This window comes from Taudactylus pleione, unplaced genomic scaffold (assembly GCF_031769625.1).
Source record: "Taudactylus pleione unplaced genomic scaffold, aTauple2 ptg000634l, whole genome shotgun sequence".
In the NCBI taxonomy this organism is placed as follows: domain Eukaryota; kingdom Metazoa; phylum Chordata; class Amphibia; order Anura; family Myobatrachidae; genus Taudactylus; species Taudactylus pleione.
In genome coordinates this window covers 1865881-1937969 of record NW_028285036.1, presented here as the reverse complement: position 1 = coordinate 1937969, position 72089 = coordinate 1865881, and the positions used below count along the sequence as shown (strand labels likewise).

The window sequence follows — 72089 nt, the reverse complement described above, 5'->3', positions numbered from 1 at the left end:
GCAGTGACATGATGTGAGGAGGGGAATGGAGGCAGCAGGAAGTCACAGACTGAGAGTTATATAGTGGGAGGAGCAGGTTCCCACAGCAGCACAGAGTATATCAGGAGATGAGTGATGTGTTAGTGAGGACAGGGCTGCATGTGACAGGGGCAGTGACATGATGTGATGAGGGGAATGGAGGCAGCAGGAAGTCACAGGCTAATCTAATGGAAGGAGCAGGATCCCCAAATGCACACAATAGTGATGTGATGCTCCTGTCAAACTGACATTGGAAAATAAATATAAATCTGTTTTTTACGTTTTGCACTGTGCCCCCTTAATAGTTTAGGTATAATTCTACGCCTGCGTTGGATATATACAATACGTAGTTTGTGTTTATTCTGGGTTCACTTGAATCACAATGAAAATACCTTTTATCTATAAATGATTTTTGTTATTTCCTACCCAGCATCATAACTTTGAAATTCAGTTATTTGGACGGCAGCAGTGAGACGTGGTGACAGAGAGATCCTGGAATCCTGTTATCGCTTCCACCCACTTACTAGCGTCATCCCCCCTGTGAGACGTACAGAACACTTCACTCCGAAGGGATTTAACATGCAGTCATTTTCTGTCATCTGTGATCATTTTATCCCGGTAATCACAGGCCTGATCACAGTCACACCACCGGGACTGTCTCGTTCTGCGCCCACAGCCTGCCCAAATTCTTCCAAGCTCAGAGAGGGCTTTTACATTACACCCTACATGGATTGTGTACAATCAGAGGGTTAGATTTATCAACACTGACACATTTCGAGAAAGAGAAATATATTTATTTTGCAAGTTGTGTGTGTGTGGGGGTGGGGGTGGGGTGTTTGTGGGGGTGGGGGGTGTTTGTGAGGGTGTTTGAAGGGGTGGGGGGGTGGTAATAAGCCAAACATGAGGGTAAAAAAATTAAAAGCAGAATTCTTCTTCCCTTCGATTTGCTAAAGTGAAGCGCTCTGCACCATTAGGTCTAATCTGAACTCCCCCCCCCCCCATGTCATCAGTCTAATGCTTTCCACTCACAAATCAAAACTCCCCTAGACCTGCAGTTCTCCTAAATCTAATTACTGTGTTCTGTCTATTTCTCCGCGAGACCATCTTAGTTAAAAAGCTCAAAACCTATTTAAAGAAATCTTCAGTCTCTAGCGGCAGCTGGAGCCGACATCCTGGGGGTTAATTGCTAGCCAGGGGAGGCAGTCTTCCCTGTCTAGCGGCTCCTCCCCTCAGCTCAGCGCGCCTTTCCACTCGGGTCTGGCGACGCTGAGCTGCTTTCTTATTCGGCCACTCCTCCTCCGCAGATCTCTCAGGCAGCGTGCGGACCGGTCCCCCTGTGTACCTCTCTCCTGCTAGGACAGCATACACAGGGCTTGATTCAGACCCGCTCGCAAGCAATATGCGCTCGCGAGCGGGTCGATGTTTGGCCACTGCGCATGCGCACGCCGGAGCCGGCTCCAACGTGCGCTTGCGCGAGACCTGGCTAGCGACGGGCCTCGCACCAAAAGGGGGCGGCTGTCGATTTTGATCGACAACTCGCACCGTTTTGGAGGCGGGCAGGGGTGGTGGCTGTCCAAACGGAGGCGTTCCCGACGGAACGCCTGCCGTTTGGGGGCGGCCCCACTGACATCACGAGTGATGTCAGTGGTGAGCTTCCGGCTCTATTAAGAGCCAGAAGCTTACTGGGGCTTGCGGGAACGAGACCCTACCGCAAGGGTCTCGTCGCAAGCCCTGATGGTCGAGACCATCGCGACCATCACCTGGCCACTCGCAATAGCTGTGGGTGGTCACCTAAAAAAAAAAAAAAAAAAACGCCCTGATTCAGAGCGAGCGCTCTTTCAGAGCATCCGGCTCTGAATCAGGCCCACAGCACTATAGCCCTCCCAGACACTGAATCTTGGCAGGTTGATTGTAGTGACAAGGTGCAGTGATTATTAACTTTCTGCATTGTATGTGACTTTTGCTAGCGCTTACTGTCTGTGCTATATTTCTAGATTCTGTCAGTCTATACCTATCCCTTTCCTTCTCCTACGGCCCTGGCAGGTGTGTGGGGGAAGGGCTTTTCTCGGACCTCACTTATATAAATTCATGTTTTTGTGAGGTTGGTCACATACAGTTGTGTGCTACATGGTGCCATATCTGTGGGCTTGTGTGCTGCATGCTTGTGGGTGCGCCAGGAGTAAATCACTGAACTTCCCTATTGTGTTGATATATATATATTTTGTCATGTCTGACGAGGAAGTTGAGCGCTCCGCGGCTCCTACCCTGTTCTCCTGCAGACGCTGCGTTGCAGGTGTTAATCAGGAGGATTTGTCACAGGATGGGCTGTGTGTGCGGTGCCAGCAGTTACCCGGTCCCTCTAACCCCCCAATTTCAGGACAGGACCCTCCTTGGGCGGTGTTTTCTCAGGTGCTGGCTTCCATCGCGGATCGTCTGGCGGTCCCGACTGCCTTCCCCCCTAGGGGATTACCCCGACCAGCCATCCCCCCTTCTCAGGGTATCATTCTGGCTATGGAACCTGGGGATTACATGGTCTCCCTGGACATCCAGGACGCCTACCTTCATGTACCTATAGCGCCTTCACACCAACGGTATCTGAGGTTTGCTATACGACAACACCACTACCAGTTTCAGGCTCTGCCCTTTGTCCTCTCCACAAATACACAGAAAGTACCAAGTGCCAAGGAGGAGTGTGAATCAGTAATTATGATATTTGAAATCAAATGTGCAAGAAGCTGCCCTCCACCCGGGACTATGCCACCACTCCCAATTGGCACAGAGAAAATGCCAGAAAACTGCAATGGATATAGGTGGAATGGCGCTAAGTACACATTATAACATGAGAAGTATGTAAATATAAACCTTTTAATATGATGCAAACATCGATAAACAGTGCTAATCAGCAGGATGCAATGTAGCAATGAAAAACATGTACAGATATAACAGTATCTCTGCAACAATAAATATAACAAAAGAAGATATGGGCCCTCATTCAGAGCCGCTCGTTAGCGGCAGTACGCTCGTTCCGAGCGATGTTTGCACATCTGCGCATGCGTACGGTTTTTAGTACGCATGCGCGAACCAGTCAGTGCGGCCAAAAAACGTTTGTACGCTATATAGCGAGTGCCTGCTATTTTGAGTGACAGAATGAGGCGTATGTGGGTGGTAACAGGGGAAGGTGCTTGAAAATGGGGAGTGGAGATCCGAACGCAGGCGTGCTTAAAGGTCAAAACGGGCGTATTATGGGTGTGCATAATTAATTCAGCAGCGTCATTGACCACGTCACTGGGTTATTTTATAGCCAGAACTGCTCGCAAATTTGTGGTAGCAAACACCAACCACAAGAATAGCGAGCAGTTCATACGCTGGTCGATGTACTCGATTAATCTAATAAATAGCGGACATGACGTAGGATGCGAGCGGCCAGGGGGCGTTTTTAACAAATAAACGAGCGTATGTTTGGCTCGCTCGTTCAGACTTAGAGGCGTGAACAGACTACAATTTGCGAATGGATCATTTGAATAGCCACCCCTTGTTTTTGAACGAACGACCGCAAATAGCGAACGGCTCTGAATCAGGCCCATTGTCCTGTAACAACTGCAACAATTGTAGCAAAAGGATGAATGTAACTGAACAAATGAGTGTCCGTTCCAAGGAGAATGTAAAGCTCCAAAAAATAGTATAATGTCAGTGCTGGTTAACAGCCATGGATTAGACGAAAATTAATGGAAGTACCCTGGAAGTCAAACTGTCATATAGTCTGGGTGGCATGTGTACCACTCCTGAAAATTAATTGCTCATAATAGATACGCTCACCTTGCGGCCGTGATATAGGAACTCTCCAGAGAAGGATGCGGTGCCAGCCTGAGGGTGGAGAAGGCTGGTTCGCGGCTGGAGGTGCCGAGGGGTGAGTGGAAGTGCTGATGCACGTATGGGAGCAATGGAGCTGTGGGCTCTGAAGGTCCAAGGGTGCGGCAGTGTGTAACAGCCGGCGGTGGGAAGTAGGACTACCAGCAGTGAGGTAACTCTCTCCAGAGAGATGTTAGCGGCGTGTAAGAAGCTCGCAATTCTGAGCCGCAGCTGGTGGTCGAATCCTGTGCTGGCTCAGACAGGACTCAGAGTTAGAGGAAATCCGGGTGATGTATCAGTCCACTGGCTGGATGGATCATGCAATAATGCAATAATGGAGCAGTTGAATAAAAAAGAAGTGGTCTCTGTATTCCTTAACGCGTTTCACTGCATAAAGCAGCTTCTTCAAAATGGCCTCTCCACGGCTCCAAGGGTATTCACCAAAATTATGGTGGTCATGGCCGCCCTTCTTCGGAGCCAGGTTATACTGCTTCTGCCATATCTGGACAACCTCCTATTGCTGGCAAGCTCCCCGGCTTGGAAAAAGTCCTCCCTGATTCCTTCACAAAGGATGGTTCATTTGGGAGCCCTACTGGATTCTCATCAGCAAAGGATCTTTCTGACTCAGGAAAAGATTTCCTCCTTACAACTGTGGGTGCGCAGTTGCCTGAAGAGTTGCCGAGTGTCTGTTCACTCGGCAACGAGGGTTCTGGGGTCCACGGTGTCGGCATTTGACATGGTGGAGTATGCCCAGTTTCATTCCAGGCCCCTGCAGGGGCTGATTCTATCCAAATGAAACGGGTTACCACACCGGATCAGGATTCAGATGCTGGTGTTGTCTCCGGAGGTGCGCCTGTCACTTGCTTGGTGGCTTCAGACGTCACATCTCACCAAGGGTGGCCCCTTTTGGATCCCGGACTGGGTTCTGCTCACGATAAATGTCAGTCTCCTGGGTTGGGGTGCAATGACGTGTCCACTTTCACTTCAGGGCCATTGGATGGTGGAATGGACAGCGGAGGAAACGGTTCTTCCCATCAACATTCTGGAACTTCGGGCTGTGTACATGGCCTTCCAGTTGTCTAGTCACGCTCTTCACGGAAGGGCCATGCAAGTTCAGTCCGACAACGCCACCACGGGGGCGTACATCAACCATCAAGGGGGGATTCGCAGTCGAGCAGCGATGTCAGAGGTGTCACGCATCCTATCTTGGGCGGAGTGCCACCTTACAGTCGTCTCGGCAGTCTTCATTCCAGAAGTCCTCAATTGGGAGGCGGACTTCCTCCGCCATTACGACGTGCACCAGAGGTATTTCAACTACTCGTGGACAGTTGGGGACTGCCCAGAGGTGGACCTCATGGCCTCCCATCACAATCACAAGCTGGTCGGGACCTGTTGTCTCAGGGGCCCTGCCTTTACCCAGATCTGGGTCGTCTGTCTTTGACGGCGTGGCTCTTGAGAAATCCGTCTTAAGGTCCCGGGGTTTTTCCAGGTCAGTCGTCAGCACGATGCTACAGGCACCCAAGCCTGCTTCCGCCAGGATTTACCACAGAGTGTGGCGTACTTATTTTCTGTGGTGTGAGGCCTGAAACTACGAACCTCAGGCGTTTCGTGTTTCTAGGGTCCTAATACTGGCCCCCTTGTAGTTCAGGTGAAGTCCAGTAAGTGTCAAGTAACCCGCAGTTAAGCCAATGTGACACCCCAACTCTTCGGGTATATGGTGTGGTATCACCTAATCGTAACAGATTTGAATGAGTTATTTGGTTCTTTTTCTGGCTGCAGAGAGGTAAGGAGGGATTACAGGCACAGATTGTCACCAGTTTGGTCTCAAGCAAGAGTTACAATGTATTAAGCAGATAACATCACACAATGAGTAACAATCAGCATACGACAAATTACAATATAATTTCTTTACATCTACTAGAAAATCACACTAAATTGAAAATGGAGTTTTTATTACACTGGAAATTGGTGGGAGACTTTTTGTTTATCCCATCCACTTCCAACACCTGTGAAAAGATGAATATTCCCTACAATTCTTCTTATAACTCTCTTTACGGAACAAATTATATCACTATTTCTGAATAACTAACTGGTCCCAGTGAACTAGTTACAGTGTCATGTATTACACACTAAACTGGCACTACCCAGTGGTCTCTTTATATGGGACACAGGCTATTCTCTGCTTGAAGTTTATATTGAGGTACTGTAGGCCTGCCTCCGACCCGGCCTCTGATGACGATGGGACCACCTTCAGCTTTTCACCCCTTTGCTGCAGGCTGTCACAGGTGCTGGGTGGAGGTGTCTGGTGCCAGCAGCCGACCGCTGCTTTGTCCACAAATTGCCGCTGTCCCTCAGGAGAGTCCTCGCGTGCCGGTCCTCTCCTCAGCGCATCATCCTCAGGGCTCCCTGTAACTGCCGGAACTGTTCCCCGCAGTCACCTGCAGCAGCTTCTGCATCCTGTGACCTCCTGCTGACTCATCACATATTACCTGCGCCAGTACTTGTATTTTGTTTTTATAGGGATTTTAAATACATTCGTAAATACCCACCATAGGCTTAAGACAGTGTTTTGGTGGGGTATCACACCAGTGCCAAGAGGCAAGAGGATCCGGAGCGTGGCAAGCTTAGGAACCGGAGCTGACCCCTTTAGGAAAGGGCTGGCATAGAGGGTACCCCTCTGTAACTGCCAAGGTTGGAAGAGGGGGTAAGGTGCCAGTGGGACACCCTTTTCTCATTACCACCCTAGACCACCAGGGTGTCGGGTGTTAGGCCCAGGGGCATGGTGGGGGTGCACCAGCTAAAATCTTGCCTAGGGCACCAAATTAGTTAGGGTTGGTCCTGTACTCCAGGCTCAAATGTGTGGCAGGCTGGTTCCTATAGTCCGATGTCAGCTGATCGTAGCTTGTCCAGTTTCCTCAGGCCAAATACATGCTAACACTATGCTTTGTGTTTAAGCTGATCACTGGTCAGCGCTACATAATTGTGGTGGGGTTTATCAATTGCGATTGCTAACTATCAATAATCGATGTCCATCCCTACCATATCCCGGGTCCCGCTCTGGTGTCAGGGCCCTTAGTAGTCACATTACGCATCCATTTTATGAAACCGTACAGCAGCCTATTCAGATCTGCTTATACATCATTCTGTAGAATTTCCGTTACATTTGAGCAAACATTAAAAACTCATCTCAATGTTCTGCCATTTGAATGTCTCCTCGGTGGCTCGGTGGCTGTCCCCTGTCTCGGAGGTTGCTAGGCTCTGATCAGCGCCACATCCGTTTTGTATAGATACTGTACATAGATCAAGAATTCATCCCTGTATGTTCTATGGGCATCTCCTCAATCTCGTTATAATATTCATTCCCAGAAAAAGTTAATCTCATGGTCAGGAACTAGAAATGACCAGAGTAACGCAGCTACACTAGCTGAACGGATGCTGACGTTTGACAGATATGTTGTGTAGGGAACGATACTCTCTGCCAGAAGTCACTGCACACTATACAGCGTGTTACCATGCTTATAGGTGCTGCTTACCAAGGTCAGTTATTCACAATCTATCAAATGGCAGCAACAATGTGTTTCTGAGTTTTCCGACTGGCGGAAATCCAGTTACTCTACAAGTTGTATAATCCAATGATTTTACAGGGTCAAAGCCATTGGGTCAAGTTACCATTTAAAGCAATAGTCTTTAAAAAAAAAAAAAATGGAGGCCACTTACTCATCATGCCATTAACATGGCTGATTATAAATTTGCGCAATAGTTGTATGCATGCGCACAGTAGGCACCGTGATATATGAAGTGGTAGGCGCAGTGAAAACTCCATTACACGGTTCAGCTTACTAGGGCGCTAGGCCCCTCCCCTTCAGGCCTTGCATTACACTTTTTGGTTGGTGGATTTTCCAGGCTCGTTTGCGGACCTATCATCATCACCTTTACCGCCTTATTTCTATAACACAAATGTATTTTGTTACAGGTATCCTGTATATTAAGACTTTAGGTTCTAATCACGGTAGTGTGTAAATCCGTTATGGTCATCAACAAGTGATCATATATATATATATTTATAAAACAAAATATATCCCTTTTCAAAGCAGAGCTACAGAGCATCCGGAAAGTATTCACAACGCTTAATTTTTTCCACATTTTATTATGTTAAAGCCTTATTCCAAAATGGAATAAATTAATTTTTTCTAAGATTTTTGCAAATTTAATTTACAAAAAAAAAAAAGAAACACTAAAGGTGCATACACACATCGTTAATCGTTGAAAAAATCGTTCACTTTCTGAGTTAAAACAATGAACGGTTATCGTTCATGCACGTTCATGTTTGTAGTTCAGTCAGGCTGACCAACTCAACAATTTTCAGTAAGGGAATATGCAAAAATCATTTGTAGTTGAAAAAAATCGTTCATTACATTTAGTACATGAACGATTTTAGTAAACGATTTTCGTTCATTTTTCCCTTGAAAAAATTAACGAAAATCATTTACTAAAATCGTTCATATGCTAAATAATTGTGTGGGTATGCAGCTTACGAAATCACATGTTCATAAATATTCATGGCCTTTGCCATGAAGCTCAAAATTGAGCTCAGGTGCATCCTGTTTCCACTGATCATCCTTGAGATCTTCCTACAGCTTAATTGGAGTCCGCCTGTGGTAAATTCAGTTGATTGGACATGATTTTGAAAGGCATACACCTGTCTATATAAGGTCCCACACTTGACAGAGCACAAACCAAGCATGAAGTCCAAGGAATTGTCTGTAGACCTCCGAAACAGGATTGTCTCGAGGCACAAATCTGGGGAAGGGTACAGAAAAGTATCTGCTGCTTTGAAGGTCCCAATGAGCACAGTGGCCTCCATCATCCATAAATGGAAGAAGTTCGGAACCCCCAGGACTCTTCCTAGATTTGGCCGGCTGTCTAAACTGAGTGATCAGGGGAGAAGGGCCCTAGTCAGGGAGGTGACCAAGAACCCAATGATCACTCTGTCAGAGCTACAGCATTCCTCTGTGGAGAGAGGTGAACCTTCCAGAAGGACAACCATCTCTGCAGCAATCCACCAATCAGGCCTGTATGGTAGAGTGGCCAGACAGAAGCCACTCCTTAGAAAAAAGCACATGGCAGCCCACCTGAAGTTTGCCAAAATGCACCTGAAGGACACCCTGGTCTGATGAGGCAAAGATTGACTTTGGCGTGAAACCATGCACCGCTCATCACCAGGCCAATGCCATCCCTACAGTGTAGCATGGTGGTGGCAGCATTTTTTCAGCGGCAGGAACTGGGAGACTAGTCAGGATAGAGGGAAAGATCAATGCAGCAATGTACAGAGAAATGGTTGAAAACTTGCTCCAGAGTGCTCATGACCTCAGACTGGGGCGACGGTTCATCTTTCATCAGGACAACGACCCTAAGCACACAGCCAAGATATCAAAGGAGTGGCTTCAGACAACTCTGTGAATGGCTTTGAGTGCCTACCAAGTTGCAGACAGTATCGGAGGCTCCTTAGGAGGGGCAGGCACAGAGTCATGGGCGGTCACATGATACGTGACGTCCGCCGCGACCAGAGTGCAGAAGACGTGGTGGAGCCGGAGGAGGAGCTCGCTGATGCTGATCGGCGCTCAGCTCAACGGCTCCTCTGGCTCTGTTTCTTTTTACTGCTGGTTAGAACGGAGAAGCCGCTAGGTGGTGGAACGGCCGGGACCTGGGTGACAATGGAGCCAGGTGCCCCCTTCAGGGCTGGCGCCCGGCGGCAGCTGACTCCATTGTCTGCGGAAGTTCCGCCACTGATGTGATTTCTTATTTGTTTTTTTTTTATTAAATTTGCAAAAATCGCAAAATTACTTTTTACACGTTGTCATTATGGGGTATTGTGTGTAGAATTTTCAGGACAAAAATTAATTTATTCCATTTTGGAATAAGGCTGTAACATAACAAAATGTGGCAAAAGTGAAGCGTTATGAATACTTTCCGGATGCACTGTATATACTTGTCAGAAGCTGGTGCGATGCTCTGCAGCGCTGCTTTGAAAATTATCCCTGCTATTACTATTTTATACTTACAAACCTTGTAAATTACTTTAAATCCTTCATTGCTGGGCAGCACAACTAAGCAGATCAGGTGCTTTCCCTGTCAATATGGACTTTGATTCCTAGTAACAGCCCCTTTAATAACATGTTATAGTGTAGTTTTTTTTTTTTATTTCATCTTCAATTAATATTTGACTAATAAACAATATACAGGAACCGATTTATCAAACCTTCGAAAGGGGAGAAGTGGATGTTTGAAGTTCTGAGATGTATAGAGATACTCTCGAAAACCCTGTGCTCCCTGCATTGTGGCAGTTCTACGGAAACAGCGAATGTTTCATGTTTCCAGGGCGACGCTGGACTGGTATACAGAAAACTCGGTACCCCGGATGGACTGGCCGGCTCGGAGTCCAGATCCCCATTGAGAACCTCTGGAAGGAATTGGAGCGACGGGTGCGTTCTAGGTCGACCTTCAGTGTCACAGTTGGTCACCGTACGTAAGGCGGAATGGCAGAACATACCGCCTGCTGCTGCCCAGGAACTTGTGGTCAGTTTGCCAAGAAGGGGGTCTGCAGTAATCACTGCACATGGTGGTCCTACAGAATACTGACGCCACTAACATCTCGTTGATCTATTTGCTGTCAGTGTCCAATCACTTTTATCTACAGAGTGTAGAACAGGGATTCCCAACCACGGTCCTCAAGGCACACTAACAGTCCAGGTTTTAAGGCTAGCCATACTTGAGCACAGGTGACCTAATTAGTACCTCACTTATTTTGATTTAACTATCTGTGCTTAAGTATGGATATCACTAAAACCAGGACCATTAGTGTGCCTCGAGGACCGAGGTTGGGAATCACTGGTGTAGAAGCTGATTGGTTGCTCACTGCCCAGGGTTGTACACTTGGGGTCTGTTTCAGAGATTTGTGCAATGGTGAAATTTGCGCACATGCAGCGATTGGTTTGTGATTACGCTCACACCGAAGATTCATTGGGGGAGGTAACGAGCGGAGGCTAGGTAAATGCAGGTGCGTCGAGACCGTTCAGGCACCGTTTCATGGGCGTGCATAATCAGCCATTGCGATCTCCTTCGACATCATGAGAACTCTCTGCGTAGCAGGAGAGATGCAGTGTTTGAGGCAGGTCAGACGTCACTCACAAGCTGCGTGGCTGCACGATCTGCGTCGATGTTTGCGCTGATGTACGTCGTTGGACAGATAAGAGAAGGCAGCATTGGGCACCCCTATGCTTGGCTAAGCTTTGGAATCCATTAGCATATTTTTGCTAATGCTGTGACTACATTGGTGCAAATCTCGGCAGGGCCGTAGCTAGGGTAGTGCGGCCGGTGCCATCGCACAGGGCACCACAGGTCAGGGGGCACTGTTTGGGCCTGTATAATTTCTGTTTATTATCATTCTTGCTTGTAGCTTCCTCTTCTTTTGTCCCCAGCATCTCCTGACCTCTCCTATCTCTTCCCTGGCCCTTCCCCATGAAGCCATGGCCCTTTTTTGGGTGCATTATGTCCCTTTGAAACATGAGGGGGGCGTCAATGCTCTTTCTGGCACAGGGCACCAAAATGTCTAGTTACGGCTCTGAATCTCGGAGTCAGTTCCTTGGTTACCGCCGGGAGCCACAGAACAAATGCATACCTCCCAACTGTCCCGCATTCAGCGGGACAGTCCCATTTTTTCGGGACTGTCCCGCTGTCCCACCCGCAGGCCGCAGTGTCCCGCGGCGGGAGGGAAGTTGGGGAGACCATAGCAGAGCAGCAGGTAAGCAGAGTGATAACTCACAGTGCGGGGAGGAAGCCCGTGGGCAGCCCAGCCTCTCAGAGTTGCTGGACATGCCCATTAGTGATGTAAATGGGAATCGTGCCACTAGGCCATGCCCCCTTTACGGATAGACCATGCCCCCTTTTCAGGAGCCCCGGGCTGGAAAAATCAACTGTTGGGAGGTATGCAAATGTGGTCACAGAGAGAGGCAATTTCAGTGGGCGTTTCCGGGTGGTAATGGGGGAGTGGCTAGCCAGACACGGGCGTTTCTTTTGCTACAGTTGCCCTAACACCGGCGGCCATGATCAGACAGATAACTGTGCCTCCACAGGGCCGGTGCAAAGTTCGATGGTGCAACTTAAATTGCGCAGTGGCGGTTTAGCGCCGCAGCCGATGGGCGTCTCATTACGAAACCCATCAACTGCGCCATTAGCAAAAGACGCAGAGGCAGCTGCGATGGCGTGCACCACTGAACCGGGCTCATAGCGCGGGGGGGGGGGGGATTCAATTGTGCTTTGTGCATCCAAAGGTATTCAATTCATAAAGCCGTCTAAACTATTGGGCACGCTGGCGAAGCGGCAGCTTGGGCGCCCAATAAGCTAACTCGTCTCACATTTCTGCTCGCCACCTCAGGAGGGCGCGAGCAGAAATAATGGGCAAACGGAGCGAACAATTGAAGAGCTCCATCGGGCGCCCAAAAGGCAATTGAATCTCTCCCACTGGGGGTAAATTTACTAAAGTGAGAGTTTTTAGGAGTGGAGAAGTTGCCCATAGCAACCAATCAGATTCTAGCTATTATCTTTCTATTTAAATGTTAAGTAGAATCTGATTGGTTGCTATGGGCAACATCTCCACTTCTAAAAACTCTCACTTTAGTAAATATACCCCTCACTGTCTGTACCTACATGGAATATGTCGTAATTAATCAGGGGATAAAGAGCAATTTGTTTGCCGCACGTTAAGCGTCTATCGTAAAGTACTGGTAGACATATTAGGAAAAGGACACTTGCATTTTATTTCTGTGGTTGGTCGCAAGGAAAAACATATGAAACATTCCGTAAGCACAGGAGCACCCTGAGCATCAGGAGTTAACGCATTAATATGTGAGAAGCTCAGTCACCGGCTGTCTGCGCGATGGCAATTTGCGTGCTGTGTTCCTGGCTGGCCCTGAAGCTCAGGAGGGCCTCGGGCGGCATTAGAACATTTCCTTGGGCCTACTAAAATATTTAAGTCCTGCTTGTCACGTTAGGCAGGGCCCGCTGTTACCCTACGTGTTATTGGCTGGCAGGCTCGCTCCTCATTCCCCTCACGTGTACGTGTGTGAAATGTGTGAATCCATATTTCCGCTGCTTTTGTCCTCCTGCAGGTTGGCAGTCTGATATCCCCTCGCAGCCCCCCCCCCCCTCTTCAGCGGCCTATAAGTGGCATTTGCAGGCTCTAGGAATCTGCTCCAAATGCTTTCCATATTAGTACAGCCCTGCCGTTCCCAAATACCAAGATCCCCGCTCAGCCAGCAGGCAGCTCGAGGGAGAGAGAGGACCTAGCCAGCCTGACCAGAGACGCAGCGTCCGAATGGGAGCCCAGGACAAGCACAAAGCAGTCCCTAAGGACCAGGACCAGGCAGCCAAGGGACCAGGCGAGGCCCCGGATAAGAAGGGCGAAGGGAAAAAGGGAAAAAAAGGGAAGAAGGATGAAAAAGCGGGACAGCAGGAGGAATCGCACACTTGCTGCGGTTGTCGCTTCCCGCTCCTGGTGGCGCTGCTCCAGTTGACCCTTGGTGTGTCCATTACAGTGGTGGCGTTTATCATGGGTGCGAACTGCTCCTCATTGCTAGTCAGAGACACCCCGCACTGGGCTGGGATTCTTGTAAGCATTCAGACGCTGCTGTGCTGTAACACTTTGCATGACACACGCGCTTAACTGCTAACGCACCAGTGCACTAACACGTTGAAGGGGGGGGGGTGTAGGGATGAGAATGATTTGGGGGGGGGGGGGCAGGAGGCTAATGAAGGGTACCGATACTGTGTGTCATCCCTGGTGCAGCAATGAGTAATCCTGCACACAGGGGGTTATGCAATGTCTCAGGCATCCTGCAGCAGTGAGCGGCTGATTTCAGCTGTTACTGTGGGAACCAGTCTGAGAACATCAGCCTGACCTAGGCATCAGGGGTGACGAAGGGTTAATTCCGGGAGGCAGAGCGGATCTCAGGCCCATGAGTCCCGCCAGGCGCCCCACCTTTCAACATCACTGCGTTCAAGCGAGGGGCTTTTAACCCTTCGATTGACGAGGGGCCAAGGATAGAGTCTAAAGGGGGCAAAGCCTTTTTTTTTTTTCGTTTGTTGGGAGATGAATATAGCAAATAAAGCCCAGTGCCCCTGTAATTGATTAGTGAGCCGGCGCCTTTGAAGGGAGTGACAATTCCTAAATTTACGTTTGCAGGCGTAAAAATAAAAGCACACACGGTATGCATGTACTGGTGTTCACGTGTAAATATGCCTATGGCCTGATTAGGGATCACTATTACGATCGCACGCAGGTCTGCTGGGAAAATATGCTAATGAACGCAATCGCAATGCCAGCGTAGAGACGCCCACTGCCTCCCCTTACCGCTATCTCACATACGTAATACCTTGCAAACCTCCATAAACATCAGTAACATCGAGTAACATCGGCCCCTCGCGCAGAAATACAGCAGCCCTGACCTTACTTGGAAATTGCTCACCTCGTTGCACGCAGTAAGTACTGAAGCTGCGAAAGCAATCGCACCGGCTAATTTATGCACGCCCATGCAACGGCGTTCCAACGGACAGGCACGCCCGTGTTTCTCCGACCACTTCCCCGTCACCACCCCCCAAACGCCCACTGCCTGTCAATCACTCTGCGATGGCTCCCTGTGGTCTGTGCGATCGCAGTAAGTGGTGCCTTTGCGCACACGCACTGCGAATCATACACGTGCAGTTTTGCCAAAACCGTCTGTCCTCCATCTGATTTGCTGAGATGAAGGGTATAAGTAAGCCAGCCGATCCATCGCCACCCACCATGATCCTCATATGCAGGTGTGATATTGTTTTCCCCCTCGCTGACAGTAGGGATGAGCCAAACGCCTAAATGTTTGCCTCATCGCGTAATCCCGCATGTTGCTCTGGCAGAATTTGGCCTTTAGTGTTGCGCGCAGATTTCTTCTTCTGCTCGGACTTGATTTATTAAACCTCAGCAGCTTCATCGGAGCAAAATAAATTGACCGTTATTGGTCCGACTCTTGGTCCGATTCAGACATACAGTAATGCCGATATTGACGCGGATTGAGTGATTGTTAGCCATTGTGCATGCGTGTAAATTGCACTGCGCATGCGCAGCGATTGAATTGCGATTACGCTCAGGCAGAGGAGTCACGCGCAAAGTGAGTGACAGGTAGTCAGCGTTTGGGGGAGATAATGGGGAGATGGATAGAAGATGCAGGCGTGTCTGACCATTTAAACCCTGTTTTCTGGAGTGACACCAGTTATATTATACATGGGGACATCATTGCTCTGCAGATATAAGTTATATTATACATGGGTGACATCACTGTTCTGCAGATATAGGTTATATTATACATGGGTGACATCACTGTTCTGCAGATATAGGTTATATTATACATGGGTGACATCACTACCCCGCAGATATGTTATATTATACATGGGTGACATCACTGCTCCGCAGATATAAGTTATATTATACATGGGTGACATCACTGGTCCGCAGATATAAGTTATATTATACATGGGTGACATCACTGGTCTGCATATATGTACGTTATATTATACATGGGTGACATCACTGCTCTGCAGATATATACGCTATATTATACCATACATGGCTACCCTCCCAGTTTCGCGGGAGGCTCGCGATTTTTCGGGTAATCCCCCGCTCCCCCGGAAGGTTAGGCACTTCTCCCGCATTCTGCCCACTTCCTAGTGAAGTGGGCACAATGGGGAGATTGTTAGCGCAGATCGGCGGTTCTGAGCATTGCGGGTGGGGCCAAATGACGCGATTCTATGAGAATCGTGTCATTTAACCCTCCCCTAGTTGAAATATGCATAATCGCTGTCAATTCCCACAACGGGGCGGGGCTTAACGGTGCAATCCAGCCGGCCCCGCCCCCAACTAGGCCTACCTGCTTCACCTCCCCGGGCTTCTCCCGGGGAGGAATATTAAATAGTCGTCAAGTATGTATTATACATGGGTGACATCAATGCTCTACAGATATAGGTTATATTATACATGGGTGACATCACTGTTCTGCAGATATAGGTTATATTATACATGGGTGACATCACTGTTCTACAGATATAGGTTATATTATACATGGGTGACATCACTGTTCTACAGATATAGGTTATATATTATACATGGGTGACATCACTGCTCTGCAGATATAGGTTATATTATACATGGGTGACATCACTGCTCTGCAGATATAGGTTATATTATACATGGGTGACATCACTGCTCTGCAGATATAGGTTATATTATAAGTTATTACTACTCAGCAAATACAGATACATATTTGACATATACTCATGTCACTTGTCCTATCTGTAGTGCTTACTAAGGTGAAGTGTTAGTAATTTACATCTGTGATCCTCATCTACAGGCTCTAAATGGCTCCTTATTGTGTTCTTCAGTAGGTTTTGAAACAATAAGGGGTATATTTACTATAGTGAGAGGTTTTGGAAGTGGAGATGTTGCCCATAGCAACCAATCCGATTCTACTTTTAACTAGGACCTTCTAGAAGATAATAGCTAGAATCGGACTGGTTGCTATGGGCAACATCTCCACTTCTAAAAACTCTCACTTTAGTAAAGAGATTCACATGGGAGATAACGAAGAATTTGGGACAAAAGTTACCATGGAAATTTTCTCCTCGGACAAGGTCCGTATACTGTACACATGCCACCTACTGTATGTATTTATTGATGTTATTAGGGGTTATTTCATATAAATCAGGTTGCGCTTTTATGTTCAGTGATCCCTTAAAATTTATTTGAAATACTATATATATTATTATTCATATTAATGTTCATGTTTATAGATATTATTAACGTAAAGATATGATGCATTACTAAGATTAGCTGTCTAATGAGGGCAAGTGTCTAATGTGTACATTATCCACAATTCACCTGTCACGTGGGCAAGTGTCTAATGTGTACATTATCCACAATTCACCTGTCACGTGGGCAAGTGTCTAATGTGTACATTATCCACATTTCTGCGCTTTGGCTGCTTTTGTTGAATTTTATGTAGAGTTTTTCTTGCTTTATATTATATATTCAACTGAAATGTACAAAATTGGCTGCACCCCCAATATAACCAAACTACCTACACCCCCAATATACCCCAACCACCTACACCCTCAATATGCCCCAACCACCTACACCCCCAATATACCCAAACCACCTACACCCTCAATATACCCCAACCACCTACACCCCCAATATACCCAAACCACTTACACCCCCATATACCCCAACCCTCTACACCCCCAATATACCCAAACCACCTACACCCTCAATATACCCCAACCACCTACACCTTCAATATACCCAAACCACTTACACCCCCATATACCCCAACCACCTACACCCCCAATATACCCAAACCACATACACCCCAATATACCCAAACCACCTACACCCTCAATATACCCCAACCACCTACACCCCAATATACCCCAACCACCTACACCCCCAATATACCCAAACCACCTACACCCCCAATATACCCCAACCACCTACACCCTCAATATACCCCAACCACCTACACCCCCAATATACCCAAACCACCTACACCCCCAATATACCCAAACCACATACATCCCCAATATACCCCAACCACCTACACCCCCAATATACCCAAACCACATATACCCCCAATATACCCCAACCACCTACACCCTCAACATACCCCAACCACCTACACCCCCAATATACCCAAACCACATACACCCCCAATATACCCAAACCACTTACACCCTCAATATACCCCAACCACCTACACCCCCAATATACCCAATCCACCTACACCCCCAATATACCCCAACCACCTACACCCCCAATATACCCAAACCACATACACCCCCAATATACCCAAACCACCTACACCCCCAATATACCCCAACCACATACACCCCCAATATACCCAAACCACCTACAACCCCAATATACCCAAACCACCTACACCCCCAATATACCCCAACCACCTACACCCCCAATATACCCAAACCACATACACCCCCAATATACCCAAACCACCTCCACCCCCAATACCCAATATACCCAAACCACATACACCCCCAATATACCCCAACCACCTACACCCCCAATATACCCCAACTACCTACACCCCCAATATACCCCAACCACCTACACCCCCAATATACCCCAACCACCTACACCCCCAGTATACCCAAATTACATACACCCCAAGTATACCCAAACCACATACACACCAATATACCCAAACCTCCTACACCCCCAATATACCCAAACTACCTACACCCCCCAATATACCCAAACCACCTACACCCCAATATACCCAAACCACCTACACCCCCAATATACCCCAACCACCTACACCCTCAATATACCCCAACCACCTACACTCCCAATATACCCAAACCACCTACACCCCCAATATACCCAAACCACATACATCCCCAATATACCCCAACCACCTACACCCCCAATATACCCAAACCACATATACCCCCAATATACCCCAACCACCTACATCCTCAACATACCCCAACCACCTACACCCCCAATATACCCAAACCACATACACCCCCAATATACCCAAACCACTTACACCCTCAATATACCCCAACCACCTACACCCCCAATATACCCAATCCACCTACACCCCCAATATACCCCAACCACCTACACCCCCAATATACCCAAACCACATACACCCCCAATATACCCAAACCACCTACACCCCCAATATACCCCAACCACATACACCCCCAATATACCCAAACCACCTACACCCTCAATATACCCCAACCACCTACACCTTCAATATACCCAAACCACTTACACCCCCATATACCCCAACCACCTACACCCCCAATATACCCAAACCACATACACCCCAATATACCCAAACCACCTACACCCTCAATATACCCCAACCACCTACACCCCAATATACCCCAACCACCTACACCCCCAATATACCCAAACCACCTACACCCCCAATATACCCCAAACACCTACACCCTCAATATACCCCAACCACCTACACCCCCAATATACCCAAACCACATACACCCCCAATATACCCAAACCACCTACACCCTCAATATACCCCAACCACCTACACCTTCAATATACCCAAACCACTTACACCCCCATATACCCCAACCACCTACACCCCCAATATACCCAAACCACATACACCCCAATATACCCAAACCACCTACACCCTCAATATACCCCAACCACCTACACCCCAATATACCCCAACCACCTACACCCCCAATATACCCCAACCACCTACACCCCCAATATACCCCAAACACCTACACCCTCAATATACCCCAACCACCTACACCCCCAATATACCCAAACCACCTACACCCCCAATATACCCAAACCACATACATCCCCAATATACCCCAACCACCTACACCCCCAATATACCCAAACCACATATACCCCCAATATACCCCAACCACCTACACCCTCAACATACCCCAACCACCTACACCCCCAATATACCCAAACCACATACACCCCCAATATACCCAAACCACTTACACCCTCAATATACCCCAACCACCTACACCCCCAATATACCCAATCCACCTACACCCCCAATATACCCCAACCACCTACACCCCCAATATAGCCAAACCACATACACCCCCAATATACCCAAACCACCTACACCCCCAATATACCCCAACCACGTACACCCCCAATATACCCAAACCACCTACACCCCCAATATACCCAAACCACCTACACCCCCAATATACCCCAACCACCTACACCCCCAATATACCCAAACCACATACACCCCCAATATACCCAAACCACCTACACCCCCAATACCCAATATACCCAAACCACATACACCCCCAATATACCCCAACCACCTACACCCCCAATATACCCCAACTACCTACACCCCCAATATACCCCAACCACCTACACCCCCAATATACCCCAACCACCTACACCCCCAGTATACCCAAATTACATACACCCCAAGTATACCCAAACCACATACACACCAATATACCCAAACCTCCTACACCCCCAATATACCCAAACTACCTACACCCCCCAATATACCCAAACCACCTACACCCCAATATACCCAAACCACCTACACCCCCAATATACCCCAACCACCTACACCCTCAATATACCCCAACCACCTACACTCCCAATATACCCAAACCACCTACACCCCCAATATACCCAAACCACATACATCCCCAATATACCCCAACCACCTACACCCCCAATATACCCAAACCACATATACCCCCAATATACCCCAACCACCTACACCCTCAACATACCCCAACCACCTACACCCCCAATATACCCAAACTACATACACCCCCAATATACCCAAACCACCTACACCCCCAATATACCCAATCCACCTACACCCCCAATATACCCCAACCACCTACACCCCCAATATACCCAAACCACATACACCCCCAATATACCCCAACCACCTACACCCCCAATATACCCAAACCACTTACACCCCCATATACCCCAACCACCTACACCCCCAATATACCCCAACCACCTACACCCCCAGTATACCCAAATTACATACACCCCAAGTATACCCAAACCACATACACACCAATATACCCAACCCTCCTACACCCCCAATATACCCAAACTACCTACACCCCCCAATATACCCAAACCACCTACACCCCCATATACCCCAACCACCTATGCCCCCAATATACCCAAACCACCTACACCCCCAATATACCCAAACCACATACACACAATTTGTAAAGGGTGCAACCGTCCTGTGGGGAATCTGCCTTTAATAGACTGAGAAAAAGATTGCAAAATAATAAGATAATAATTTTGTGACTTTTTGGGGACATGATTTATACTGAGCAGTCTTTTATTTTCGGGTATTGTTCCTACTAAGTTAGGGCCTGATTCAGAGCCGGACGCTCTGACAAGAGCACTCGCTCTGAATCAGGGCCCCCCTACCTAAAATTGGAGCGGCCTCCTGGCCGCTCACATAGCTGTGGGTGACCACCCACAGCTTATGCGAGCGGCCAAAAAGATGGTCGCGATGGTCAAGACCATCGCGACCATCGGGTTTGCGACGAGACCCTGCGGTAGGGTCTCGCTGCCGCAAGCCCAGGAGTGCTTTTGGCTCTATCAGAGCCAAAAGCACTCCCACTGACATCACTAGTGATGTCAGTTGGGCCGGCCCCAGACGGTAGGCGTTCCCATGGGAACGCCTCCTTCTGGGCAGCAACGCCCCCCCCAAAGGGGGCGTGCTGTCCTCACCATCGACAGCACGCCCCCTTTGGTGCGAGACCCATAACGACGGCTTGGCTGTCGCTATGCGGGTCTCGCGCATGCACACGACGGAGCTCCCTCCGTCGTGCGCATGCACTGTAGGGCGCCATCGACCCGCTTGCGAGCGCTCAGCGCTCGCGAGCGGGTCTGAATCAAGCCCTTAGAGTGATATTTCTATAACAGATGGGATTTCATTTCTGCTTTGTGTGATGTCTGTTCAGGGTATAGTAATAGGGCTCGTTCCCAGCCCATCCCTAACCAGGAATCTCTGCCTCGGTGCTCTAACTCCCCACACGCTGGAGGCAATATTACCATACCTGATATTTCAGCAGCTTGATATTAAAAAATTATGTATATATATATGATTTATTTTTAAATGGATTTATTGCAATAGTTGTTGCATTGTGGTATTGTGATAAGAAATCTGAGCTCAGTGTTACATTACATACTATAAATAACAGAGTAATATCACGCAGCTCAGAATTAATATAAAGCCCCAATCTGTGGCGCCGGCTCGGGGCTTAACCAGCATATTACATAAAATTGGACGTCAGAGAACTAAAGTTCAGGTTTTTAGGTCACTTACTGACCGAAACAGCTTAGTAATGGTAAGTAAGTAAATAAATCAATGTTTGCCATTGCGCTGTGGTCTCCGAATAGGAATAACGCCAATGTATTAATAGCGGTCTCCTTGTAATTGTATCCGCCAATTGCTAATAGGATGTCTTGCACAGTGATGTTGCTGACATATCTGCTACCCCCTCGCTTGAAAAATAAGTGTATTAAAATAGTTTTTGAGCAATGTGAGCTTGTGAGCTGGAGATTTTAGATGACATGTATCAAGTGAGTTTGACCGTGATGTTATATTAATCTGATTACTCCTGACCACTGTTTCTCCCTATTTACTAACAATACGATCCTACTGCTAGGTCTATGTTTTGCTTAGTTGCAACAACGTTGCTGCACTCAGCTGAGGAGCTTTTGGGTAGTGTCGGGCAGGCACTTTGATAACCGAGTACACACTAGAGTCCAGTGGTTCTCAAACTCGGGGCATAATTCAGACCATCTCGCGAGCGCTGAGCGCTCGCAAGCGGGTAGATGTTAGTCCAGTGCGCATGCGCACGACGGAGACGGCTCTGTCGTGCGCATGCGCGAGACCCGGATAGCGACGGGCAAGCCGTCGCTATGGGTCTCGCTACAAAGGGGGTGTGCTATCGATGGTGAGTGACAGCACGCCCCCTTTGGTGGGCATGCCAGAGGCGTGGCTGGCCAGATGGATAGAGCCGAAAGCACTCCAGGGCTTGCGGCAGATGAGACCCTACCACAAGGGTCTCGTCGCAAGCCCGATGGTCGCGATGGTCTTGACCATCGCGACCATCTTCCTGGCCGCTCGCTATAGCTGTGGGTGGTCACCCACAGCTATATGAGCGGCCAGGAGGCCGCTCTAAAATTCAGAAGGACGGCCCTGATTCAGAGCGAGCGCTCTGTCAGAGCATCCGGCTCTGAATCAGGGCCTCGGTCCTCAGGACCCCACACAGGTCACATTTTGCAGGTCTCCTGGCAGGTTCACAGGCGTATTCATTACTCACTGACACATTTTAAAAGATCCCCAGATGCAGCTAATTATTTCACCTGTAATTCTGTGAGGAGACCTGGAAAACATGCACCGTGTGGGGGTCCTGAGGACCGAGTTTGAGAACCTGTGCACCAGATGATATCTTGTCCGATTCGGCCAGATCAAACAAGATATTGGGCACATCATCTAGTGTGTACCCTCAATGTCACTGGCGATGCGCGCTCCCGTGCGTCACCAGCGACATCGCCCGTCGGACCCGCATGCATCATTAGCAAGGGCCAGATTGGCAAAATGCAGCATGGCCCCCGCCATCGCTGCTGGCATCGACAAGTGTGTATGTACCCCGCTGGGAGCCGTTGCTCACGAGGTCGGTACACAGTAGACATTACCGGCCTTAAGGGAAGGATGCATTCCGCTACTGATAGCATGCATATTGGCATTTAGCAACGCCGTACGCAGGGGCGTTTTAAGAGAGGAGGGTGCCTGTGTGTAGCCTCCATTTCGCCCCCCCCTCTCCGGCAGCGCAGTAGATTCTGAAGCATGCACGGGTCTCCGTGAAAATGGCACCCGCGCCATATTCCCGGGGACATCTTTTCTGTACATGCGCAATGGCCGCAGCAGAGCATTGGGTAGACTGCGCAAAGGTAAGTATAAACTAAATATGGGTGCACCCACTATAAATACGCCCCTGGCCGTACGCGTGAGCATTTAAGCAAAGGACAGCGTTTCCGATAAGAGGAGCTCTGGCTGTACTGTATTATAGAACTGGAAATTCAATTCAGCTGATCAACTTTAAATGGCGTGAGAGAGCGTGAGCAGGAGGACCAATGAGAGGTCGCAATCTGTGGATTGTGGAATGTGATTGGTCCTCTCACCACTGCTCTCCCCCTGGTTTCTGGCTGAGGAGCCTTGTAAACTCTGCTTCCCTGCTTTCCAGTCATCCCTGCACATAAACCTTAGCGTAGCCTATAACGCCTATCGCACGCCGACTCCTGCGCAGTAGACACCATAGAGACACTGACACATTGCTAGATATAGTAGGCTACAGCTTTACAATGTATTTCATCTCTCCACTACAAGGGACAGCCGGGCACCCAGTAATAGGAGGCACTGGCACATGTAGTGCACCGAGACGTATTCCCCTCCTGTTTGTCAGGGGGGCGCCACAGTCACTCTGAAAAATCAGCAAAAGTTTAGTATGGCAACATTTTCCAACCAAGGTGAGGGTATTTCCGTAGTCTCATGTTTTGTAATAAAATGACTGTGCGTGATTTAAAAATAAGACGTCCTAAATATAGTGTCTCCTCTGCTTAGTGACAGCCAGTTGCACTTACAGCAGTCGATTTGGAAAATCTGTGTACTGATGCAATCTATGCGGCTGTCGTCGGAGGAGGGGACTTTTTTTTGACCAGTAAAACGAATAATTCTGATATCTCAATGATCATAACTAGGCTGAGAATGAGAAGAAGTATAGGTGACTTGTTTGTTTAAAGCAAAAAACTTGAATGTTTACGGGCAGCGATAAATGAGCGCTAAGCCAAGCTCATAGCCTTTCCACGCATAGTTTACATAACAGATTGGAAAAGAAATGGATTTATGTGAACGTTTGTACAGGGAGATGTTCTGTGAACAGCCCATTAAAAGCACCACCATTATACTTGCTATCTTTCCAGATTAGACTTGTTTCCTATATGGGTGTGGTAGTTATAACAATACCCTCTCCCACTATTACCCCTGCCCTTCTACACTGCGGACAGAAGTACTTTAGCTTGTAATTAGTCCTTTGTTTAGTGAGCAGGGCGGAGGACGGAGAGAGGAGTGGAAGGGGATGTAAGGAAGTCTCCTGTATATTGGGGAATTCTCATGGGATCTCGGGAGAGTAAAGGTGCGTACACACTGGACGATTAGGAAAGACAGTACAGGTGTGTACACACTGGGCGATTAGGAAAGACAGTACAGGTGGGTACACACTGGGCGATTAGGAAAGACAGTACAGGTGGGTACACACTGGACGATTAGGAAAGACAGTACAGGTGCGTACACACTGGGCGATTAGGAAAGACAGTACAGGTGCGTACACACTGGGCGATTAGGAAAGACAGTACAGGTGCGTACACACTGGGCGATTAGGAAAGACAGTACAGGTACGTACACACTGGGCGATTAGGAAAGACAGTACAGGTGCGTACACACTGGGCGATTAGGAAAGACAGTACAGGTGGGTACACACTGGGCGATTAGGAAAGACAGTACAGGTGCGTACACACTGGACGATTAGGAAAGACAGTACAGGTGCGTACACACTGGGCGATTAGGAAAGACAGTACAGGTGCGTACACACTGGGCGATTAGGAAAGACAGTACAGGTGCGTACACACTGGGCGATTAGGAAAGACAGTACAGGTGCGTACACACTGGGCGATTAGGAAAGACAGTACAGGTGCGTATTCCATGGGCGATTAGGAAAGACAGTACAGGTGCGTACACACTGGACGATTAGGAAAGACAGTACAGGTGCGTACACACTGGGCGATTAGGAAAGACAGTACAGGTGCGTACACACTGGGCGATTAGGAAAGACATTACAGGTGCGTACACACTGGGCGATTAGGAAAGACAGTAAAGGTGTGTACACACTGGGCGATTAGGAAAGACAGTAAAGGTGCGTACACACTGGGCGATTAGGAAAGACAGTACAGGTGGGTACACACTGGGCGATTAGGAAAGACAGTACAGGTGGGTACACACTGGGCGATTAGGAAAGACAGTACAGGTGCGTCCACACTGGGCGATTAGGAAAGACAGTACAGGTGTGTACACACTGGGCGATAAGGAAAGACAGTACAGGTGTGTACACACTGGGCGATTAGGAAAGACAGTACAGGTGGGTACACACTGGGCGATTAGGAAAGACAGTAAAGGTGCGTACACACTGGGCGATTAGGAAAGACAGTACAGGTGCGTACACACTGGGCGATTAGGAAAGACAGTACAGGTGGGTACACACTGGGCGATTAGGAAAGACAGTAAAGGTGCGTACACACTGGGCGATTAGGAAAGACAGTACAGGTGCGTACACACTGGGCGATTAGGAAAGACAGTACAGGTGCGTACACACTGGACGATTAGGAAAGACAGTAAAGGTGCGTACACACTGGGCGATTAGGAAAGACAGTACAGGTGCGTACACACTGGGCGATTAGGAAAGACAGTACAGGTGCGTACACACTGGGCGATTAGGAAAGACAGTACAGGTGCGTACACACTGGACGATTAGGAAAGACAGTAAAGGTGCGTACACACTGGGCGATTAGGAAAGACAGTACAGGTGCGTACACACTGGGCGATTAGGAAAGACAGTACAGGTGCGTACACACTGGGCGATTAGGAAAGACAGTACAGGTGCGTACACACTGGGCGATTAGGAAAGACAGTACAGGTGCGTACACACTGGACGATTAGGAAAGACAGTAAAGGTGCGTACACACTGGGCGATTAGGAAAGACAGTACAGGTGCGTACACACTGGGCGATTAGGAAAGACAGTACAGGTGCGTACACACTGGACGATTAGGAAAGACAGTAAAGGTGCGTACACACTGGGCGATTAGGAAAGACAGTAAAGGTGCGTACACACTGGGCGATTAGGAAAGACAGTACAGGGGCGTACACACTGGGCGATTAGGAAAGACAGTACAGGTGTGTACACACTGGGCGATTAGGTAAGACAGTAAAGGTGGGTACACACTGGGCGATTAGGAAAGACAGTACAGGTGCGTACACACTGGGCGATTAGGAAAGACAGTACAGGTGCGTACACACTGGGCGATTAGGAAAGACCGTACAGGTGCGTACACACTGGGCGATTAGGAAAGACAGTACAGGTGCGTACACACTGGGCGATTAGGAAAGACAGTGAAGGTGCGTACACACTGGGCGATTAGGAAAGACAGTGAAGGTGCGTACACACTGGGCGATTAGGAAAGACAGTGAAGGTGCGTACACACTGGGCGATTAGGAAAGACAGTACAGGTGCGTACACACTGGGCGATTAGGAAAGACAGTAAAGGTGTGTACACACTGGGCGATTAGGAAAGACAGTAAAGGTGGGTACACGCTGGGCGATTAGGAAAGACAGTAAAGGTGCGTACACGCTGGGCGATTAGGAAAGACAGTAAAGGTGCGTACACGCTGGGCGATTAGGAAAGACAGTACAGGTGCTTACACACTGGGCGATTAGGAAAGACAGTACAGGTGCGTACACACTGGGCGATTAGGAAAGACAGTAAAGGTGCGTACACACTGGGCGATTAGGAAAGACAGTAAAGGTGGGTACACACTGGGCGATTAGGAAAGACAGTGAAGGTGCGTACACACTGGGCGATTAGGAAAGACAGTGCAGGGGGGTACACACTGGGCGATTAGAAAAGACAGTACAGGTGCATACACACTGGGCGATTAGGAAAGACAGTACAGGTGCGTACACACTGGGCGATTAGGAAAGACAGTACAGGTGCGTACACACTGGGCCATTAGGAAAGACAGTACAGGTGCGTACACACTGGGCGATTAGGAAAGACAGTAAAGGTGCGTACACACTGGGCCATTAGGAAAGACAGTAAAGGTGCGTACACACTGGGCGATTAGGAAAGACAGTACAGGTGCGTACACACTGGGCGATTAGGAAAGACAGTACAGGTGCGTACACACTGGGCGATTAGGAAAGACAGTACAGGTGCGTACACACTGGGCGATTAGGAAAGACAGTAAAGGTGGGTACACACTGGGCGATTAGGAAAGACAGTACAGGTGGGTACACACTGGGCGATTAGGAAAGACAGTAAAGGTGCGTACACACTGGGCGATTAGGAAAGACAGTACAGGTGCGTACACACTGGGCGATTAGGAAAGACAGTACAGGTGGGTACACACTGGGCGATTAGGAAAGACAGTAAAGGTGCGTACACACTGGGCGATTAGGAAAGACAGTACAGGTGCGTACACACTGGGCGATTAGGAAAGACAGTACAGGTGCGTACACACTGGACGATTAGGAAAGACAGTAAAGGTGCGTACACACTGGGCGATTAGGAAAGACAGTAAAGGTGCGTACACACTGGGCGATTAGGAAAGACAGTACAGGTGCGTACACACTGGGCGATTAGGAAAGACAGTACAGGTGTGTACACACTGGGCGATTAGGAAAGACAGTAAAGGTGGGTACACACTGGGCGATTAGGAAAGACAGTACAGGTGCGTACACACTGGGCGATTAGGAAAGACAGTACAGGTGCGTACACACTGGGCGATTAGGAAAGACCGTACAGGTGCGTACACACTGGGCGATTAGGAAAGACAGTACAGGTGCGTACACACTGGGCGATTAGGAAAGACAGTGAAGGTGCGTACACACTGGGCGATTAGGAAAGACAGTGAAGGTGCGTACACACTGGGCGATTAGGAAAGACAGTAAAGGTGCGTACACACTGGGCGATTAGGAAAGACAGTACAGGTGCGTACACACTGGGCGATTAGGAAAGACAGTAAAGGTGTGTACACACTGGGCGATTAGGAAAGACAGTAAAGGTGGGTACACGCTGGGCGATTAGGAAAGACAGTAAAGGTGCGTACACGCTGGGCGATTAGGAAAGACAGTACAGGTGCTTACACGCTGGGCGATTAGGAAAGACAGTACAGGTGCGTACACACTGGGCGATTAGGAAAGACAGTAAAGGTGCGTACACACTGGGCGATTAGGAAAGACAGTAAAGGTGGGTACACACTGGGCGATTAGGAAAGACAGTGAAGGTGCGTACACACTGGGCGATTAGGAAAGAGTACAGGTGGGTACACACTGGGCGATTAGGAAAGACAGTACAGGTGCGTACACACTGGGCGATTAGGAAAGACAGTACAGGTGCGTACACACTGGGCGATTAGGAAAGACAGTACAGGTGCGTACACACTGGGCCATTAGGAAAGACAGTACAGGTGCGTACACACTGGGCGATTAGGAAAGACAGTAAAGGTGCGTACACACTGGGCCATTAGGAAAGACAGTAAAGGTGCGTACACACTGGGCGATTAGGAAAGACAGTACAGGTGCGTACACACTGGGCGATTAGGAAAGACAGTACAGGTGCGTACACACTGGGCGATTAGGAAAGACAGTACAGGTGCGTACACACTGGGCGATTAGGAAAGACAGTAAAGGTGGGTACACACCGGGCGATTAGGAAAGACAGTACAGGTGCGTACACACTGGGCGATTAGGAAAGACAGTACAGGTGCGTACACACTGGGCGATTAGGAAAGACAGTAAAGGTGCGTACACACTGGGCGATTAGGAAAGACAGTACCGGTGGGTACACACTGGGCGATTAGGAAAGACAGTACAGGTGGGTACACACTGGGCGATTAGGAAAGACAGTACAGGTGGGTACACACTGGGCGATTAGGAAAGACAGTAAAGGTGCGTACACACTGGGCGATTAGGAAAGACAGTACAGGTGCGTACACACTGGGCGATTAGGAAAGACAGTACAGGTGGGTACACACTGGGCGATTAGGAAAGACAGTACAGGTGCGTACACACTGGGCGATTAGGAAAGACAGTAAAGGTGCGTACACACTGGGCGATTAGGAAAGACAGTACAGGTGGGTACACACTGGGCGATTAGGAAAGACAGTACCGGTGCGTACACACTGGGCGATTAGGAAAGACAGTACAGGTGCGTGCACACTGGGCGATTAGGAAAGACAGTACAGGTGCGTACACACTGGGCGATTAGGAAAGACAGTACAGGTGCGTACACACTGGGCGATTAGGAAAGACAGTACAGGTGCGTACACACTGGGCCATTAGGAAAGACAGTAAAGGTGGGTACACACTGGGCGATTAGGAAAGACAGTACAGGTGGGTACACACTGGGCGATTAGGAAAGACAGTACAGGTGCGTACACACTGGGCGATTAGGAAAGACAGTACAGGTGCGTACACACTGGGCGATTAGGAAAGAGTACAGGTGGGTACACACTGGGCGATTAGGAAAGACAGTACAGGTGCGTACACACTGGGCGATTAGGAAAGAGTACAGGTGCGTACACACTGGGCGATTAGGAAAGACAGTAAAGGTGGGTACACACTGGGCAATTTTACTGAGCGATTGCACGATTATGACATCGTAATAGTGCAATCACTCAGTTATCGTGCACAAATCGTGCACTATAATGTCGGAAACGACCAGAGCTGCGCGTTCCCGCTGGTCATTCCCGACATTGTCCATCACCTGAACATGCAGGACAATCTGTCGATAATGACAGATTGGCCATGTTCAAGAATGAAGGAGGGTGCCGACAGTGGTAGTGCACTTCGCTGGTCGTTTCCGACATTATAGTGCACGATTACTGAGTGATTGCACGATTACAATGTCGTAATCGTGCAATCGCTCAGTAAAATCGCCCAGTGTGTACCCACCTGTACTGTCTTTCCTAATCGCCCAGTGTGTACGCACCTGTACTGTCTTTCCTAATCGCCCAGTGTGTACCCACCTGTACTGTCTTTCCTAATCGCCCAGTGTGTACCCACCTTTACTGTCTTTCCTAATCGCCCAGTGTGTACGCACCTTTACTGTCTTTCCTAATCGCCCAGTGTGTACGCACCTGTACTGTCTTTCCTAATCGCCCAGTGTGTACCCACCTGTACTCTTTCCTAATCGCCCAGTGTGTACCCACCTGTACTGTCTTTCCTAATCGCCCAGTGTGTACGCACCTGTACTGTCTTTCCTAATCGCCCAGTGTGTACCCACCTGTACTGTCTTTCCTAATCGCCCAGTGTGTACCCACCTTTACTGTCTTTCCTAATCGCCCAGTGTGTACGCACCTTTACTGTCTTTCCTAATCGCCCAGTGTGTACGCACCTGTACTGTCTTTCCTAATCGCCCAGTGTGTACGCACTTGTACTGTCTTTCCTAATGGCCTAGTGTGTACGCACCTGTACTGTCTTTCCTAATCGCCCAGTGTGTACCCACCTTTACTGTCTTTCCTAATCGCCCAGTGTGTACGCACCTTTACTGTCTTTCCTAATCGCCCAGTGTGTACGCACCTGTACTGTCTTTCCTAATCGCCCAGTGTGTACCCACCTGTACTCTTTCCTAATCGCCCAGTGTGTACCCACCTGTACTGTCTTTCCTAATCGCCCAGTGTGTACGTGTGAGGGGCAGGTGCGGTGCAATGCCTGCTGCCGTGCAGGTGTAGGTCTGTTACTTACCTTGCGTCGCACCCTCTCACCTTCAGGCTGTGTGTTGAACAGACGGTCCTGGAACCTCCAAATAGAACACGGACACGATGACCTAGGGGGAAGGAGACGAGGTGAGTACCGTCCTTCCTCACGTCAACCGACGCGCCCTACCGAACCGGGGGATAAATTCAGGTTTTAAGTGAAGATCATCATTGGCACTTTTGGCCTCAGATCCCGAATTTTCACCTATTGGTACTCACGCACCAGGTGAAGATCCGTCCTTGCACCGGGTTGCAAGGTTCACCGTCCGCCCAGAAGGAAGGAGATAGATAGTGACAAACAGGGAGAGACAGTACACACAGATATTCCTCACCGTGTCCACTCTTGCTCTTCGTCCGCTCACTCGCCTACAGGTCCCTGTAAGGAGATACACAACACAGCCGTGCAGGGCCTAAACCTATGTCAAGCAACTACACATACTAAAACGGCATCACCCTCAACCTACAGTGTGTGTAGTGCGACAGATATAACAAAAACTAAACATTTGCCCTGCACGGAACACCAAACACAGACTAAATACACAAGAGCAAAACACAGTGCTGTCCCTTTAAATGTCTGCTACCTATCCAGAGCTGGCCAGCTCCTCTTCTCGGTGACTGGGGAGACCACTACCTCATGGGTGGAAGCCGTACAGCTCTCCACCACTGCTCACACCTCTAATCATCCGCCTCTGTTTGCACTGCAGCTAATGGGCTCAGGGCCCTGGGCCTAACGCCCAGGGTCTTACCTGCGGCTCAGGCCTAGATGCCTGCCAAACGGTGGGCTCTGGTAGTGGTCTGGGCCTAATGCCCAGACCACATTTTATGGGGCTCAGGTCTATTTGCCTGCCTGTCTGTGGGGCTCGCCTAGCGGTCTGGGCCTAATGCCCAGACCACCTTATATGGTGGGTGGCTCGGGCAGTTGCCCGCCTACTTTATTATATAGTGACCTGGGCCTAGTACCCAGGCCACTTACACCTACTAATGGGGCAATCCTTTCATAGGGCCTAATGCCCGCTATAGTGCCCCGGGCCTTGTGCCCGCCTAATTACCCACGGGCCTAGTACCCGACAATGCTCCACGGGCCTAGCGCCCGACAACCCTGGCGGTCTAGGGAGGGGGGTATATGGTGGGCCTCACGGAGGGCCTACCTGCTACGTTGGAAGAGGCTGCGGGGGGGAGCTTCGTGACGCTCTTTTACTTCCCTCCCCCGCAGTCCTCTCCGGTCCTCAGCCGCATTCTTCTGCCGCTGGCCCGTCCTGGCCAGCGGCGCCGCCTCTTCTTCTCTTCCTCCAGCCGGCGCCGCCTGTCTTCTCTCTTGACAGCGGCGTCTTCTGGCCTCTTCCGCGGCCGCCGCCCCTGTTGCCGCGCCGATCTTCCACTCTTCGGGAGGTCTTCTCTCCTCCCTCTCCGCCGCCGAACTGCTCTTTCCCGCTCGGCGCCGTCTAATACAAGACGGCGCGAGTGGGCGGGGCTATGATGCGGCGAGCCGCGATTGGATCGTCGCGCCCGCCTCTGATTGGCTGCTGGCCCGCGAGCCAGGTTTGGCTCGTGGCCAGAGCCAAACGCCCGCCGCGCCCAACGCCTGACCGGCGCTGGGAGCAGGTACTCTCTCCCAGCGCCGGCTACCCGCCGCTTCTTGGCTGCCGGGCGCCAAGCTCCGCTGAGCTTGCGCCCAGAGCCAAGCTTCTCCCGGCGCCACAGTATCGCCGGCACTGGTGAAAGGGACCAGGCGGTCCCTTCACCAGGTGCCCGCGGTGTCTGCACCGACGCTAGGGACATTACTGTCCCAGCGCCGGCAACGGATGTGTCCCGCAGAGGACACATCCCTCCTGCCTGCCCCTGCACCTCGGCTGATGCTGGGATCAAACACGTGATCCCAGCACAGCCTTCCACATTTCCCCCCCCTTTTTCCTTTGTAGTCCCTACAAAGTCTTCTTCCATCTCCATCGTCCACGGGTCAGGGTATTCTATGGTCCCTCCAGCGAGGATCTGTTCAAGGGCCCAGCCGGGACCGACTATGACCCCACATTCCTTCTCCACTGGCTCTGGGCGCTCCATCTTCGTACCTCCTGACTTCACTCTGCGGATCCTCTGTGGGAGTGGCAACTCGGAAATGCCACTCACGATGGGCCACCATGGGGAATTTTCTTCTAAGGGTGCCGCAGCCACCCACTCTTCTTCCAACTTGTCTGGGGCATCTTCACTGAATTCAGGGTGTGGCACTAACCACCACCCAATAGTCGATTCCTCCGGGGCATCCTCTTCCTCCCGGGTCTCCGCCGACATTTTCCATGAGTCTGGACTCTTCTCCACAGACTCCTGCAGCAAGCGACACTTTCCTTCTTCAGCGTACTCCATCTCTTCCGCTGACATCTCCGGGTATCCAGGTCTCGGACTCTTCCAGCATGGGGAGATCCTAGACTTCTTTGCCACTGGGTCTTCACGCTCTTCCTTATAGCGTGGCATCTTCACCTCCCAGTCATCCACATCTGTCCTCTGCGGGCAAGGATCCTTCTTCACTGGGACCTCTTCGGGGCATAACAGTGCCACTGCATCTTCCCAGGGACACTCATGGGCCAAGTGTCCCTGCCGCCGACACTTCCAGCACGGGGGTGCTGTTGCCATCTTCATCACAAAGGGGTCTCTACCCTTCGGCTCCTGCTCAGGGACAATGGGCACCTGCGAACGTACTTCCAGCAGGCTCTTCTGCTCCACTTCCCTGGCTTCTTCTATCCACTTCTGGGCTCTGGCATTCAAGATCATCCGGTCTTCGTCCCACGGACAATCTCGAAGCTCATGCTCTGGATCTCCACATCCTTCACACCGGAATTCTTCATCCTCCTGGTGCTACTCTTCATCACGTGGACAGCTATTATGCTCATGCCCGTAGGTTCCGCAGAGCATACACCAGAGTCTCTTCTTCACAGAGTTCTTCTGACCACATTTCTGGACCGCTTGCTGGGCCATCTGTGTGATCTCCAACGGGGACATTTCTTCCTCTTCTGTCGCCCTAAATTCACGCCAGGGACATTCGCTGGCATCATGTCCCAGCCGCTGACACGTCTTGCAGGGGGTCACAGCTGATTTCTTGCCCCCCTTCTCCCGGCGCTCTTCCTTGCCGCGCTGTACCGACCGCTGCACCATCTTCATGATGTCTTCTCCCGACACCGTAATCCAGTCTCTCTTGTCCTCATATGCCCGGGGATGGTTCCACTCCGGAGCTGTCCGTAGGGGGGTCCTCTTGCCGGTGGTCCACATCGTGTCCGTGATCCTGCCGACTACGCCAAATGTGAGGGGCGGGTGCGCTGCAATGCCTGCTGCCGTGCAGGTGTAGGTCTGTTACTTACCTTGCATCGCACCCTCTCACCTTCAGGCCGTGTGTTGAACAGACGGTCCTGGAACCCCCAAATAGAACACGGACACGATGACCTAGGGGGAAGGAGACGAGGTGAGTACCGCCCTTTCTCACGTCGACCGACGCGCCCTACCGAACCGGGGGATAAATTCAGGTTTTAAGTGAAGATCATCATTGGCACTTTTGGCCTCAGATCCCGAATTTTCACCTATCGGTACTCACGCACCAGGTGAAGATCCGTCCTTGCACCGGGTTGCAAGGTTCACCGTCCGCCCAGAAGGAAGGAGATAGATAGTGACAAACAGGGAGAGACAGTACACACAGATATTCCTCACCGTGTCCACTCTTGCTCTTCGTCCGCTCACTCGCCTACAGGTCCCTGTAAGGAGATACACAACACAGCCGTGCAGGGCCTAAACCTATGTCAAGCAACTACACATACTAAAACGGCATCACCCTCAACCTACAGTGTGTGTAGTGCGACAGATATAACAAAAACTAAACATTTGCCCTGCACGGAACACCAAACACAGACTAAATACACAAGAGCAAAACACAGTGCTGTCCCTTTAAATGTCTGCTACCTATCCAGAGCTGGCCAGCTCCTCTTCTCGGTGACTGGGGAGACCACTACCTCATGGGTGGAAGCCGTACAGCTCTCCACCACTGCTCACACCTCTAATCATCCGCCTCTGTTTGCACTGCAGCTAATGGGCTCAGGGCCCTGGGCCTAACGCCCAGGGTCTTACCTGCGGCTCAGGCCTAGGTGCCTGCCAAACGGTGGGCTCTGGTAGTGGTCTTGGCCTAGTGCCCAGACCACATTTTATGGGGCTCAGGCCTATTTGCCTGCCTGTCTGTGGGGCTCGCCTAGCGGTCTGGGCCTAATGCCCAGACCACCTTATATGGTGGGTGGCTCGGGCAGTTGCCCGCCTACTTTATTATATAGTGACCTGGGCCTAGTACCCAGGCCACTTACACCTACTAATGGGGCAATCCTTTCATAGGGCCTAATGCCCGCTATAGTGCCCCGGGCCTTGTGCCCGCCTAATTACCCACGGGCCTAGTGCCCGACAATGCTCCACGGGCCTAGCGCCCGACAACCCTGGCGGTCTAGGGAGGGGGGTGTATGGTGGGCCTCACGGAGGGCCTACCTGCTACGTTGGAAGAGGCTGCGGGGGGGAGCTTCGTGACGCTCTTTTACTTCCCTCCCCCGCAGTCCTCTCCGGTCCTCAGCCGCATTCTTCTGCCACTGGCCCGTCCTGGCCAGCGGCGCCGCCTCTTCTTCTCTTCCTCCAGCCGGTGCCGCCTGTCTTCTCTCTTGACAGCGGCGTCTTCTGGCCTCTTCCGCGGCCGCCGCCCCTGTTGCCGCGCCGATCTTCCACTCTTCGGGAGGTCTTCTCTCCTCCCTCTCCGCCGCCGAACTGCTCTTTCCCGCTCGGCGCCGTCTAATACAAGACGGCGCGAGTGGGCGGGGCTATGACGCGGCGAGCCGCGATTGGCTTGTCGCGTCCGCCTCTGATTGGCTGCTGGCCCGCGAGCCAGGTTTGGCTCGTGGCCAGAGCCAACGCCCGCCGCGCCCAACGCCTGACCGGCGCTGGGAGCAGGTACTCTCTCCCAGCGCCGGCTACCCGCCGCTTCTTGGCTGCCGGGCACCAAGCTCCGCTGAGCTTGCGCCCGGAGCCAAGCTTCTCCCGGCACCACAGTATCGCCGGCACTGGTGAAAGGGACCAGGCGGTCCCTTCACCAGGTGCCCGCGGTGTCTGCACCGACGCTAGGGACATTACTGTCCCAGCGCCGGCAACGGATGTGTCCCGCAGAGGACACATCCCTCCTGCCTGCCCCTGCACCTCGGCTGATGCTGGGATCAAACACGTGATCCCAGCACAGCCTTCCACATACGCACCTGTACTGTCTTTCCTAATCGCCCAGTGTGTACCCACCTGTACTGTCTTTCCTAATCGCCCAGTGTGTACCCACCTTTACTGTCTTTCCTAATCACCCAGTGTGTACGCACCTGTACTGTCTTTCCTAATCGTCCAGTGTGTACACACCTGTACTGTCTTTCCTAATCGCCCAGTGTGTACGCACCTGTACTGTCTTTCCTAATCGCCCAGTGTGTACGCACCTGTACTGTCTTTCCTAATCACCCAGTGTGTACGCACCTGTACTGTCTTTCCTAATGGCCCAGTGTGTATGCACCTTTAGCCACCCGTCCGGACAAAGCCTTGATGACGCATTTCACTGTAAAACGCGTCATCATGCCCCTTCTTCCCCCTGTGCGATTATGCAAATTGCTGTCATTGTCAGCGGAGACGGGGGCATGATGAGCAAATCACGTTGCCATGCACTCTGCACTTGCTCCTTGACCTACCCTGCTTGTCACAGAGACGCAGGAGAATGTGGAACCCATTTTATCATCGATGGGGTGATATGAACTTAATACTTAGTGTTCCTTTCTATTCCCCATGGGTAGGGTTTATCGTCACATTATTTTCTTTGCACGTCTGGAAAGATACACAAGCCTGAGCTACTGTACACAGATCACTTCACGTCTGTGCATATTTAATTCTATTCACATGAGCGCTTGAGCTGTCATCCTGCTCAGGAGATGCACGGGTGAGTCAGGAGGTGTTGGGGAAGATTATATAATAAGGCCACGAGCGGAATAGGATGGGTGGCTGGGGGTAAAGTGTACAAGAGCTGAAACACAAGACAAAAAAAAATAATACTTCTAGACTATTTCATGTATGACTTGAACTCTCTCTGCATATTTACTAAGCTCCCGTCGTTGTCTGTACACTACACGCCCCGCTCCAGGCAACACGAGCCTCTGACTTTGCTTGTACCCCACAGTACGGCCACGAGCTGCGTTCCCCACACATACACAGAGACCTCTGTGCGGTGTATAACTTGTGACCTCCAAGCACATGACTCTGCTCTTAATGTGCCCGAACAGCGGAGAAGCTCTGACATTGAGTTTTGCAAACGTACCATATTTGTCACAGCGTATTTCTCATCTTTTAAAGTTTTGCAGTCGGGTTGTGTGCTCGCAGGGGACATGGTGGTCACACTACACGGACATGGGGAGGAGATGTATCAAACCTTTTAGAGAGATAAAGTGGAGAAGTTGCCATAGCATCCAAGCAGCTCCAAACTACCATTTATATAGAACCTGCCATAAAATGATAGTTATGAGCGTATTGGTTGCTATGGGTAACTTCACCACTTTTTCTCTTTTGAAGGTTTGATACATCTCCCCCATGTGACATCATAGGGCTGTGGGGTCCAACGCTTTCCATGCATTCGTCTGACCCTAGGTTTCTTTCCTTCCCTCCCTGCACATGCCACTGGCAAGGGGGCATTGGCGGGGCATCCACTAGTAACAACTGTCCCGGATTCATAACAGAAGTCCTGATTTGCAGGATGGCTGTATATCCCGGATGTGGTGTAAGAGAGAGACAGTAATTAGTTAGACAATGTCTAGATAGACACCAGATGTTAGACAGTCAATAGTTAGACAGGGAAAAAAGGTCGACAGGGTCAAAAGTTTGACATGAAAATGGTCGACACAAAAATGGTTAACAATTTTGTTTTTTTTTCGTCTTTTAGCCGTAATCTTCACCCCAACCCTTCCCTTGGTGCCTAACCCTTACCCTCCCTCCCGGTGCCTAACCCTAACCATCTGGGTAAGTGCCTAACCGTGGGAGTAAGTGCCTAACCCTCCAGTAAGTGCCTAACCTTAAACCTAACTCTAATCCTGAAAAAAAAAATGTCGACCATTTGTGTGTTGATCTTTTTCATGTCGAACTTTTGACCCTGTCGAACTTTTTACATGTCTAACTCTAGCTTGTCTGACTTTTGTCTGTGTCAAACTTTTATCCCTGTCTAACTATTAAATGTCTAACATCTGGTGTCTATCTAGACATTGTCCAACTAATTACTGTCTATCGCTTATACCACACCCGTATATCCCCCCCCTCCCCCCTCACATCAAGAGTGTTCTGCCAAAATCAGGACAGTTGGGAGAAAGAATAGACTAGAATATAGAAATAATGTCTGTTGTCAATTGCTGAGTATCTAGCAAAACAAAAATCAAATAACTGCACCAGGATCAAACCATGTTACACTGTTAAGGTGCGTACAGACGGGACGATTCGCTCCATGAACAAAATTGTCCCGTGTGTCCCCGGCAGGGGTGTGCTCAGTGTTGTTAAGAACACTGGGCCTGATTCAGAGCCGGACGCTATTTGCGGACGGTCGTTCCAAAAAAGGGGCCGGCTATTTAAATAGAGCGCTCACTCTTTGCGGTTTGTTGATGCCTCTATGTCTGAGTGAGCGAACGAAAAATGCGCTCGCTAGTTTGTAAAGACGCCCCTTTGCCGTTCGCATCACACGTAATCTCCGGTATTTATTAGATTAATCGGGAACATCGAAAGGCGTCTGAACTGCTCACAGTGCTTGTGGTAGGTTTTTCTTACCGCTATCACTGCGAGCAGTTCAGGCTAAAAGACAACCAAGTGACGTGGTCGATGACACTCCTTTACTAATCATGCACTCCCATTAAACGCCCTTTTGACCGTTAGGTGCGCCTGCGTTCGGATCTCCACTCCCCTGTTTTCAAGCACCTTCCCGTTACCACCCACAAACGCCTCATTCTGTCACTCAAATTAGCAGTCCCTCGCTGTTTTGCGATCGCGCGATTTCCAACTGCAATGACTGGTTTGCGCATGCGCATTACGACCCATATGCATGCGCAGTTGTGCGCACATCGCTCAGAGCGAACGAGCGGCCGCTTACGAGCGGCTCTGAATCAGGCCCTCTGAGCACAAACACTGAACAAAATCAATAACGATTTTGTTCAGTGCCGGGCTCCCTCCCTCATCCCCGAACGTGTGCAACCTGACATTATCGTCAAGTTGGACGGGAGGTTCGGGCGATGAACGATAACTACCAACTGCAAACGGGAGCACGCATTGGTAGTTGCCGTTCATCGTTTTGGCCCAGAAACTGAACAATTTTTTTTGAACGACTGAACGATAACGATATCGTTAACGACCAATCGTGCAGAAAATCATCCCGTGTGTACGCACCTTAAGGAGGTCAAATACATTTATTATTTTTGCATGCAAGGCAGACACCGGCTGCTTTTGCATGCAGCCCACAAATGCTGGTCAGCACTATTTCTAGTATACACTGCACTTTAGATCTGAACTAGTATAAGCCCCTCCCAAACCTAAACTACTCGGCACACATTACATCTGCCCCACCTGCAGTGCAGCATTGTTTTACCCCGATGCAAAGTTACTTGCCCTTTTTTTTTTGCTTTGCTCCCACCTAAGAATTATGCCCATTGTGTATATTCAGCGAGCACACCCTGTCTGCTTGTACAGAATCGGGGAGGTGGCCCTTCTCTCCTGAGCCTGGCAGGACGATGGCATTTCCCTAAATTTCATCAATCTGACATTTAAGGAAACCGTCTGACCGTCTACCCTTCTTCGCTGCTCCGTGCCAAAAACAACCAACGGGATGAATATTTTAGCCAGCTAACATAAGCGAGCACAGAGCCGGAAGGGGACTTCAGCAGCCTGATTGTACCTTGCAGACAGTGTTGCTTTCTATAGGGGAGCAGAAACGCCGTATTGTCTTTAAATCGTGCACATTTTTCAGCAGAGCATCATCAGACCAGCAGATGTCCTGTGTTATATAAAGGGCTACTAATTGGGGATGGCCATCACTAGTACTAATAGAGTTCAGGAATTCATACAGTAAGTCCCAGGAAGTTTATAGGACCGTAGAAGATATTTTTCTATGTGACAGCCGACGTCCTGACGCTAATCCCATGGAGGGACATTGCAGTCTGCTTCTTGTTGTCTGACATTGCTGCTAACAGAGGCCCTGATTCAGAGCCGGACGCCCTGACAGAACACTTGCTCTGAATCAGGGCGTCTTTTTTTTTGTATGGAGCGGCCTCCTGGCCGCTCGCATTGCTGTGGGTTGCCACCCACAGCTAATGCGAGCGGTCAGGATGATGGTCGCGATGGTCAAGACCATCACGACCATCGAGCTTGCGACGAGACCCTTGTGGTAGGGTCTCGTGGCCGCAAGTGCCAGAGCCGAAAGCTCTCCCACTTACATCACTTGTGATGTCAGTGGGGCCGCCCCCAGACGGTAGGCGTTCTCATGGGAACGCCTCCGTCTGGGCAGCCACCCCCCCGGCCCACCCACCAAAGGGGGCGTGCTGTCACTCAACATCGACAGCACGCCCCCTTTGGTGCGAGACCCGGAGCGATGGATTGCCCATCGCTATCCGGGTCTCACGCATGCGCACGACGGAGCCGGGTACTAGTGTCCCCATACACTAGTATCACAGATATCTCCTGCTTACCTTCCTCTCCTGGAATGGCCGCTGTCCCCATACACTAGTATCACAGATATCTCCTGCTTACCTTCCTCTCCCGAAATGGCCGCTGTCCCCCATACACTAGTATCACAGATATCTCCTGCTTACCTTTCTCTCCCGGAATGGCCCGCTGTCCTCATACACTAGTATCACAGATATCTCCTGCTTACCTTTCTCTCCCGGAATGGCCCGCTGTCCCCATACACCAGTATCACAGATATCTCCTGCTTACGTTTCTCTCCCGGAATGGACCGCTGTCCCCATACACTAGTATCACAGATATCTCCTGCTTACCTTTCTCTCCCGGAATGGACCGCTGTCCCCATACACCAGTATCACAGATATCTCCTACTTACCTTCCTCTCCCGGAATGGAACGCTGTCCCCATACACTAGTATCACAGATATCTCCTGCTTACCTTCCTCTGGCGGCATGGCCGCTGTCCCCATACACTAGTATCACAGATATCTCCTGCTTACCTTTCTCTCCCGGAGTGGCCCGCTGTCCCCATACACTAGTATCACAGATATCTCCTACTTACCTTTCTCTCCCGGAATGGCCCGCTGTCCCCATACACTAGTATCACAGATATCTCCTGCTTACCTTCCTCTGGCGGAATGGCCCACTGTCCTCATACACCAGTATCACAGATATCTCCTACTTACTTTTCTCTCCCGGAATGGCCCGCTGTCCCCATACACTAGTATCACAGATATCTCCTACTTACCTTTCTCTCCCGGAATGGCCGCTGTCCCCATACACTAGTATCACAGATATCTCCTACTTACCTTTCTCTCCCGGAATGGCCCGCTGTCCCCATGCACTAGTATCACAGATATCTCCTACTTACCTTTCTTTCCCGGCTGATTGGCTGGTATTTTGGGGCCTATTTATCAACGAGTATTATCATAAGTAACGAGTGATAAAACTCATAATGGTGCTCCAGCCAATCAGCTCCTGTCACTTGTTTGAAAAATGACAGTTGGGAGCTGGCTGGCTTGTGCACCATGGGGCAGATGTACTAAGCTCTGGAAAGTGATAAAGCTGAGTGATAAACTACCAACCAATCAGCTCCTAACTGTCATTTTTTTCAAACACAGCCTGTAACATGACAGTTAGGAGCTGAGTGGCTGGTTGTTTATCACTCCAGAGCTTAGTACATCTCCCCCATTTATCATACGCAACGAGTTTTATCAGTCTTTGCTTATGGTAAAACTCGTCGATAAATAGGCCCCTTTATCTCTCTCCACTTTATCTCTCTCTCCAAACTTTGATAACTCTTTCCCAGACTGAATTCAGCATCATTCGGTGTTGGCGTAAACACGTTATTTTCCGCAGACTCACATTTTCAGCATTTACAAGGAGTTTTAAGGAAATGTAAGGAGATGGCTGTTTTCATAGGCAGCGCTCTTGTCGAGCCTTCATGTCAACAATATAAAGAACAGTGAAAGAAATCGGGAGCTGCGTGCTTGTCACAAGACCTGGGGCGGATCACTGTGATGTGAATGAGATAGCGGGCTGGGGAAAGTCACTGTCTGCAGAGTGTTAGAATGTCTAATATTAGTGCAGGTAATTGCGTTTATATGGCGGCCTGTGACCGTTCAGTCACATCATTTTCAGAGTATGTATGTACATGGCTGAGGGCAGGGACGCATGACCAGGGCCGTAGGGAGGGTGTTGCGGCCGGTGCCTCCGCACAGGGCGGAAGCCTGGAAGGTCACTGGCCGGTACCTGATGGACTCCGGACTGGTCTGCAGGAAGAGACCTCCTGGAGTGCTACGCGGCAGAGCAGAGCAACGCTAAGGAAGTCCCCGCCCTCCATCCGACAGCCGCTCGAAAAAGGTATGTGCTTACGGGTCTGGAGGGGGCGGGGAGAAGCGAGAGGGGCGGCAGTGCAGCACAGTCCTGGTACGGCGCTGCGCGTGACCATCTTGGCGCACTGGGGGTAGTGAGGAAGGTGATTGGGCAGATTTTGGGGTAGCTTGTGGCCTCCAGTTGTCCAAGAGGGATGCAGTCAGGAAGCCGACGGTTGAAAAGCCGACCGCCGGCTTCCCGACTAATCCCGGCAGGGGTCTAATGTCATTTTAGCTACGACGGGAGCACGACGCCCGGCATACCGATCGAAGGTAAGCCGTGTGCGGACAGTGCGCGCGGGAGGGGGGAAGGTTGGGTTAGGGGCTCCCGGCGGGGACTTAGGGTTAGGCACCCCCACGGGAGGGTTAGGTTTGGGCTAGGGGAAGGGGGAATAGGGTTAGGCACCCCCGGGGGGAGATTAGGGTTAGGCACCCCCTGAGAGACTTAGGTTTAGGTTGCGGGGAAGGGGGGGTTAGGTTTAGGCACTTACAGGGGGGGTTATGGTTAGGCACTTAGGGGGGGTTAGGTTAGTTAATATTAAAAATACTTTCCTGTCGGAATCTTCACTGCCGGTCTCCTGGCGTCGGGATTAGAACCCGTGCGTCCGGTGGTATTCCATACCGCTCCCGTTTAAGGCCTGCAGCCCGAACCAGACAAAGAGGAAGAGGATAAGGGCAGATATTGCCCATAGCAACCAACCAGCTTCTGTCATTTTATAGCATGTACTTGATGATAGCTAGTAGCTGATTGGTTGCTGTCGGAAACTTCTCTACTTTAGAAGGTTTAAATCACGTCAGGAACCCAGCGACTGAGTCGGTATACGGAACTTGGCGTGGAAGAAAGCCGCGACCGCCGCTTCGTGACACTACGTTTGTAGATTCAGACTCAGTCACGCACAGATATACAAGTATTGCATATGACATTAATCAGTGCAGTCTCCTGGTGCGTCCTAGTCACATCACATTGCGAGTAAGGGGTATATTTACTAAAGGGAGAGTTTTTAGAAGTGGAGATGTTGCCCATAGCAACCAATCAGATTCTAGCTATTATCTTCTAGAAGGTGCTAGATAAATGTTAAGTAGAAATTGATTGGTTGCTATGGATAACATCTCCACTTCTAAAATCCTGCACTTTAGTAAATATAGCCCTAAGACTCCTTTTCGGGCAAAAGAGACGCAACAAAGACGAACTGCGCTAGTCGCACGGGACCTGGTGCGCCGAGGTGCTGTTTGGCGCGACTGCCGCAAGAATGTATGAGAACACGTCTATATATTTGTTCTTGTAGACACTGGGGGTTATTTGCAGTAGCCGCCCATAGCCAACCAGCCAGACATTTGCTTTCATTTTGTACCGTGGGGTAGATTGATGACAGCTCTTTGCTGATTGGCTGCTGCCGATGACTACATATTGTAAGTATCTCGATTTTTTTTGCGCTGGTTTTCGGTCAACACTGTAGTCCCAATCCTTCTTGTTGTGATCACAGATGTTATTCAGCTTCGGGTGTCACAGGGGAGTCAGCTGACAGGCAGCACAAGATTAGTTTATTTTAGTTTACAGATTGTTATTATAGTGTAGTAAATATGTGTTCTCTGTATTGCAATGGGAATAGTGAAGACTCGGGACCTGGGAAACGTATGCACCGCCTCTGTTTATCAATCTTGTTAAATGTCTAACTGCTTCGGATCACATCCTCCTAATTGTTTGCACTATTCTGGCTATAAAATGTATCTGCCAATCACTTTGCGCATTTGCAAAAACTAGAGAATGGTCTAGATTAGAGCCGTGAAACTATCATACCAGCTACACCCCACTCCTGCTGACCTGCAAAGCGCTTCTAAACTCTCCTCAGCCTTCTAAATTCTCTAACCAGTCACCCGCTCATAGATATCCTCAACCATTAATCCCTTTTACACCTCCTCAACCAATCACATTCTACTTCCCCTGGTCAGTCATCCTCAACTATCTAATCAGTTAGCCATCTCCTAGTTTGACCACCGTACCCTCCAACTTCCCATGATCACGGCTTTCATTATCAATCCACCACCCATCTCATTCCACTATCTCTAATCAGGCAACCATCTCCAGAACTTGGCCACCAACATCTCCAACTTTCTATGATAGCTTCTTTCATTATTGATCTCATTCCACTATCTCCGTTTATCCAACCATCTCCAGAGCTTGGTCACCACCACATCCAACTTATGATGACCGCTGCTATCATTATAAATCCACCACAAGTCTCATTCCACTATCTCCGTTTATCCAACCATCTCCAGAGCTTGGTCACCACCACATCCAACTTATGATGACCGCTGCTATCATTATAAATCCACCACAAGTCTCATTCCACTATCTCCGTTTATCCAACCATCTCCAGAGCTTGGTCGCCACCACCTCCAACTTATGATGACCACTGCTATCATTATAAATCCACCACAATTCCCATTCCAATATCTCTAATCCGTGATCCATCTCCAGAGCTTGGTCGCCACCATCTGAGATGTCCCTTGATTACTCCTGTACTTAGAAATTCGCTCAGCACCCACATGGGGATTTCTGTAATCCGCCATCTGCCTCTAGTGTAGAAAAAAAGAGAGGAGATCTCGTTGTAAGGAAATTGTACGTGTAGGGTAGATTGGGTAGAGAGGTCTAGGGGAGGTAGGTGGGACCGGTTACAGGAAGTGGCTCTAGAGTTCTGCGCTCAACCGTACTGAACTTCTCTTTGTACTTCTCTGTTTGCAAATCACCCATCACATCCCACTTTTCCTAATCAGTCATACACTTCTTGATTTCCCCTGCCAATCGCTTTTCTCAGACCTGTCACTTTGCCTGCACTACACAATACACTCCATTAATCACACTCCATTTCCCTAAATCAAAGCTCGGCCAAAAAAAAAAACATGTCACTCCCCCTGACCAGTCCAAGAATTTCCCAATTTGTATAATGTCACTCACACACCCAGCCTTCCACCTATGTTGACATTTCATTTACTCATCACTCAGAAGACAATATGTAGAGTTTCTTGGTCCCTGAACTTCTGCTCTACAGTTTTTTTTTCTTTCCACAGTTCTACGGCCCCCAATCCCACCCTCGTGTTCCCCTTTCTATGTGACTTAAATCATTCACCCTTGTTCCTCTTTTACTGCTTAGATCTAAATACCATAGGTGAATGGCCTTTTTGCTGAGAAGCCATAAGACAACATGGGTCATCTGAAGGAACTCCGGGACATGAAGCATCCGTGTTTTTTTTTTTTCATGAGTAACCAAAACCCTATCTATTTATTTATATAGCGCACGCATATTCTGCAGCGCTTTACATAGAATATTTAGCCATTCACAACACATCAGTCCCTGCCCCAGTGGAGCTTACAATCTATATTCCCTACCATACGTACACACTAGGGTTCATTTTTGTTGGGACCAATTAACCTACAGTTCCAGTGTATTCACACTGTAGTGGGAATCGAACCCACGACCTCAGTGCTGTGAGGCAGTAATGCTAACATTTACACCATGGATACATTTAGCATTTTGTTGGGTCTACTTGACCACATGCAATGCAGATTCACACGTCTGGTCTCATATATGGTCAACCTATGGAAATGATGTGCCCGGTATGGACCAGGCATTTGGTGATCAGATTCTCATATTTGGCCACACAGCTCTACGGCCACATTTGGCAGAGGTTCTGGTGCCGGGAATATTTGCATGGCTGGATCAGTGTGGTCCACACTTTGTTTTTTTCCCCCGAGTTTTGGCAATTTCTAGTTTGTGCTTTACATCAATTCCTGACCTTTGTGCTGTCTTCTCCAGGCTCGATGCTGATCCTATATCACGCCTCATCTTTGTCCATAAACTGTCCATGTCTTATATCTGCAGTTCTGTTGGTTTCCTGTGTTTCCTGCCATCCTTCCATGTCTTGGGCAACGCTAAGACTGGGCGACCGGAGAGTACAAAACTTTTCCTTTAAGGGAAAAGAGTACTCGCTGGGCATTCCCTGGGGTCATCTCCACAGTTGCCACAGTGGTGTAGTGTCAGCCTATTATGTCCTATTTATAGTTATCCTTCCTTGGCTTGCTGTTATACCAATCTGTTCCTTTCTCTCTGTATGTATATCTGTTACTTCTCTGATTACCAAACGTTCTGATGACTCTTCTGGTCCTTTACCCATTGGCTTCATGACAATTTGCTCTAGCTCCCTTATCTTACCTTGTCTAGCTCACCGACATAGTTAGCCCCTTATTCCTCCACCGTACACCTGTTATACGACTGGAGCTTAGAGCGAGATTTCCACCGACACCAGTTAGGTGCTACTACTACAACGGTCTGGGATAGTTGGGTAATGCTGCTGGGCCCAGCCCCCTAATACCTGCGAGGCCCTTGGCGAAGGTCTAGAGTGACTATTTAGACCTTCACGTCATAGGCAATGGGCTCTGGTAATACTTACTGCCCTCTCAGCTCTGTCTGGTGTACAGCCAAACGTATGCCATCATTGCTCGCAAATGAAACCATCTTGGTTTAAGAATCAATTAACCGCGAGCACCGCCAGAATGGCTTCCAGCACCTTCGCGGGATCTGTCTCAGAGGCTGATTTGTGCTCACAGCCTATGGAGGTGCCAGCAGAGATTAGCCCTCGGCAATTGGCGTTTATACGTGTAGTTGAATCTCGCCCATGATAAGCTCAGAATCTATTAGGGCAAAATTACGAATTTAGGAGCTGATTCTAAGTCGGACGTAAGGTGGATCCAGGGGATATCGGCAAACTGAACATGCGCCGTAGAAATAGATCGCCATCTGCGCCGCACGTGCTTACGAGCACGGACGGAGATTGCAAGTGCAGACTGATTGATATGACCATCGATCGACCACTACTTACGATCACGCGGGATTGTCGTGGGTGCGCAGGCAGACTTCCATTGCTCATTCGCAGCGTGTGGGCGGAGATAGGGCGCCTGATTCAGAAATGTATTTCGCACCCAGCATGGGGTGGGCAAAGTCCTGATAATAATGATGACGGGATAGCAGTGGGCAGGCCGGCCTTCCGCATACAGACGCGCTGATACTGGGCTTACACGGGCGGATACTCGCATTAGCGTACGGTAACGAGCAGGCTTGATTGCGCACCTTTCAAATGACCTCTTTAGTTTAATGTATACCCATGACTGACACCTTTACTAATTTCTAAGCAACGGTTGGATTTCATTAACATTTAACCCTCTAGAATGATACTTTCATCCTTTTACTAGAACCTGACCTCTAACATGTGTCCGTTCGCAGGTTAGCGTAGTAGCCATCTTGGGCCTGATATTGCTCTGCCTCCCCTACCAGCCGGATGAGAGGACATCTGGACAGTTTGCCTTAAAGGTAAGCCAAGTTCATTTTTAGTCCTTAAGTTCCAACGCTACTAATGAGGAACCTGCTATGCTGGCACGTGCTACTTGTTATTCAGGTGGAAGATTTGCCCCAGTGACTTGACAAACACACACACAGACTTTAATGACTATCCACTTACACGTCGCACTCCGAGATTTCACCCCCCGCCCTGTTTATTGGGCAGTCATGAGACCCAAAGCTGACAAGGAATCTGAGCTTGGGAAAAACTATTGTGTGATAGTTGCATCTCTTCAGGGGTGTTTCTCTCCTGCCCCGGGGGTCAGACATGTGATTTCCTTTTGATCAGACTTTTTGGATTTAATGCAGTTGGCTAGAAAAGAAAAAAAAATAAACATTTTCAGTGATACCTGTAGCAAATATTTGACTTCAAGCCTCATCCTTTCAGGTTTAGACGCTGCTTTATTTATAGTCTATTCCCGAGGGAAGCAGACGTATAACGTGTAACATTATACAGCATATACTTTTCTGTTTAGGTTAATATAGACTTTTATTTTCATTATCTGTTTATGGACCAATGCACAAAACTAAACCACAGGCTCTTATAGCAAAAACATATTCCTTGGTCTCCTTTATGAACCCTGAAGGTAAAACATATGGATCATTATTAAATGAACCTGACTCTCTACTCGCAGGGGTCTTCAAACTTGGCCCTCCAGCTGCTGTGGAACTACACATCCCAGCATGCACTGCCACCTTTTTGATATAATAGCATGCTAAAACTATGTGCAGTGAATGCTGGGATGTGTAGTTCCACAGCATCTGGAGGGCCAAGTTTGAAGACCCCTGCTTCTACTGCTTAAAAGTAATATATTACTTTCCCGAACCTCTACAGACAGCTCAGCTCCAGCCACGTCTTTAGGACAGAATACTAATAAAGTCTGAGTTAACAGATCTGAGAATGCAGTCATTTCAGCAGCTGTGACATCACTGTGTAAGAAGCCACCAATCCATACCATGCTTTCCTGCAGAACAAGGCTGTGACACTGTCAGTCACTCTTTACCTTCTGTGTTAGAGAAGCCTCTCCCCCTAACATGGCAATCATCCGCATAGGAAGAGATTAGAGCATGGTGGACATATATATTAAAGTAAGTGCAGAAGCAGGGCTCACTGCCAACCTGGGCCGACCCCGCCTCCCCGACATGTGACGTCACTTGAGGGGGGCGGGGCCACATGCAGGATAAAGTTTGACAGCTGCTCTGGGCAGCTGTAAACACCGCAGGGTGCATTGTTTGGATCAGTCCGAGCAGCACTCGTGGAAGTATCCGTCATCACTACCAATGCCGACTTGCACTAGCCCTATCCTTTAGTGCATTTGATATGTCGGCAATCTACATTACCCCCAACTCTGTCTACACATTTTTCTAATTGGGCTAAGTCGTATTCTTTCTTTATTGACCCTTTAAAAACCTCTGTTGTCTTTTCTCCCTCCAGCTGGTATATTTCTTGCTCAGTGCCCTCAGCTTGATCATCTGCATCCTGGCGGTGGCCTTTGCGTCTCACCATTACAACCTGATCATAAAATACACCTGCAAGATGACCATGGACACCTGTCAGTGCACGCTGGACCCTTCCGACCTGCTGAGCCGCACCTTCCTCTACCAGGACGTGCCCGACTGCGACTCCGTCACCACCAGCCTGAAACTGTTTGTGCTTCTGCAAATAACTCTCAACTTACTGCTGGCCCTGGTCTGCCTGGCAGCCTGCTTCATTATGTGGAAACACCGCTACCAGGAGTTTTACGTGGGCATGTGGTTCCGTGGCTTGGCCACCAACGAGAAACCGCAGCAGAAAGTATAGAGCTTTGCCAGCAGTTGCCTGCCCTGGGGACGCCTTCCTGCAATAACTGATTGGATATAATTTAGTTGCAACAATGGAACCTGCCACAGTGAGAACAGTTCATTTGAACCGGGAAGACACAAAAGCTATACTTTCCATTAACCACTTTTTTTTTTTTTTTTTTTTTTTTTTTAAGGCTGAGTTTCCTGTGATCTCCAAACAAAAACATTGTAGTCCCCCCAATATGAGGCCAACAGGTATTATACTGACATTTTGAAGAAGGAAGGGACCCCAACTCCAAAGTACCACTTGAGCAGAGCCGTAACTAGACTTTTTGGTACCCTGTGCCAGAGAGAGCATTGGCACCCCCCCTCCCCATTTTTTAAATAGGGACATAATATAGTGCACCTGAGAGAGGGCCATGGCCTCATGAGGAAGGGCCAGGGAAGAGATAGGGGAGGCCAGGAGACGCTGGGGATAAATAGGGACATAATATAGTGCACCTGAGAGAGGGCCATGGCCTCATGGGGAAGGGTCTGGGAAGAGATAGGGGAGGCCAGGAGATGCTGGGGATAAATAGGGACATAATATAGTGCACCTGAGAGAGGGCCATGGCCTCATGGGGAAGAGATAGGAGAGGCCAGGAGATGCTGGGGATAAAAGAAGAGAAAGCTACAAGTGAGAATGATAATAAACAGGAAAACTGACAGGCCCAAACAGCGCCCCCTGCCCTGCGGTGCCCTGTACCATGGCACTGATCGCACTACCCTAGTTACAGCCCTGCCGCTGAGGCTCCCTCATGCCTTATTTTGTCACTGACTACAGTCAGTGGTTGGTTCGGAATATTGTGAGAACAGGTGTCAGAATGTAGAGTAAACACCAACATTTACTAGTACTGTACATAAAATAGATTTGACTTATTTTTGAAGTCAAACTTTAGCATGTAACCTTCAACCTGAAAGTTTCCTCTTTATAACCCAAAGTGGATAAGTCTCTTCGCATTACAGGTTAGTGCACTGTAAGAGCAGCACTGGTTGTTTTTTTCTTCTTTTGATAATAAATGTTACCAGGTTTGCTGGTTAATAGCCAGGAGAGAGTATACAGAAGAGAGAAAGGATGGGGAGGGGTTACAATGCTCCTCCGCAGAGCCCACGGCCGTCAATCAAACAAAAGTCAGTTAAATGGAACTTAATTAAAAAAAGAGGCAGATATGACATAGTACAAGCCTACATAGCCTTAAAACAAAACTTGTGGCCATCATATACATAAACAGTTCCCCTTATGGAGGTTACAGGAATTTGGGAGGGGTATGACTGGAGTTGATGTATTGCTTTACATGTGGGGAGTATAGTTGGGCTAGAAGTGTGCAGAGCAGTCACTCTGAGGACAGGAACCGGGGAGCCTGGTCTATCTTTTTCCAGCTGAGAGCTATTAGACATCTAGGTGTGTGTGGCCTACAGGTTTCTGCGCACGCTTTGGTACTTTGGGAATCGGACGCGGTAGGAAAGGTTAGGCGTCAGACGAACTTCCGCTCTAGCATGTACAAAGCCGCTAACTACTGTGCCATCAGAGCACCTCTTACTGAGGACAGTGCCGCCAGATATTGGGGCAGGGTGCTTCGAGTGCCGCCATCTCGCTAGCAAAGGTCGGAGAGATTGGATAAATAGTTTGAAGACGAAACGTTACCAGGTACCGCTGGGACAGGAGCTAGTATGAGTGATCTTTCATTCGTGTACATGTCGCACTCATGCCCACAATCTCCCTAATTCAGGAGCAGGCTTCTGGGTGAAGCGCTACCCTATGCCCTCCTCCCAGTGACACTCATTGTCACTCAGGTCAACCATGTTTTTATAGCAAGGAGTAGAAGGTGGAGATTAGGCCAGTAGGAGGAGACCTGCACAAGCAGAGAGGCTCAGGACTGGAGGGTTGAAGTGGTGCTTTAGGTTTAAGTCCAGTATATATATATATATAACCCAGATTGTCCCATGCCAACATCTCCGTACCCACCAGCTATAAACTCTCTCTGTCTCCATTGCAGCCTAGCGCCCACCAAGTACAGGGTCTCATTCGGAGACGCAGGGAACGGCAATGTATACATAGCTAGGCACATTTTTTTTGCAACTGCGCATGTACAAATATTTGTAACATTTGGTACAGCGCAGGCGTTACACGGAGTCTACGCACAAAGGCGCTGTTGCGATCGGGACAGACGGTATCAGAAATGTTGTGGAAAAGTGATGGGTGGTGACTGGGAGGGGACTGGGAGGTGGCTGGGTGGTGACTGGGAGGCGGATGGGTGATGACTGGGAGGTGGTCAGCAGTGCAGGCAAAAATGGTTTGTTCAGTGGGTGCATTATGGGAGGGTCGCGAATGTGTCAATGCAACTGGGTTATGCATATAATGTTTTATTCCCATTATTGAAAATATAATAACGTCCTATTCATATTTGATTTTGTATAGCATCATACACTTTATACAGTGGTGAGCACGGATTTTTATTCCCTAGCTCCACCTCCCTGTGCAGGTGAGCTGACAATCTACGTTTTGTGCCTGGAATACATTAAACTGGGATTCAGACCAGGTTCTGCAGCAGGTGTCTTATTATAAGTCAGTCAGTGCATTTAGCCACTGAGCTACATCTCTAGCTACAACTATTCCTCCCTCAAAAAGTGGCACACTACCCATTTAGTGCCCCAAAGCCAGAACCTGATTCAGTCAGGAGCTACCTGTCCCTTCCTACTTTCAGCAGATAGACGTCTGAAATCCATGTATAGAATGGTCACCATGGGTATAGCTATAGGGGGAGGCAGAGGGTGTCATTTTTTATGAGGCTCAGAAGTTTAGAGTTTCCCGGACCAGGGCATATCATTGTCTACTAAGTTCCTGGAAGTACCTGCTTAGCCAGTGTGCCCAGCCCTTTGCCTCGCCTGAATAGGGTAACATGTGAGTGGTGTATGCAGTGGATGTTATAATGGTAAGAGGGCACTATTATGTGACATAATTTGGACTGGGCACTGTTATATATAATATGAACTGGAGGCACCGAAATGTTGCACAGTATGAACTGCAAGCACTACAGTGTGGCTTAATATGAACGGGGGGGCACTACAGTGTGGCTTAATATGAACGGGAAGGCACTACAGTGTGGCTTAATATGAATGGGGCTGCACTACAGTGTGACTTAATATGAACGGGGGCGCACTACAGTGTGACTTAATATGAATGGGGGGGGCACTACAGTGTGACTTAATATGAACTATGGGTCACTACAATTTGGCAAAATATGAACGGGGGCACTACAATGTGTCGTAATATGAACGGGGGCACTACAATGTGGCTTAATATGAACTGTGGGCACTACAATGTGGCTTAATATGAACTAGAGGCACTACAATGTGGCATAATATAAACTGGGGGCACTACAATTTGACTTACAATGAACTGGGGAGACTTCAATGTGGCATATTATGAGCTGGGGGCACTACAATGTGGCATATTATGAGCTGGGGGCACTTCTGTGTGGCATAATATGTTCTGGGGACACTATGGCATGATGTCAAAAGGGGGCACTCTGTGGCATAATGTGTACTAGCAGCACTACAATGTGGCATATTATGAGCTGGGGCACTACAATGTGGCATATTATGAGCTGGGGGAACTTCAGTGTGGCATAATATGTTCTGGGGACACTGTATGGCATAATGTGTACTAATAGCACTACAATGTGGCATATTATAAGCTGGGGCACTACAATGTGGCATATTATGAGCTGGGGGAACTTCAGTGTGGCATAATATGTTCTGGGGACACTGTATGGCATAATGTGTACTAATAGCACTACAATGTGGCATATTATGAGCTGGGGCACTACAATGTGGCATATTATGAGCTGGGGGAACTTCAGTGTGGCATAATATGTTCTGGGGACACTGTATGGCATAATGTGTACTAATAGCACTACACTGTGGCATATTATGAGCTGGGGGCACTACAATGTGGCATATTATGAGCTGGGGGCACTGTATGGCATAATGTGTACTAATAGCACTACACTGTGGCATATTATAAGATGGGGGCACTGTATGGCATAATGTGTACTAATAGCACTACAATGTGGCATATTATGAGCTGGGGCACTACAATGTGGCATATTATGAGCTGGGGGCACTGTATGGCATAATGTGTACTAATAGCACTACAATGTGGCATATTATGAGCTGGGGCACTACAATGTGGCATATTATGAGCTGGGGGCACTGTATGGCATAATGTGTACTAATAGCACTACACTGTGGCATATTATGAGCTGGGGGCACTACAATGTGGCATATTATGAGCTGGGGGCACTGTATGGCATAATGTGTACTAATAGCACTACACTGTGGCATATTATGAGCTGGGGGCACTGTATGGCATAATGTGTACTAATAGCACTACAATGTGGCATATTATGAGCTGGGGCACTACAATGTGGCATATTATGAGCTGGGGGCACTGTATGGCATAATGTGTACTAATAGCACTACACTGTGGCATATTATGAGCTGGGGGCACTACAATGTGGCATATTATGAGCTGGGGGCACTGTATGGCATAATGTGTACTAATAGCACTACACTGTGGCATATTATGAGCTGGGGGCACTGTATGGCATAATGTGTACTAATAGCACTACAATGTGGCATATTATGAGCTGGGGGCACTACAATGTGGCATATTATGAGCTGGGGGCACTACAATGTGGCATATTATGAGCTGGGGGCACTTTAGTGTGGCATATTATGAGCTGGGGGCACTGTATGGCATAATGTGTACTAATAGCACTACACTGTGGCATATTATGAGCTGGGGGCACTGTATGGCATAATGTGTACTAATAGCACTACAATGTGGCATATTATGAGCTGGGGCACTACAATGTGGCATATTATGAGCTGGGGGCACTGTATGGCATAATGTGTACTAATAGCACTACAATGTGGCATATTATGAGCTGGGGCACTACAATGTGGCATATTATGAGCTGGGGCACTGTATGGCATAATGTGTACTAATAGCACTACACTGTGGCATATTATGAGCTGGGGGCACTACAATGTGGCATATTATGAGCTGGGGGCACTGTATGGCATAATGTGTACTAATAGCACTACACTGTGGCATATTATGAGCTGGGGGCACTGTATGGCATAATGTGTACTAATAGCACTACAATGTGGCATATTATGAGCTAGGGCACTACAATGTGGCATATTATGAGCTGGGGGCACTGTATGGCATAATGTGTACTAATAGCACTACACTGTGGCATATTATGAGCTGGGGGCACTACAATGTGACATATTATGAGCTGGGGGCACTGTATGGCATAATGTGTACTAATAGCACTACACTGTGGCATATTATGAGCTGGGGGCACTGTATGGCATAATGTGTACTAATAGCACTACAATGTGGCATATTATGAGCTGGGGGCACTACAATGTGGCATATTATGAGCTGGGGCACTACAATGTGGCATATTATGAGCTGGGGGCACTTTAGTGTGGCATATTATGAGCTGGGGGCACTGTATGGCATAATGTGTACTAATAGCACTACACTGTGGCATATTATGAGCTGGGGGCACTGTATGGCATAATGTGTACTAATAGCACTACAATGTGGCATATTATGAGCTGGGGCACTACAATGTGGCATATTATGAGCTGGGGGCACTGTATGGCATAATGTGTACTAATAGCACTACACTGTGGCATATTATGAGCTGGGGGCACTACAATGTGGCATATTATGAGCTGGGGGCACTGTATGGCATAATGTGTACTAATAGCACTACACTGTGGCATATTATGAGCTGGGGGCACTACAATGTGGCATATTATGAGCTGGGGGCACTGTATGGCATAATGTGTACTAATAGCACTACAATGTGGGATGTGAACTATTATGGTTCATAAAAGTAACAACTGCTGCAGGGAGAGGTTTTAGGGTGGGTTCCCCTTCAAAAGTTGCTATGGGGCTTACGAAATTCTGGCTATGCCCCCGATGATCACTAGAGGATCTGACCATACACCTTAAGCTAGGTACACACTGATTTTCAGCTTCTCAGAGTGTGTATTATCAAACCAAAACCAGTGGTATGGAACGATTTGATCTGACCAGCTTCACGACATTTCTCCTAAGCGATGAGCCGATATTGTGCACCAAATTTAGTGCGCATGAATTCCCGATCACCTGTCTGATATTTCTGCAGATGGTTCATTTAAAAAAAAAAAATCAACTGCGAAACCGTTTTAGGATAGATAATCGCTCGGATCGGAACGATAAACCACCAACGTCCACACCCAAAATCGGATGCCTTCAAGATCGTTTCATCGTGCAGAAAATCACAAAGTCGCCAGGTCGAAAGTGAAAGTTCAGGTGTGTGCCTAGCGTACTTTGCTGGCACAAGCGTGAATGTGTACGAGCGCAGGTCTCAGACACGGGAACACTGTGGTTCTGCTTGTTGGGGGGGTGTTGATGGAAACTTGGTTTTAGGTGGAAATGCAGTGTTAGGATAGAGCTTTGAAATGGAAGTAATTATAGGTTTTATTAAGACCACAGAGATTCTAAAGAGATTATAATACCCTCCACGCACATTAGTCAACAATAGCTGTAAGAGAGTAGGGCTAATCCTCACGTGATACGTCTGTAGGTGTCCGAACATAATCCTCAGTCACGCGGAGGTCTACTTGGAAATGTGTTATTCATGGGTGAAAGGTCCAGAGATTAATGAATACCATAATTAACGCTGATCAAATCTGACCGAAAGCCTGGAACCGACATCCTGATACCGCGGTGGTGACCTGGGCCGTGAAACAGAAAATGTATTGCATTTATTATATATATTTTTTATATATATATAAATATAGAGCCGTATTCAATTTGAGATGACCCGCCATACTTTTTCGCAGCCCAGACTTTTTGCCTACTTCGCCTGTTTTGCAGGCGGAAAAGTATCGGCCGCGTGCCCGCGTATCCCCGAATTCAATTTGAAAGTACGCGAAAACGGGACCCGGCGAGACTTAAACAGGCTAAAAGTACTGTCAGAAATGGGGAAATCAGCCTGACACCCCCAAAAGATGCTCTGACATGGGGGTACACGATGGTACCCCCCGATTTGGCTTGCTGAAGGTATTTGGTGTTTTTAAACGGGCTGAATAGCTGCTAAATAGCGTTTTTCTATACGTGATGCAGAATAGTATTCAGGAGTATTTTTTCCAGAAAATTACTTATCCCAGCAAATTTGGGATACTTGAAAATGGGGGTCAGCATATTTAAAAGTTGCTAAAGTAAAGTTGAAAAAATCATGAAAAATCCACCTGCTGCAAGCACCTGCAATCAAAAAACACCTTTTTCGCCCCCTTTTTCAAAGTCATTTTTTGGGGCATCCTACAGTGTTTTTTAATAATTTTCTGACACCGTTTACCTTTGGGGGACTGTCTGAAGGCTGCACAGGGGTTCCCTACAACGCTGCACCCCAAAACCCCAGTTCTGCACTTTTTTCCGCCTGCTATTCATAGGCGAAACTTTTTCGCCTATTACATGGCATTGACCAAAACAGGTGAAAATGACGTCATTGGTGAAAAAGTATCGCGGATCCGGACTTTCCGCCTCAAATTGAATACGGGCCATAGTGTTTAACATCTTTGTTGTTACATTTTTATTTAGTGTGATAAAAAAAATATAAAATAATCCATCTACTGGTAGCTTTAATGGGTCGTACAGACCCGCCCGCAACTTTTACTAAATAAACGGCTTTACTATTTTTGCCTCCTTTTGTTCTTTTTCAGTCACTCCTGTATGTCACCAGGCAGCATTGTTTGTTTTTCGTTGCTAATGAATACGACGGGTGTGATACAAAAGGTTGACAATCGAAACGTCGACAATAATTTGATCGACACCAAAAAGATTGACATGTTCAAAAAGTCGACATGTTCAAAAAGGTCAACTTGGGAATGGTCGACACAGAAATGGTCGACATGTTTTTTTTTTTTTTCCGAACCTCTAATCTTCACCCTAAACCTAATCATTCCCCTTGATGCCTAAACCCAACCATCTCTTTCATAAGCTAACCCTCCAGGAAGTGTCTAACCCTGCCCTTAAACCTAATTCTAATACTAAAAAAAAAAAAGTGTTGACCATTTCTGTATTGATCATTTCCATATCGAACTTTTGAACCTGTCGGCCCTTTGTTCCCGACGACCGCATGTACTGTCGACATTTTGTCATATCGACTTTCTGGTGTTGACCAAATCATTGTCGACCTTTTCACTGTCGAACTTTCCTATGGAACCGGAATACGAAGCAGCAGTTATACAGTATCTGGCCACCAGGATGTGCATCAAAGTCTACAAAACACCTTTCACTTAAAACTGTTGTGGGCAACATATGATAGATTTCATCTTTTATCTATTCAACTTCTCAGCGAGATTAAAGAAATGGTCTTTATCCAACACCCTTCCCAATCTCGCCCCAATCCCTGCTCACATGTTGTACCTGATCAGATTGCAGGGGATGCTAATCAGGATTTGTTTGCGGATATATTCTACTGATCAAAAGCCTTAAGCCTCCTTATTGGTTCATTCCATGTCTGACTGATAAAAGTGGAAGCCCATGCCAATGGTAAGAACAAGGCAAACACATAAGAGACAATTAGGCTCCTTCTGGGGAGAGCTCCAAATGACAATGAGAGTTAACGGCTCACTATGCAGCGAAATGCGTCATCGAGTGCCCGGAACACTTTAGAAGAGAGTAAAGTGGGATTAAGGAGCGTGGGCCTATACTGCCGGTGATCTGATGTACCGGGAGAGTAGACATGTATGGCGCAGTTACACTTTATCTCGCGTAATTCATACAATCTATTGATTATTTTTTTTTTCTGTAACATTTTAACAGAAATGTCCTCAGGTTAATAAGGAAATAACACGTGTACATATCTGTTGTGTTATCAGACAGGAGATAACGTCACTGCATACCACGGCATTTATCTGACTGATGTACTGGTTTCTGTAAGAACCCTGCGCGTTTCATGAATTGCAGCCATGCAATAAAACAGTATGAGATTTGTGTCCTTCGTATATTATTTCCTGGAAAGAGAGAAAAATAATCTCACAGTTTCTTCTTTTTATTTCTATATAAATAATCAAAACCGGTGTTTCCTCCATGGCTCCAGCGTTATTGTAACGTATGCAGATTGCTGTAACGTATGCAGATTGCTGTAAGGTGAGCTTTCCCCCCCCAACAGAATTCTTTACATTTCATTACTATTACATCATATCCAGCAAGATAGAGAGGATTATGGGGGGAATGGATCAAACCTTCTAAAGAGCTGAGAAGTGGAGAAGTTGCCTATAGCAACCAATCAGCTTCTGCCTATCATTTTGTAGAATGTACTTGATAAATAACAGCTACAAGCTGATTGGCTGATGGTGACTATCTAGACCAGAAGTTCCCAAACACGGTCCTCAAGGCTCCGCCAACAGTTCAGGTTTTAGAGATATCCCTGGTTGAGCACAGGTGACTTAATTAGTACCTCAGTCAATTTCATTTAACAACTGTGCTCAAGCATGGATATGGCTAAAACCTGAACTGTTGGCGTAGCCTTGAGGACCGTGTTTGGGAACCCCTGGTCTAGACTGATTGTTAGCCTAGTGGATGGAGATAAAGAACCAACCAATCGGCTCCTAACTGTCATTTTTCAAACACAGCCTATAACATGACAGGAGCTGATTGGTTGGTACTTTATCTCCCTCCACTTTATCTCTCTCCAAGGCTTAGTATATAGACCCCTTAGTTACTCTCATGACCAGTAGTCCTGCTACACGTGTTATCATTGATAGGGAAGCCCGTCAGGAGATTGTTCAGGCCCCTCAGGGGCCGTGGCCAAGCATTGCCCTTTGTGCATGCTTTGTTCTGACACCATCTTGGGTGTGTAGATTGCACCTCGCTGGCAGGCCCGGGCCCCTGCCTCCTGCCACCGTGGTAATTGCCCCTACACTGCCTTCATACTACATGCTGACATCACCTTACTATAGCCGCCATTATCCTCCCATTCCTTAATAAATAGACAAATAACCGGTGTCGTTATGCTATTTATTATTATTTTCCTTTGTGGAGTTTCTTGGAGACCTGGGTGGAGCCACCGAGGACATCAACAGTAAGTGAGTCTAGCTCCGCCATATAACAGTCCCTGGGTGCCAACTGTCCAGGGGTGACACTCTGTGTGACACTACAGACGTTCCTTTAGGATGTGATGGAGCAGGCGGTAGATCCTGACACCAGATGACCGTATCAGACGGTATGTCAGCAGCTGACAGGAAATATGTTAATCATTTATTTATTTGGGCTACACACCACAATATCCACTTTAGGCCAATATAGAAACATGATAGAAGCAGCTCCTGCCATTTAGTATTTATTGTCTATGTATCGCAATTTCCAGTCACCCAGCATGAATTGATTGGAGCAACAGTACAAAGTGGGCATAGGGCCTTTGTGCCCCTCTCAATAGGGCAAGGGTCATTTGTTCCCTAACTGCCGGAGCTAATGGAAAATGAGGACCTCATTCAGAGCTGCTCGCTTGTTAGGAGCGATTTTCGCACGTCTGCGCATGCATCTAAGTCGCAGTGCGCGTGCGCAAACTAGCGTCTGCGATGTACAATCGAGCGCTCATAGTACACAGGACGCTACTTTGAGTGGCAGATTGCTCCGTTTGTGGGTGGTAACAGGGGAAGGTGCTTGTGAACAGGGGAGTGCGAACGTAGGTGTGTCTGACTGTCAGAACGGCGTTTAATGGGCGTGCATAATTAGTAAAATAGCGTCATTGCACACGTGACTTGGTTGCATTTTAGAACTGCTTGGGGTAGTTTAGGTCAACCCCAAGCGCTGCGAGCAGCTCCGATGGTCCGCGATGTTCACAATTAATCAGACACTTCCCGGAGATGGCGTGTGCTGCGAGTGACAGGTGGGAGGTTTTATAGTCCAGCGTACGCTAACTGCCGTCGCTCACTAAGACACAGAGGGCGTCCTTACAGCGCAAACAGCGAGCGCTTGATTTGCATACCCAGACCCTTTTTGCAAGCGAGCGCATCTTGCGAGCGGCTCTGAATGAGGTCCTGAGTCTTCAGTTTGCCCTTTGCAGAGACAGGAGGGAGTTGCTTCTGTAGCCGAGTAGATATAATGTGAGTGACAGACTTGCAGACTTGCTATGCGGAAAAACACCACAGATTGTAAGAGTCATATATACGTATACAGCATCACTCTACAATCTAATGTTGGGGGGTGTACAGTACTTTCTTTTTTTTTTTTTAACAAAGCTGCAATTAAATGTAGGTTAGCAAAGAACAATGTACAATGTGTTTGACCATTATGGAGCCTGATTAAGACTTATATGCAAAATTGCATTATTGAGACTCTATTTTGAGTTACATGTATATTAAAATTAGTGCAACTTTAAATCTAGTACAGAGATACCAGGGCCGTACCAAGGGCAGCATGCCAATCCCAAGGGTGCAAGGCTGAGATATCGCCACCTTTATTTGCCCCACTGACTCCTGTTAAGATCCTGGAGGAGGAGGGGAGGAGGCGCTGGGGAAAACCACGAGAGGGTCACCCGGGCCTATCAGAGTGGTAAAATATCCAGGTACAACCATCGTCATAGTTATTATTTCAGACATTTGCAACAGGCCTACGGGGCAACATCTCCTAAGAGGCGTTTCTTGAAGATGTGAAAATTTGATTCTTCCATAATTAGCTTAGTCCATGATTCATATGTGAATTTTTTGGGGGAAGTTAATAGTCTTTTAATTCGGAGATTAAATTAGAGCTGATCGGTTCGGTTTTGCTCGGTTATGTTCAGATCATAAAAACGACATCTTATTGCCCATCCAGTTATAGTGTTTTGTATAGCCAATAAGATAAATCCAAACTTGCGCTAATTTGTCAAAAAAAACCTGAATCAAACCTGAAGCGCGCATCTCTATTGTAAATACAGAAATGTGCGACAGGTCAGTCACGGTATTCTCGGATCTCTAGCCGTGACTGTATTCCTGGAAAAGGTGAATATGTCACATTGTCACGTAGCTTAGTGTATTACCTAACACGCAGGTTATCAGAATTGCTGCGCGGCTGATGATAGTAGGAATGCCTGCAAGCCTTATATGGCAAGGTAAACAGCGGAAAATGCATTTTATGGAGACATTAACATTAGTAACGCTTTGTATAGTTTGTGCAAAGTTATTAACACTTTGGGGCCCATTTATCATTAACATTTGCGGCCCCTTCGTCATATATTCGGGGGATACTAAATACTTGCATGTTCGGGCAATTGCGGCCGCGCATATGGGACAGTATACCTGACAGCACTCCGGTTACATCGCCAGGATGGGCTCCTGTCCCTCCATGTGCCGTATGATACATTCCGGCGCTATGATCGCATCTTGTAATGCGATCACAGTTGGTAACACCATGCCCAGATCGCATTGCAAATATGATCATTAATAACTGGGCCCCTTAGGATGATAAGTAGGGGTATATTTACTAAGCTATTTACTAAGATTTAAACCAGCAATGATACTAAATGCAAAACCGGGGCGTGCTTTGCATTCAGTGTTATTGCCAATTTAAATCCCGCAGCCAGAACTGGCGACAGTCGGCGGCTTTGAAAAGTCGCTGCTTAGTGAATATACAATTCCATACCGCCAATTTCACGGCCAGCACTGTTACGCCAGCTGAGCATTCGACCAAAAGCGCCTTCTGATCCGGGTTTTGCCATTTTCTGTGCTGTTTAAAGTTTAAACATATAATAAAGCTCAGAGGAAGAGGAAATGATGGAGACAGGGAATGACAAACATTTATATTTATAAAGCAGTGAGCGGGAGCCAATTTCTCCTAGTCACAATATAAACGTGATCACATCCTCCTCGGCTAGTCTGTCCCGTTGTTGCTGAATGGGCCGTAGGGTGAGAAGGACCAGGCCTGTCTCTGGCATAGCTAGGAAAAGCGTGGGGGCACACACTCACAATAGAGGATAAATGATATGACGTCAACATTTGGATTTCCGCGTCGGAACAGGACATTCCATAGTGGTGTGAGATTGCGGCCATACAATCTATCAGCTCGGTCGGCATTTCCTTCACCATTCTACGTAATGACATTTGTAAGAGCTTAAAGTCTATATATTCAGACGATGGTACAACATGCATACCTGTGATGGGACCACACCCACTCCATGATGCTGACACGCCCCTCCTTGGTGTGGCCACGCCCACTGCCCCGATTAGCTCACCCTCTACATTTTGGGAGCTATGAATAAGGGAAAAGCATTCAATGGGTGGATCATAGAAAGAGGAGTTAGGGGGGAACAGATTAAGCAGATAACATATTATGAACACTTGTTTATATAGTTCCAGCACAGCGTTGGGTTGGGGACGGGGTATGAAGGCCCTCTTGGAGGAAAGGAATAATAGGGGCACATTAAATAGTGTGCAGGGGTCTGACCAACCTTCACATGATGCATAGGTAATCTGCAGCCGGATTAAGTACAACTAGACCAGTCAGATGCTGGCCCAGATCGTTCGATAGGAGTCTGGTTCGGGGAGTGCAGACCCCCTTCACCCTGACCCAACAGGTCCTGACTACAGGACATTCCGACCCTAGGACTCCCTGTTACCTATCTCCAGTGTCGGACTGGTGCATGAAGGGCCCACCAAGGTAATGCAGTGATAGGGGCCCATACTTAGGGGTGTGACCAGCCTCCAGAGGGGGTGTGGCCAGCCTCCACAGAGGCTTGGCTAACCATTACAGAGTGCATGGTCTGGACCCGTTTAAAAATATATATTGTAAATACTGCTAGTGCATGCAAGATAATGTACCAGATTAATAACAGCAATGCATTGTAGAAAATACACCATAGACCTGTGCAGTATAATGTAACATATGCACAGCCTAGAACCTTATCCCTAGAGGAAGGGGTGGGGCCCTCGGGCAGTGGGGCCCACCGGGGGTATCCCCTGTACCCCCTGTGGGCCAGTCCAACCCTGCCTATCTCTGCCCTACATATTGGATGGATTGCTATCCACAGAGCAGTTTTGGTTTGTATCCAAGAGAGACAGTAATAATAACAGCCCAGCCTTGATTATATAACGTACAACAGGAAGTCATAATGATTGAGCAATAAATGTAATATAGGTTACAGGACATGTACAAACCAAAACATCATTAGTTGCCTGAAGGTCAAAAACACCTGTAGGATTTGCATACTGTACAGGGATACATTTTATTACGTCTGGTACAAGTACAGGCAGCTAAAGTGACACAAAATATCTTATATACATTGATTGCAGCGTTTTCTCTACAGGTTTATGCGCAAGAGATCGGCAATGTGGCAGGACAGAGGGACTGGTAACCAGGGCCGCCAGTGTAGTCAGGCCCAAACATTCCTCAGACAAGCTCAGTGCCGCCAGGGCCAGACTTGGGGAGAGGAAATCCCTATGAACGTGGGGAGATGTTCTCGCTGTGTTGGAAGGAATACATGGAACATAGGGGGAGATGTATAAATAATGATGTCAGGGGCTGATCGTTTGCCAGGACCAATGGGATGATTGACAAAATTCTGCTGCTGTGTCGTCCCATCAAATCTCAGCATTGGAGGTAACATCCTGGTTCAAAGCCCAGAGAAGGAGGACAGATTCAGGGGCCTATTCATCATCGGAGGACGTATGGCCGCCGGGGAGGTAGTAAGGAGGTGGCGGAAGGATCCGCTCGGATCCCTCTTCGCATCCCCGGAACTCCTTCTCATAGGAAGGAGCAGGGATCCGAGAACAAGCGCAGTCTGAAGATGGCGCTTGTTCTCGGAAGCAAACTCCCAAAACTTTCAGTTTTTGGAGCTTGCTGAATATCAGATGGTCCTACCGGACCCCTGATGATAAATGGCCCGGTAACTACAACATGTGTTTCCGCATGGTTACCAGGCCATTTAGTGTTGATGAATAGTCCTTTACATTCAGAGCAGCAGAATTACAAATCAGGCAGCACACTTGGGGTCTCATTCAGACCCGCCCACAAGCGCCGATGCGCTCACTAGCGGGTCGATGTAGAGGCCCTGCCCACGCGCAGCGGCTGCACTGCGCATGCGCAAGCCCCGGAGCGAGAGAGAAATTCTCTCGCTCCGGGGCTTACTACAAAAGTACGCACCGTTTTGTAGGCGGGGCGGGGGGGGGGTGGCTTGCAAATCGGAGGCGTTCCTGACGGAACGCCTGCCGTTTGGGGGCGGCCCCACTGACATCACTCGTGATATCAGCGGTGAGCTTCCGGCTCTAATAGTGCCTAACCCAAACTCTCCCGCTCTCTCTACCCTAACCCTCCCTGGTGCCTGAACCTAACCTCCCCCTCCCCGCACCCTAAACCTATTCCCCCGCCCTTAGTGCCTAACCCTCGCCCTAGTGACTAACCTTAATCCCTAAACCTAACCCTCCCTCCCTGGTGCCTGAACCTAACCTCCCACCTAGTGCCTAACCCCAACCCCTAAACCTAACCCTCCCCCTCCCCGCACCCTAAACCTCCGCCTTTAGGGCCTGATTCAGACCCGTTTGCAAGCGGGTCGATGGTGGCCCAGTGTGCATGCGCGGAGCGAGCGCAAAAAGCACTCACTCCGTGGCTCACTACAAAAGGGTGGCTGTCGATGTTGATCGACAGCTCGCCCCTTTTGTAGGCATGGCGGGGGGTGGCTTCACAAACGGAGGCGTTCCCATGCGAACGCCTACCGTTTGTGGGCGGCCCCACTGACATCACCAGTGATGTCAGTGGGAGAGCTTCCGGCTCTATTAGAGCCAGAAGCTCACTGGGGCTTGCGGAAGATGAGGCCCTCCCACAAGGGTCTCGTCGCAAGCCCCGATGGTCGCTCGCTATAGCTGTGGGTGGTCACCTACAGCTATGCGAGCGGCCAGGAGGCCGGGCCTGAAAACAGATGCGGCCGCCCTGATTCAGAGCGAATGAGGTCCTTGGTGCACTAGTGCTGATCAATTCAAACTCTGACCAAGACACTATGGGGCATATCCGATTAGCCGCGGGATTTCACCAGCGGCTAATTGTCAGGCAAAAGTCCTGCGACGCAGGGATTAGCTATTCAATTAAATAGCTATTTCCCTGCATCATTAGAATGGGACTCCTGCACGAGAACACACTGATTCCGCAAGAACTGCGGAATCAGTGTGTTTTACCTGCTCACGCGAGGCCGAATAGGGCGGCCTAACGCAGCGGGGACTCACGCGCAGGGTCTCGGGGACACCCCGCTAATTGAATCCCCACCAGCGCGACAATTAGCCGTGGGGTAAACCCCGCGGCTAATTGGATATGCCCATATGGGGTCTATTTACTAAGCAGTGTTAGGAGACAGAGTGAAAAGTGATAAGGTGCCAGCCAATCAGCTCCCAACTGTCATCTTTCAAACACAGCCTGTGAGATGGCAGTTAGGAGCTGATTGGCTGGCACCTGATCACTTTTCCCTCTGTATGTGTGGAGTTTGTATGTTCTCCCCATGTTCCCTACTTTTCATTCCTGTCTCTCTAACACACTATAAACATGCAGCTTGGAGAGCGTTACAGTGGATGGAGATAAAAGTACCAGCCAATCAGCGCCTAACTGTCAGGTTACAGGCTGTGTTTGAGCAATGACAGGAGCTAATCGGTTGGTAATTTATCTCCATCCACTTTATCTCTCTCCAAGGTTTGATAAATCTCCAATAGATTGTAAGCTCCACCGTGGCAGGGACTGCTGCGAATGACTGATATATGTAATATGTGTGCACTATATAAATAAATGTAAATAATCGTACAGTCCAGATTTTCAAAAATAGGGACCAAGCTTGTAAAACCCTGTCTGGAAAATTAGGAATAATTGGAGAATTGTGGTACTATTCCGCGCCCGGGAGAGCTGGGAGGCGCGCAGTCCTGTGTTGGTGTTTTTGTATTACAATATGTCTTTTAGCGCTGTAGTCTTGTCAGCGGGAGCCTGGCTGCAGTCTCCTGGCGCTGCTCATGTAAAATAGAGAAGTATACATATTGCTGTGCATCACCATTACAGACAGCTGTTTTCACGTGACCAGGACGTGATTCTGGCAGTGTGTAGGCTGAGCCCTGGAACAGAGCCTTAAATAGAGCGATGCCGGGGGGCCTGGGGACAGGAGGCTACTAATACGGCTGCTTTCTGGCTTGTGGCTGCAAGCATCTTTTCAGGGATCATAAATAAGGCGGCCTTGTACTTGTCATGCACAACACACATGCACAAGGCTTGTAGACAAGAAGAGTTCCCTAAATACCGCACTTGGCATTTCTATCTCATTCAAAGAGCCACCAGGAGGGGAGGGGGTTAAGCAGGAAAGGGGTTGAGGGACGACTTCACGTGGTGGTTTTAAAATAAACCAAACAGGGTATATGTAAATGAGGACAGAGGCTGAATAAATGAATTTATTTGATTTGATACACAAAATAAATATCGTGGTGATGAGACGAAAGTCCTCATTCTCCAGGATGGGATTATAAAACATCTGATGGAAGGGAGATCCCGGGTCTATCAGGGAATACACTTCATGGCAGATCTGCCTAAAGATGGCGCCGCGCCCCGTGGGCGTTATCTGGCGACTGGGTGAATATGGCAGTGTGGATGGCCTGTAAGATGTCCATGAGTCCAGATAATGGTCCCATTGCCGGGTACAACTGAAAATAGGGTTCTAAGATAATTTGCGTTCACCACGCGTTTGCTGCAATTAGATGTAGCGCAAATCAATGAACGGTTGCTGCGCAGACCGCGGTTGACAACGGTCGCTAATTGCCAGGGAACGCAGAAAAGGGTTTACAGAGTGATCCCAGGAATTTTCCGGTTTGTCCCTACTTTCCAGTCCTGACAGTCACGTAACCCCTACACTGTACATATTCTTATTCTAATGGTTTTATAAGATTATTTTTTACTGAAGGGTAAAGTGGAAAAAAGAAAAAAGTGCATTACAATCAGTTCTCGGTAAACAAATCACGATTATCGTGGAACTCCAAGCGTCGTTCTGACAGTCTCACGTGTGACATGTGTAGCTTCACAGGATCAGTGTCCATGGACAGAATTATGTCACTACCTTAAGATTTTATCAAATAGTGATAATCGCTTTATCGCCTCTCAGTGGGCCTGATTCAGAGGCGCACGCTATTTAAGTGTGCGCTCACTCTGAATCAGGGCGTCCCTATATTTTTTTTGGACCGGCCTCCAGGCTGCTCGCACAGCTGTGGGCGACTACCCACAGCGTGTGCATGCAGCCTGGCGATGGTCACGATTATCGCGACCATCGGGCTTGCGAGGAGACCTTGTGGTAGGGTCTCCGGTCTCGCAAGTCCGAGTGGACTCCCTGCTATAATAGAGCAGGAAGTCCACTACTGACATCACTCGTGATGTCAGTAGGGCCACTCACAAACAGCAGGCGTTCCTTCAGGAACACCTCCGTTTGTGCAGCCACCCCCCCGCTCCGCCTACAAAATGGGGCGAGCTGTCGATCAACATCGACAGCCGCTCCGTCTTGTAGCGAGCCCCGGAGCGAGTGATTTCTCACTTGCTCTGGGGCTCGCGCGTGCGCTCGCGAGCGGGCCTGAATCAGGCCCTGATTCTGTTATACCCCAGGGAAGGAGTTTGTAGAGGTATTTGCATAAAGTCGCAGACAGACGACCGCCATAAGACGCAGACAGGAACTACAAAAGCGGACGCATAGCCGGCTATGGCAGTGGCGTTATTGAACAACCACATAGGCGCCGTTGGAGAAAAGTCTCATTTGTCCACGGAATGTCCTCACATACACATATTGAGAAGCTAACTGATAAATCTTCCTCTAAGTGGCGTCAGTGCGTCAAACAAGTTAACGGTGCATCGTGCTAGCGTTAAAGACAACAGTAAAACGCAGTGTGAAAAATGCGATTGGTCGTCAGGTCTTAAACGAGCAGCTAAGTTTTATTCTCATATAATAATACCAAAGTGACCAGCCGTCTCTACAATGTAACTCGGCTTAGAGCCTTTCTGCTGCCAGAATATTCCATGACTGAACCACCGAAGAGCAATTTCCCCCATAGCACGCAGGAGGATGGCGCCAGGTCCTTGTCACCAGTTAGGGTTTTCTCAGCAACAAACAGCTGTCTAAGCCCCGTGGGCAGGTGTTGCCGTATTTCTAGAGAGAGATGATAATGTTCTCAGTCGCAGGAGAAGCTAAAATAGTCACGGAGACGTGTGTAGAGCAGAATGCGAGCTGGATGTGGGCGAGAAGTGGACCAGAGGATTTGGTGTGACCCTATTTCTGATTATACGGGGGAGAGAGGGAGAGGGAGAGGGAGAGAGGGAGAGAGGGAGAGAGGGGGAGAGGGAGAGGGACAGGAGAGAGAGAGAGAGAGAGAGAGAGAGAGAGAGAGAGAGAGAGAGAGAGAGAGAGAGAGAGAGAGAGATTTCAGCACTCGGTGATACAAAAACAACGGAAGTGTTATTTTTTACATCCATCTGTTTATTATGCAAAGTTCTGACTCAAAATTTGATTGACGTGAAATCTAACCACAGCTTCACTCACAATGAGGCACCCAGTTTAGCAAGTAAACCACTGGATGGGCCAGGTCGACTCTCTCACAGTGCCCCTAGTGGTAGAATATGGGTTTACATGCTCTGACATGGGCTTGGATATCATTTAAATTGCCCATATAATATAGATTTGCCCATATATGTATATATATGTGTATTGCAGCTACCGTAAGCATTATCAGCAGCATGGTGTTCCGATGGGTATTTGTTATAAAATTCATTACAGCTATTCCTCCCCTGTCTACTTCCTGGCTACTCTGACTGCATCAGAGCATCTTCATGGGCCTGATTCAGATTTTGAGAATAGAGATAAGTAACTCTGTACCTGGACAAAACATGTAGCAATGCAGGGGGTGCACATACATACTTTTTTTTTTTTTTTTGCATGTGGGATAAAAACCGTCTCCTTTTGTATGTAGCCTACACATGCTGCACAGCTTTATTTTTAAACTGGAATTAAGAATTCAGTTAGGACACACCCCTCCCAAATCTAAATTCTTCTGCACATTTTCAATCCGCCCCCCTGCAGTACATCATGGTGTTACCAAGATGCACAGTTACATGCTACTTCTAACTCTGGGCCTGATTCAGACCCGGTCGCAAGCGCTGTGCGCTCGCAACCGGGTCGATGGTGGGCCAGTGCGCATGCGCATGACGGAGCCGGCTCCGTCGTGCGCATGCGCGAGACCCGGCTAGCGACGGGCACTCAACATCGACAGCTCGCCCCCTTTGGTGGGTGGGCCGGGGGAGTGGCTGCCCAAACGGAGGCGTTCCCATGTGAACACCTCTGTTTTGGGGCGGCCCCACTGACAACATGAGTGATGTCAGTGGGAGAGATTTCGGCTCTGTTAGAGCCGAAATCTCTCTGGGGCTTGCGGCCACGAGACCCTACCACAAGGGTTTCGTCGCAAGCCCGATGGTCGCGATGGTCTTGACCATCGCGACCATCTTCCTGGCCGCTCGCTATAGCTGTGGGTGGCCACCCACAGCTATGCGAGCGGCCAGGAGGCCGCTCTAAAAAAAAAAAAAAGACCGGCACTGATTCAGAGCCTCTATTTCCAAAAGTGAATCAGCCCCCTGTGTGCCTCAGACGCGATCCTGCTGCAGTCCCTGACTCCTTCCCCCTCTGTAGGCTGCTGCTAAGCAACAAGGCACATTGCTATCTCTGATTGGCTCTCACTTTGCTGTTTCAGCACTATGGGCAGCTACTGTACTTCAACGTGGTGTAAGATTAGATTTTTTTCAGTGAAGACCCATCAAAATCCATCCTGTGGTTCAAGAGATTAGCCTGAAGGAACACACCGAGCCCAAAAATGGGAAAAGAGAGAGGGGGAGAGAGAAACAGGGTAAACTTGATTGGTATAAACTAAATAAAATGAGTAGCAACAAGACTTCATATAACCTTGAAAATAAAGTCAGCAGATACATTGGAAAGAATGATACTGTGGATTAAAGTTCCTTATCCTCAAAATGTGTGGTTGGTTATTGAATAAATAGGCCTACAGTATGGAGTATATGTATGTCCATTAAAATAAGTAAGCATAGCCATCTTAAGAGACATATTACCAGTTCCGTGAAGATAGTAATGGAGTCCTCTTTTAGCGATGGGGCAGAACACACAGTTGGTCGTTCCCCCCTTCAAACACGATGTGATAAGCTGTAAATGCTGGTTAGAGAGACGAGGTCCAGTTACGCAATTCCACAGGAATCTTTTTGATGAAAAGGCTGCTGACAGCACAGGTCACTGACGCGTTTCGCTGCTCTACAGTGGATGGTAACGTGGAGATCGTAACGTGGGGATGGTAATTTGGGGTTGGTAACGTGGAGATGGTAACATGGTGTTGGTAACGTGGGGATGGTAACATAGAGATGGTAATGTGGGGTTGGTAACGTGGAGATGGTAATGTGGGGTTGGTAATGTGGAGATGGTAATGTGGGGTTGGTTACGTGGGGTTGGTAATGTGGAGATGGTAATGTGGGGTTGGTTACGTGGGGTTGGTAATGTGGAGATGGTAACGTGGAGATGGTAATGTGGGGTTGGTTACGTGGAGATGGTAATGTGGGGTTGGTTACGTGGGGTTGGTAATGTGGGGTTGGTAATGTGGAGATGGTAATGTGGGGTTGGTAATGTGGAGATGGTAATGTGGGGTTGGTAACGTGGAGATGGTAACGTGAGGTTGGTAATGTGGAGATGGCAATGTGGGGATGGTAACGTGGAGATGGTAACGTGGGGTTGGTTATGTAGAGATGGTAATGTGGAGATGGTAATGTGGGGATGGTTACGCGGAGATGGTTACGTGGGATTGGTTACGTGGGATTGGTTACGTGGGGTTGGTTACGTAGAGATGGTAATGTGGAGATGGTACCGTGGGGTTGGTTATGTAGAGATGGTAATGTGGGGATGGTTACGCGGAGATGGTAACGTGGGGTTGGTTACGTGGAGATGGTAATGTGGGGTTGGTTACGTGGGGTTGGTAATGTGAAGATGGTAATGTGGAGATGGTAATGTGGGGTTGGTAATGTGGAGATGGTAATGTGGGGTTGGTAACGTGGAGATGGTAACGTGAGGTTGGTAAT

The 72089-nt window shown here is 48.6% G+C and overlaps 1 protein-coding gene across 1 annotated transcript; it reads left to right on the top strand.

Annotated features, from left to right (window-relative positions):
* The first annotated feature begins 13090 nt into the window (after positions 1–13090).
* SSPN (sarcospan) lies at positions 13091–58985 on the top strand. The gene is made up of 3 exons (XM_088454812.1): positions 13091–13534; positions 47981–48067; positions 49530–58985. Exons 1-3 carry the CDS (start codon positions 13241–13243, stop codon positions 49893–49895), a joined length of 747 nt encoding a protein of 248 aa, XP_088310938.1. The 5' UTR covers positions 13091–13240; the 3' UTR covers positions 49896–58985.
* Positions 58986–72089: the final 13104 nt, after the last annotated feature.

Excerpts from the sequence above, each read along its gene's own strand:
- SSPN (XM_088454812.1), top strand. The coding sequence starts at position 13,241 with ATGGGAGCCCAGGACAAGCACAAAGCAGTCCCTAAGGACCAGGACCAG. Across the intron at positions 13,535-47,980 it reads CGCACTGGGCTGGGATTCTT|GTTAGCGTAGTAGCCATCTT; the intron begins GTAAGCATTCAG and ends GTCCGTTCGCAG. Across the intron at positions 48,068-49,529 it reads CTGGACAGTTTGCCTTAAAG|CTGGTATATTTCTTGCTCAG; the intron begins GTAAGCCAAGTT and ends TTCTCCCTCCAG.